This window comes from Phyllostomus hastatus, unplaced genomic scaffold (assembly GCF_019186645.2).
Source record: "Phyllostomus hastatus isolate PE091 unplaced genomic scaffold, TTU_PhHast_1.1 phas_scaffold_39, whole genome shotgun sequence".
In the NCBI taxonomy this organism is placed as follows: domain Eukaryota; kingdom Metazoa; phylum Chordata; class Mammalia; order Chiroptera; family Phyllostomidae; genus Phyllostomus; species Phyllostomus hastatus.
The window spans coordinates 12,011,081-12,083,169 of record NW_025334028.1 but is presented as its reverse complement, the minus strand read 5'-3'; the positions used below and the strand labels follow the sequence as shown (position 1 = coordinate 12,083,169).

Sequence of the window (72,089 nt, the reverse complement as noted above, 5' to 3'; positions counted from 1 at the left end):
GGGATATCATTGTCACCCCCTTCTTGAACATCTGGATAGCCACTGCCTCCAAAATCACTGGGGATGTTTTTGAGTTTTGGAAACTGTTTTAGATAGTCAGTTTTGCGGTGGGTATGGTGGGTACTTTTGCTTTTTACTGGAATATTTGAGGCTTGTGAATCTCTTTGGTAATTCTTCTTACTTTTTGAGAGATCTTTAGCATACTGTGCACTTGCTGGAATTTTGCTTCCAGTATTCCTTGGTTTGATCTCTTTGTTTTCTTCCCCCAACAGTTTAATCACAGCTTTTGGCTCCATTATATGTCGCATATTATTTCTGCTGAGAGCTGCACCATATTCTTCTTGGTCATGTAGTTCACTGACAACATTGTCTCCATCCTCGGGCCCATTATTCCCAGTGGATTCGGGGTAAATGGGCATCTTTAGGTTATTGCGGGCATTTTCATTGTTACTAATACTATAGTCTTCACTCATTGTCTGTCTATTTTCAAAAAGATTTGGAGGTTTACTAATTTGGTTATTTTTATTAAATCCAAGAAGGAACAAATCTTTCTCTCTTTCTTGCACAATGTTTTCTTTAGATGCTGGCTCTTGATTTCTTCTCTTGCCAGAATGGTGAAGAGCGGTGTTGTCTTTGTTTTCTCCTTCCTGCTAAAGTGTAATTTTTAACATAAAGTGAGTATTTTATTTTACATTTTTAAAATCTAAAAATTCTTAGCATATGTATCTCACAACCAGATACTTAATAAAAATGTTCTATTAACTCAATAGAGCTTTGTTAGTAGAGCCAATTCGGGAATGACCCAAGCAGGTTTTAAAAAGAAAGAAGAATGAACAGGGTTTGAAGGATGGGTAAGATTCAGATACCTCAAAGGGAAGTGGTGAGAATATTTTAAGAATAAGTAGCATATTAAAATGTTTAGAAACATGAAACATTTGAAAGATAATATAATAAAATTATGGGTTTGGAGTAGAGAAATCCTAAAGAAGAGAATAAGAATTAAATTTGGAAATGTAGATTAGGACCTGATTTTTGAAGGAAGACAGAGTGTGGTCCTCATCTTGTGATTAGTGAGTCTTTGCCAGTGACACGGAGTTCATGTTTTTAAAAGTGTTTTCTCTTACACTTCCATGTTCATTTCTTTCTCTGTCTCTGTCTCTCTTTCTCTCTCAAATATAGTACTGTCCTACTTGGAGGGCTGCCTGCTTTTGTACATGTAACTTATTGATGTTAGAAGCAGTGAGGAAATTGTTGAGTCTTCTCACACTTGACTCTCAAGATAAAATTGGTTTATGGAAGTGCCCTCTATTCTTACGAAGCTGACTAATATGAACATACAAAAGTTGCTACTTATAGTATTTTTAAGCAGTAATTCAAAATGATTTATTTGTGGGAGTTATGACATCATTATTTACTAATCTTTTATTTGGCAGGTATATTCTGAAAAGAAGATTTTGCAATAAGGAAAAAATAAAATAGAAAAAAACTTTATAGTGAGATATTTCTAGAAGTATTTTAAACATTTAACTTATTTTAAGACATTAAATTCTGGAAAGTCATACATGAACATTTATATTTTCCTTTGCAATCAAGTTCATTTGCTTACTGTTAATATATTCTTTTGAGTTAAACAGGTGCATTGGAAAATCAGTAGATTATAATAATTCCTTATTAATTTTTTCCCTCTGTACTCTGAAGTGGGAAAGTTTTTTTATTTAGTGCTTTTACTGCTTTTAAAACAGTAGCATAAATACTAATGAATTGTGTGAATTTTACTAAAGACCAAACAGAGTTCTTTTATAAATGAGAGCATTTAAAAAACCCTTTTAAATTGTGGCATGTGGTGGTCACTTATTTTTGCATTTGCTCATGTTAAATGATTACCAACTGCGTTGTTGATGGTGTGATCACCAATCCGTTGGCTGGTCTGATTTCCTCTGCTCTGCTTTTCTATGTTTATGTCTTCACTCATGTTGTTCTTTTTTTTTTTTTTTAAAGATTTTATTTATTTATTTTTAGAGAGAGAAAGGAGGGAGGGAGAGAGAGAGAGAGGAACATCAATGTGTGGTTGCTGGGGGTTATGGCCTGCAACCCAGGAATGTACCCTGGCTGGGAATCGAACCTGGGACACTTTGGTTCCCAGCCCGCGCTCAATCCACTGAGCTACGCCAGCCAGGGCTTCATGTTGTTCTTTTCATGGAGAATAGCCTCTCCCACCGACTTGTTTGGTCAAATCCCACTCATCTTCCGAGACTCAGCTCAACCATTTCCATTACAATCATTTTCCCTGAACACTGGGCTAGAAACTCTTTTTTACTCCAGGCCCTAAAGCATGATATTTGAAGTGCCACTTACATAGCACTTTGCACATCTGTCTTGGGTTAATGGTTTTTGTAAGTGCCATTTGTTTCTTTTAATTTTTTCTTATATAATTTTAACATTCTGGAGGGAAAAAATTAAGTTTTCTCAAGCATTTTATCTCACGTGGTATCTTGCTCAGTTGGAAGAGCTCAATACATATTTGCTATAACAAGTAAGTTTAACAGGCAGTTAGTCTTAGAGATGCATCTGAAGAATATTGAGCAGAACAAAACAACATTCTAAAGGGAAACTATAACTTCCATGGGAAATGAAGCCGGATTTGGAAAAAGAAGTAGTCTTTTTTTTTTTTTTTGCTGATGGCATTTTAAGCTGTGTCCAACTCTTTGGCCAATGAATTTTAAAGAAGGGACTGAGTGAAAAGAATTATTGTTCCCTTCTAGTGACAAGGCCCTCATTCTTTCCCTTCTGAGTATCCTGACACAGATGGCATCCCCCATGGAATAATTTAGGGGACACTAAAATGTGTCACTCTTTAGGCCAAAATGACTTCTAATCCTCACTATTAGAGCATATGGTGGAATATGTCTAGAAAACCTCCTTATTAAAAAAAAAACACTAATCAGAAGCAATAAAACAAAAACATTCACGGGCATCTAGAGTCCACCAGCCCCATACCTGCCTCAACAGGTCCTGAAGTAGGGCAGGGTTTGGGCCAGGGCATGGGTGGCCCTGTGTCAGGGAGACTCTGGAACACAGAGTTCTGTGGCAGAGATGCTTGAGGATCCTAGGATGTGGGAAAAGGACGAAGGCACCAGCCACAGGCAGAAACCCCAGAGCAGAAAAAAGTAAACTGTCTCCCATATAACTTCCCCTGGCATTAGTCCAGAGTTTGACTCAGGGTAAGGATCATCACTCAGAGATTCAGCTTACCTTCATGTTAGTTTGATTTTTTCTCCCAGATGATGTGTGAACATACTTAATATAATACCCATGTTTCTCAGGGTGACCATTGTACATTATCTACAAAAATACAACATTACATTAAGATGAGATTTTCTCTCACTAAGAAGTTTCCTGTTCTCTTTTTTGACAGTACAGATTATTTTTAAACTTGGAAGTCTAATTCTCCATCTAACAAATGGCAGTACTTCCTATAACCACAGGAGGGCATATGCCAACCAATCCCCAAAGATAGTAACTTGTTTCTTTTCTATCTCTAAATTAGTTTTCCCTAAGTATGACTATTAACTGCCCTCTTTCCCAGGTTGTATCAATTTCATTACCAAATTTCAATAGAAATGGATCCCTTGGAAATATTTTCAGGTGGGAGGAAGCAGGGGGATTAGAAGAAAGGCAGATTTTCCAGTATAAATGTCTGATGTCAAATGGCAAAACTCACAGCACGAAAATTCAGTCCCTTACATTTTCGGTTTTTGCCTTTGTAATTTTCAGCTGAGACAGAGAACAGAGGATTGTTAGTTCTTGGAACAGAATTTTCTGAGGCTGCCAGAAGAAACCGTGGCAGGCAGAAGTAAGCTGCAATTTGGTGACCTGAAAAGCTGAGGGAACTTGTTTAAATTCAATGTGTATGGAAAACTGACTCCATGTAAACAGAACTCCCTGTTAACGCTTATTAATGTTCTTCCATTTGTTTTCTCCCTCATGTATTGCTTTGTTTTCATGTATATGCATAAAAAAATAGTTCGCTAATAATAGCCCCAAATTTTTACTCACTTATCCCTCTGAAGGAAGAAATCATAGTAAAGAGAAATCTCCATTTAGAATGCTTTTCTCCTTTTTGTCACACATTGTATGAATTAGAGTGTCAAAATTTTGTTGTATAATTTTGTATTTCCATTCTAAGTACTCAAGAATATTTGGACAGTTAAAAATTTCCCCTGACTGACTTTTTCCTTTACAGAGTTAAAATGGATTTATTTGAGAAGAATAATTCTGTTTACCCTCTGTTCTTCCACACAGTCTTGCTTAGTTTTCTCAGCCTGTGGTTGAACCATCTGAAAGGAAACAAGAAATAAAACTTCACCAAACACGCATTCTTTCATTTAATTCTTCAAACAGCAAGTCTTATTTTTGTCCCATTGGGTTACACTAGTCAGTGTGGAAAATCATCCTGACCAGGAAGGATGAACGCCCCGCCACAGTAACATTTGTGCCAGTCTTACAGGAGGTGCCCCGTTCCTCCCCCGAGGGAGACAACACTTCCACCCCCATTACTAAACGCTGTTCAAGCTCAGAGAAACTGCCAGGCCAGGGAGGTGTGGCACTGCATGTGAAAAAGCTTGGCTGTCACTGGTATCTATTGAAAAAGAAGTTTTCACTAGAACTCTGGGTGTTATTTAGTCAGTGAACCCCAATCAGAGTTCAGTGCTGTGGACTTTATGTACATTAACTGTAAAAGTTCAGGATTGGTGTGTAAGTCAAGATAAGATGCTTCTGATTATCCTGCAAGAGTAAAACTATAGCTCTGCATGTAAGGGGAAGCACCACACCTAAGGATGGGATGTTATTGTTGCCAGTCACCTTGGCAGGTATTTCTTTCAGGGAAAGGAAAAGGGACTGACCTGCAAATTGGTACAAATACTTTCTCTTGGTTTCACATGAAAGTGTCAGAATATCTTGAAGGTACCTGGGGACAAGAGGTGGAGAGAGGCCAGAAACTAAAAAGATATAGACCCAGACATCTTGTTTCAGACTTTTAGGCTAAAATTTAGGTGTCATAGGAGAGCAGAGGAAGACTTGAGAATGCTTGAGCAAGCTTACCATGGAAGCAACAGACGTACCAGTTCTTTTATCCTCAGTATTTTTTTGTTTCCTTATTTATTTTTGAAATTCCTAGGTCATCTTAGATGTGGCAAGAGGAACCAATGGGTAGGCTGGTTTGTGTCTGAATGCCTGTGCGAAAGTGGTGTGAGTTGTGTAGCAATAGATGATGAGCAATTATCTTGCTTGCTTTCAGATACCACACTTCTGCTTTCTCTGTGATGCTCCCCACAAACAATATTTCCTGAACTCCTTTGTTGTCTGGCTGCAGTCTGGGTTTGGCTAATTGGAGACCGAGCCTGAGACTGAAGGGTAGAAGGAGAAAGGAGCCAAGGTATGTCCTTCCATGCTCTCAGTTTGAGGCTGCATCTCTAGGGTTGGAGGCATCTCCTTCAAGGTCTTAGTTCCTGCTGCTCCCACCCACAGCCCCACCCCAGGGCACTGAGAACACTGCCTCCTTCCTTGTTCCTCCGGCCCAAGGCCTCTTAGTGTCTTCCATCTTTGTGTGGCCTCATCACCCTTGACTTGCCCTTTCTGTTCATCTTGTGCTTTATAACCATTCTTCTATTGAACCTCTGGTTATGAATTTTATTTTCCTGACTCTACCTTGACTGATGAAAGCACCTTAGATATAAACTCAGATCTTTAGTAAAAGTGCTCTATTGGCTGAGCTCCCAGGAAGATCTGCCTAACATTCCATTCCATTCCATTCCATTCCATTCCATTCCATTCCATTCCATTCCATAAACAAAAGTAGTTAGTCACAGATACAGAGAACAAACTGGTGGTTGCCAGAGGGGAGGGGGGAGGGATGGGCAATATAGGTGAGGGGGATTAAGATGTACAAAGTTCAAGTTATGAAATAAGTCAGTCACCAGGATGTAATGTACAGCCTAGGGAATACGGTCAATAATATAGTATTATAATAACATTGTATGGTGACAGATGGTAACTAGACTTACAATACTAATCATTTTATAATGTATAAAAATATTGAATCACTATGTGGTAAGCCTGAAACTAATATAATATTGTATGTCAATTATAATTCAACTTTTAAAAGACAAAGAAGTACACATTAAAGAAATAATGTGTATAACTTTATCCTCATTGGATGGGGATCTAGAGGAAAGGGTGATATTATACACATTGGTTGTGAGAACGTTAAGATGCTTAGCATTTTGGGAAGAAAATACAGCAATATCCACCAACAAATACATGTCCCCATCTACTCAATACTTCCATTCTAGGAAACCTATCTGTTATAAACACTAAAGGACAAATCTTGCCATAAAAATAAAAGTACAAATTTATATGAAAAAAGTGTTTGTCAATGATACCTTATATTTATATAGCACTATAATCAATTTACACTATAAGTGTAAATTGATTTCATATAAATGACCTCATCTGATTCCTGTAATAACTCCTGTGAAAAAGGAAGTAGGAGAAACAGAATTGCCCACAATTACCACCCCAGCAGTAGCAGCCAAAGTAAAGGAGATATTTTGACTTAAATCTTCTGTCTCAAAGTCCCAGGATTAAAATAAGTTTTTAAATGGCCTGATATATGAAAAAACATATTTAATCATATGAGGAAATGTTTCTGTAGTTTATATTAAGTCCCTTCAGGCATATTTTATAATTTTATTTTTATTGCCTTTTTTATGTTGGTTTTTCTATGATCTTGTGCATATAAATTTAGATCATTGCATCATTTCTCAAAAATATCAAAACAGTAAAAATATATCTGGAAATGGGGCTATGGGAAAAAATATAAAAATTAGATGGTAGATATTAACTTAAAAAATAAATGACAGTTTGGGGTATTTGGCATCTTCTTACAGAACACAACACATATGCATGTATGAAAACATATTTGATAGTTTAGAGTACCTTAATATAGTTCACAATAAAAAACCATGAACTTACATCCAAGTAACTTATAACAAAGTCTTCATACTATAATTTCATATTGATGCATATTAATTAAATTTCATGGCACAATAATCACCTTTTATTTTTTTCTATTTCTAAATTTTGGTTTTGAAGGAAACCAGAAATGTTACCCCAAATATGCCTCTTTGCTGAAAGCATTTAAAAAGTTGTAAGCAGAAGCGTTTTCCCATCTTCCGCCTAAAGTCAGGAAATAAATTCTTCTACTGGAGACAGATTCTCACCAATCCAGAGACCACACCAGAGGGATCTGCAAACAAACCTTGTTAAACTGGCACTGATCTTCTTATGTGAGGAAGTTCAGGACAAAGACTACCCTCAGCCCATAAATTTTGTGTTGTCAATTCTTCACAAATTTATTGTTTCTTTGTCTAAAAGGTATAAAAGCTTCTGGCTCTGGTCATTTCTTCAAGTCTTCATTCTCTTGTGAAGACCCCCATGCACTTATAAAAGTTCAGTAAAGCTTGCATGCTTTTTTCCTGTTAACATATCTTGTCAATTTAATTTTCAGACCCACCCAGGGACCCTAGGAGGGTTGAGGAAAACTTTTTTCACCCCTATGGTTTGAATTTGCATTCTAGTTCCAAAATATATGTAAATAATGCAATATATACCAATTTCTGATTCCAACAACCTATTATTAAAAATTTTAGATAATTGCTCAAATAGAACCTATATATCTAGGAGAAAATATCATATTTATCCATTTATAATTCCAAATTGTATCTCTATGTCTTTGCAAAACCTCTTTCATTTGAGACATGTCCCCCTCCCTTCTCCTCCCTACCCACTTGGCAGTTCTCCCAGCCTTGACTGTGGCCCTGTGCTGGAGATGACCTTGTCTCCCTCTGCGGAGCAACACTGGCACGTGATTTTAACCAGTGGTCACTGGATTGAGGTTGACATAGCACATTTACTGGAAAATGGTTGGAGAGTTCCTTGGACTATGTTGCTCAAAATAGATTCATCCTAGGCTGGTGGGATTGCGCTGGGTCAGCAAGACCTCAGTGCCCATGGTGCCTGAGCACATGCCTCTGTGGCCCTGACTGAGCTGAGCCGTGGGGTTTGGGCCTGGTTGATGCGTATTTTAAGCATAATGCCCCCACAGGACAGTTAGAGGCTGTGAGCAGAGAGGCGACAAGCTTTCCTCAACTTTTGCTGTCCTTACCCAATGACATGGTTCATGCTTGTCAGTGGGTTACCCAACTGGTCACCCACTCACTCAGGACCTATATTTAAGTACTTCCGGCAACAGAGTAGCCACTCATTTCCATGTCTCTCCAACTGAAAAGGTTACTCTGGGAAGTTAGGATGCTTTCCAGACATTATGTAATTGGTAATGTAATTGTAATTGCAATCTCATTGCAGAAAATACCAGCGACATTCCGCATTTTCACAAGGTAATTTAGTCACATCCTGAGTACATCTGGGTGAATCAGAGAGAAAAAGAGAGACACAGGGAAACTAGAGCTCCATTTGGGCTGAGCTTGGGGCACTTCCTCCATCTTTAGCCTCACTAATGAAGGGAAACTCATTACCAGGATCTCACAGTGCTGAGGTGTTGCAAGAATTACAGAAAAGTTCGGGTTCCTCTCTGTTGCCATGTATTTGCAAAATCTAGTTGGTTAGCCTTAAAATATTCAAGTCTTTTTTCTTTAGTTTTTAGTAAAATACTGAAAAGTTCTTTTGACATGCTATAAGTTGAGTCTCTGAGCATTTACTCATTAATGTTAGTGGATTTAAAGCACTGTGGCTGGCTCTTGGTTTTCCCAAAAGTACTCTTTCTGGTTTTTCTTAAAAGGCAACGTGTAGACATCTTGTAATTCAGCACATGTGTATTAAAGTCCTTCTTGGTGTCAGGCTTCAGTGTCAAGTGCTAGATGCATTCTTTTTGCTTGGTACTGCATTGTCACTGAACTAGGTAAGTGCTACTAATGTGAAAGGACATTGCTAAAGAGAAAAACAGATGAAGAGAGCAACAGAATTTATGATGCATAATTAAAATCAGAAATGCTTACTGGTTCCGCCCAGGTCAGACAGAAAAGAAGTAGTCCCAAACAGACAATATGCATCTTTGAGAATCTCTGTGAAAAGACAATATATATGTTTTACCCTAAAGCACTGCCAATTACAACTGCAACCCTAAGTATAAATACAGCACAAAAGTATACAAACACCATTCCTCCTACAAGTCCTTTTTTAAGGAAAAAAAAACCTCTTTGTAACTTACTTACATTCAAGTGTGGATACTTAAATGTAAGTGCTTTCATAGGTCTAATTATTCCAACATGAAACTGAAAATTGTCCAATGTTATTAAGGCAATGAAGTCAATTAATAGAAAAAAATTGTATAAAATTTATTTGCTTTATTGTCAGCCTAAACTTTCCCTTATTGTCTTTAGAAAGATCATTTACTTTATATAATTCATAATAACATTAAGTTAGTATAGCAGCTTATAAGATACTTTTTAAATGATTTGCCAGGGTAGCAGGCTCCACAGTGAGGAATGCAATCTTGTCTGCTACCTGGCTGGTGCCCTGATCAGTGTACTCATATCATTAGCAATCTGTCTGATCCAGTGCCCATCCATGGGCTGGAGATTGAAACAACTTATGTGATATTTGTATTACTAGCTAACATTTACTGAGTACTAAAATGAGCCAAACATTATTCTAAATATTTTACACATGTTCAATTAATTGAACCTCATAATAATTCTATGAGTTAGGTGGCATATTATTCCAGTTTTATAGATTAGGAATAGACACAGAAAGTCAAATAACTTGTCCGAGAATTCCCAGATATTAAGGGGCAAAACTGAAATAAAGAACCTGGCAATGTAGGTAGAGAGCTAGTATGTTTTTAATCAAAACTTTATACTGCCTGGAATGTTTCTATTCTTTTACTTATTACAGAAAAGGCTACATGTAGTTGATTTGTGGGCAAATTATATTTTATATTGGGATCAACAAAGTTATATTTAAAATATTAACATTTAGCTGTGGATAAAGGTACATGTTTATCCTTAGGTAAATATATTAAGGGTCTCTAGTTAGCTCACTTAAGTGGCCATTAGATTGAGAAAAACAAGTCAACATAACCTTGGATTAGGAATCTGTTGCTTTTGGTAAACATTAAGTATTTTACTAACCACCACATAGACATATAGCAACCAATATGAGAGTAAGAAATTTACCCCACTCTGAGAATACTTGGGGGAAATCACTTTTAATGGGGAAATAATCTAAATACCATTGTAATCTTTAAACATCTCAAGGTAAAAACACTTTTAATTGGAGAAATAAATATAACTTTCATATATCCTGAAATCCTAGGCTATTCTCTTCAAAATTAATACAATCTTCAGAAGCTTAATTCTAACTGTAACATAGCCACCCAAACATTTTAGAGCTCAGGACACCACATGTCACTTATTAAATGACTTAATGCTGAGAACTCTCAGCAAAGATGGTACCAGCACAAACGAGGTTGGAAAGTATGAATACGATGATGTTTTCCTTGTTCCAGTTTCTCAGTTGTGGGTCTTGATGATGCTGACAGTCACATCAAAGAAAAATGGCCATTGCTTTTAGTTGACAATTTCTAGAGCTTAGTAACACATTTTCTATTTTATAAAACAAAGCACTAAGTATTACACAGTTTTGCTCAGTAGAGAATACCTTCAATTTGTACTTATTTTCAAAAGTAATCTCTCTACCTGGTTGGCATGCATCCTGAAAATGTAAACAATTACATTATAAAGCTATCAAGAACATCAAGAAAGCCAAATTACCTGGTATCTTTTACCTTCAGAATACCTGGGTTCTTCTGCAGGCTTAGCAGTTTCTGGGCATTTTGCTGAAATTTAAAGTTTGTTAGAGTTCTCAATGGCCAATCAGCATTGACTCACTTAGCACTAGCAGAAACAATTTGTTACCAGTGCCCACAGATAACCATAGGGGGCAAAGTAATTTTAATCTAAAAATGTTTTTGTGGTGGAAAGCTGCTATCAAATGTTCCAGAAAGTGGGATAAACCAAAAGTATAAATAGCTCAGTTTGGTATATCGTGTTGTCAGGTAATTAAAATTGATTTCAGAACTATTAATTTGGACTGACTGAATAACTAACAAGTTTATAAATGGAAAACACTTTAGTTATCTTTTATGTAGAAAGTTTATAATTTCAATTTTGTCTGAATTAAATTCAGCAACAGTTAACAAAAGTATTGAGTGCCTATTGTGTGATAGGCATTGAGGAAACTGAACAAAACAGAAAAATAATCTCCGTTTTCATGGAGTTTATAATTTGGTGGGCAGTCAGATAAACAGAATAAATAACATGTATTACACTAGACAGTGACACAGACTTAGTCTAAGAAGAAAAAAAAATTGCAGGGAGGGAGTGTGGACACTAGGTTAAAATTTTAGATAGGGAGTTCTGGGAAGGGCTCATGGAAAGGATGACTTATGAGTAAGACCTGCAGACATATGACTATCCAAGGGAAGAGCATTCTAGGCAGAAGGAAGCAGAAAAGGAGAGCCCAAAAGCAAGATCTTGCTGGTTTGTTCCAGAAACAGAGAAGAGATCAGTTGGCTGAAGGGACTGACGAGGGCAATAACAGGAATGAGGTCAGAAAGACATCAGATGGCAGATGATAAAGGGCCTATGGGTCATTGCAAGGCTTTGGCTTTATTGGAAATGAGAAGGGAGCCCTTGGAGGTTTTAGGCAGAGGACTAACTGAGGGAGCAAATGAAGTAGAAAGAGGCAGAGGCTGGCTAGGAAGCTCTTTAGGTAATCTGAGGAAGAGCCAGTTGGGACTTGAACCAGAGTGGTAGCAGAAGGGATGGGGAGAAGTGGTTATGTTTTGAATATATCTTGAAAACAAAGTGTCCTGAGTGACACTCTAACCTTATGAGTATTTGTGCTATAGCTTTTTCTGTAAGCCAGCTTCCAGCCTTTGTCATGGACCAGAGGTGCTGGGCCTCCTATTCAGCCACCGGCCCTACAGGTAACACTAGCATCAAGGAATAATGACAGGGACCAACACGAGTGACTATACTATTCACTTAGGTTTTATTAATGTGGATTCAATCCAAATCTGTAATAACCCAACAACAATAATAATCACTCAGAAACAATCAGCAATAATATCACACAAGAGAAATGGGGAATAACAAACCTGAGTCCTAAAAGTCCAGATCAGGTCCCCGTCCAGGGGGTCAACATCTTGCAAGGCAGAGTCTACCGTGGCTTCAGAGTCAGTTACAGCAGTGTCAATCAGGGCAGCAGAGCATCTCTCAGCCATCTCAGCTCCTCTCCGCTGTCTCAGCTGTGTGTTCCAAGGTTTTTGCTTTCATACTATTGTAGGACACAAAGTTGCATCAGCCTCTGATTAACACATGGTGTTTTGTGCCACCTCAATAAGCACATGTTGATTATGTTGTTCTACTGTGTGTGCTCTGAGAGGGTGGCATTACCCTTCAGATAAGCACATGTTGCCTACCACATTGTACTGCACCTGCCTGAGAGGTTTCATCGTCCCTCTGAGTCATTGATCTACTGTGCATGTTCTAAATATGGCTTCTTAGTTGACAGGACTGACACCATCTTAGTTCAGTCCTGCTCTCCACATTAAGCCAATGGAATTTGTTGATGTAGTAGATGTGGGTCATGAAAGAAAACCAAGCATGAAGAATGACACCAAGTTTTTTGCTTTGAGCAACTGGTAGAAAAAAGCTGCCTTCTACAGACATGGGGAAACTGCAGAAGAAGTGGTTTGGGGAGAGATTGAAAGTTTGGGTTTGGATGTGAATGCATTTACACTAAAACTATATGTGAAACATCAATAGAAGATAACATAAGAGTTATTTAACCCATACCAAGTGATAAGCACTACCTATAAATACAACTTTAACAGATTATGAGTGATATCTAACAAGAGTTAAGTGTAAATTTCCAATTTCTCCTAACTTTCAAAACATACAAAAAAATAAAACACAAATAGTTCTTGGTTAGCTTTAGCTGAGAGAATGGTGTCTTTTCTAGTTCAGGATAATCCTTATTTTTGTTTCATTCAAATTCTGAAGCTCTTCTGAGTGTCTGTAGCTGGTTTTTAAAACACTTGTGGGGACTAAAATTTGAGCTATTGAGCTGGGGTCACTGTTGATTCACCATCATTCAACTGTAAATTCTGGAATATTTAAACACAGTCACTGACAATGGAAACATTTAACTTTATTAGCTTTGGAGTCAAACTTACCTGAGTTCAAACACTGAGTTGCTGTGGTCAGTTGCTTTAGCAACTAAACTGAACTTCTGTAAACCTGAATTTCTCCATCTGAAAATGGGGGGAGCATAGTAACAAGCAAAATTTTTTTTGAATAATTAATCCAAGTATTATTCTAGATGTGGTACATTAACTCATTTAATGTTTACAAGAACTCTACTCTGTAGGTACTGCTGTTATCATCTTGATTTTAGTGATGAGACGTACAGTAGTTAAGTGACTTGCTTAGGGTCACTTAGCTAGCAAGTATTAAAATGCAGAATTTTTAATTAAATAATCTGACTCCAAAGTGAGCTTTGAAAACCATGGCATTATGCTGTCTCATAAAGTCAGCATAAATGTTAAACTGACAAATATCTATAAGGCACTTAGTCCAGTATCTAATTCTAAATCAAGTGATAAATAAATGATATCTCTCCATCCCAGCTAGTCTTCCTATTATTAAATAATCTGATATTCAGATAACATCCTTCTGTACCTCCTTCTGTCCTGTTTTCCTGCCATACCCTCCTCTAGGACTGATTTGACAAGGGAAAAAAAAATAAAGTAGGGAAAAAATAATAGAATTGAAGTTTAAGAGCAATTCTCTAGGCATCATAAATATTAATGACCAGAATTTCATCAAAATGCAAAGGATTTGGGTGATACAGAAACAGACTAACAAGGACATGGGAATAAAGAAGACAAGAAAGAGCTCTAAGACTGAACAAGAACAAAAGCTATACGAAGAGTTGACAAATGTGAATAGCACAAAAATGCCCATTTTGACATTGCTTTAAGGCAATGAATAATTCAGGAGTTTCTGTAACAATTAGTAAGTTATGAAATGTTTTAAGATTGTACATTGTAATATAGTATTAACTTTATACTTTTGAAAGGTCAGTTAAAGTAAGCACCTGTATGTGCTTCATATATGGCACAGCCTTAGAAAATGTTCATTTTTTTATCAACATTATTGTAGTTTCAAATATTGCTTTTCTTTGTTTTTCATTTTTCCCAATAAACTTCAGTGTGTATGAAAGAGATCTCCCCTTTATTTAAGTCATGGGATAGCATCTAATTTTATGTAGATGAAGTTGCGTTCTACAAGAGAAACTTCATAGAATTTTAAGAGAAAAAAGTTGATATAACTACTAGCCCTACCGAGGAGTAGCTGGCAGTAGCTAAATATATATGCTCCCAAAGGTAAAATGAATTCAAAGCTCAAAAAAATTTCAACTTGAGCTTTAAATTTAGAACCTACAATTGACAAAAGTAAAAAACAAAAAACAAAAAACATCCTATTCTGACTGGAGGGTTGCACAGAAAAAACTCTAGGGAAGAAACATTGAGACTGTTCAAATTCCGTGAAGCAGAAGTGTTACTTCTAACCTCTTGTAGCTTGTTCCCTGGGTTGAGCTTGAGCTTCAGAAATTCAACATACATTTTCTAAAGTTTTTGTGTAATAAATAGTTTTGCTTTAAATTTCTTAGGAACCAATAAACAAAGTTAAAGATCAGGGTTCTGTAAAAAAAGGTTATTTATCCTCACACCATTTCAATTTAACTAGAAAACGAAACAAAGTAAAATGAATCTAGGAAGGAATACAAAAGGGCAAGAAATGGACACCTGAACTTTTGCCAAGTTCTTGGTTCATGGTGCAAGTACAGACATTTCCGCCAATGCTGCGCTCTCCCGGCTTTCTTGGGCCAGGCTGACATTGCTCCTCAAACAGGTTTCTAGAGAAAAGTAGCTAATGGAACTTGTTCCACTTTGTGGTGGCTTTTTAAATTTCTTACACTTAACTTGAGGGAAAACAATCATTTAAAATATTAGCTAACTAGAAACTTACAATTTTCCACTATTATACCCTCATTTAAGAGTAAGAATTTGTTTCTTTGTTTTCTTTTGTTCTGCCTATTTCTTGAACCTCCTACCCATCTTTTCTGTGCTTGTGCTCTAAGCCCAATTGCTTTGGTATACACTTTTTTTTAACTTAGCTTGTGGGCAATCTTTTAATCTGCTGTCCCAAATTATTCTTAAAACTATTGGGTAACACATTCCTCTCTATCATCTTGAGCAGTTAGATATAAACATATAAAACATTTTTTTCCTTCCAGCCAAGATGGAGGCAGAGGTAGACACACTGTGCCTCCTCACATAACCAAAAGAAGGACAACAATTTAAAAATAAAAACCAACCAGAACTGACAGAAAATCGAACTGTATGGAAGTCTGACAACCAAGGAGTTAAGGAAGACATGTTCATCCAGACTTGTAGGAGGGGCAGAGTTGGGCGGGGCAGAGAGGGCTCACTGAGTCCAGCAGCTGGCAGACTCAGCAAGGCGGCAGATTGTGGAATGGGGCATGGCATGCAAGGTGGCTGGTAGACTGGGCAGTCCCACATTCATGGGCAGATAAACCAGGTGACACTGGGGAGTGAGACAGACTGCACAACCCAGCATTCCAGCGTGGGGAAATAAAGCCTCAAAACACCAATTGGAAATACCTGTGGGGGTTGAGGTGCTGGGAGAAACTACCAGCCTCATAGGAGAGTTCATTGGAGAGATCCACAGGGTCCCAGGGCATACACAAGCCCATTCACATGGAAATCAGCAGCAGAGGGGCCCAATTTGCTTGCAGGAAGCTGGGGAAGTGACTGAAATCCAGCAGAGAGCAGAGCAAATGCCATTGTTCTTTCTTGGAACCCTCCCCCACATACAGCATCACAACATAGCGATGTGGGTTGCCCCACCCTGGTGAACAACTAAGGCTCTGCCCCTCACTACATAACAGGTGGTTCAAGACAAAAAAAAAATGACCCAAATGAAAGAACAGATCAAAGCTCCAGAAAAAATACAACTAAGCAATGAAGAGGTAGCCAACCTATCAGGTGCACAATTCAAAACACTGGTAATCACAGAATTGGTTGAATTTGATCTCAAATTACATGAGAAAATGAAGGTTATGCTAAGTGAAATAAAGGAAAATGTATAGGGAACCATTAGTGATGGGAAGGAAACTGAAACTCAAATCAATGGAGTGGACCAGAAGGAAGAAAGAAACAATCAAACAGAAAAGAACAAAGAAACAAGAATTCAAAAAAATGAGGAGAGGCTTAGGAACCTCCAGGACATCTTTAAATGTTCCAACATCTGAATTATAGGGGTACCAAAAGAAAAAGAAGAGCAACAAGTGGAAAAGTTATTTCAACAAACAATAAAGGAGAACTTCCCCAATTTGGCAAAGGAAATAGACTTCCAGGAAGTCCAGGAAGCTCAGAGAGTCCCAAAGAAGTTGGACCCAAGGAGGAACACACCAAGGCACATCATAATTACATTAGCCAAGGTAAAAATGAAGGAGAGAATCCTAGAAGCAGCAAGACCAAAGGAGAGAGTCACCTACAAAGGAGTTCCCACCAGACTGTCAGATGATTTATCAAAAGAGACCTTATAGGTAAGTAGGGGCTGGGAAGAAGTATTTGAAGTCATGAAAGGTAAGGACCTACATCCAAGATTGCTCTGTCCAGCAAAGCTTTCATTTAGAATGGAAGGGCAGGTAAAGTGCGTCTCACATAAGGTCAAGTTAAAGTTGTTCATCATCACCAAGCCCTTATTATATGAGTTAAAGGGACTTATCTAAGAAAAAGAAGATAAAAAACATGTACAGTAAAATGACAGCAAACTCACGATTATTAACAATCACACCTAAAACAAAAACAAAAGCAAACTAAGCAAACAACTAGAATAGGAACAGAACCATAGAAATGGAGATCACATGGAAGGTTATCAATAGGGGTGTGGGAGGAGAAGAGAGGGGAAAAAGATACAGAGAATAAGTAGCATAGATGGTAGGTAGAAAATAGACAGAGAGGGTAAGAATAATGTGGGAAATGTAGAAGCCAAAGAACTTATATATATGACACATGGACATGAACTAAAGAGGGGGACTGTAGGTGGGAGAGAGTATGCAGGGTGGAGGGGAATGAAGGGAGGAAAATGGGACAACTGTAATAGCATAATCAATAAAATATATTTAAAAATAAATAAAAATAATAGCATTTAAAAACATATTTTCATGTATTCTAACATAAAATGACTATCTTCTAATTTACAAACACAACAAATATATGGCATTTCCCTTCTGAACCAATGGAGAAATATTTATAGTGTAAAAGAGGAAAGGAGTGGGGAAAAGGGGATTTGTTGAGCCATCTCCTGTCTCCCACATTGACCCTAAAAGCTCTGTTAAAGCTTTAGGCATTTCACAGAAGTATTTATTCCCCATTGATCTCTAGAATAAAGTTCAGGATGGGTGTGCTGGGATTTTTGCCTTCTTTTTAGCAGAAAAAAATGTTTCTGCTTTACCCTGGCTGTTGTAGCTCTATGGACTGAGCAAGAGCCTGTGAACCAAAGGGTTGCCGGTTCAATTCCCAGTCAGGACACATGCCTGGGTTGCAGGCCAGGTCCCAACTAGGGGGCATGTGAGAGGCAACCACATATTGATGTTTCTCTCCCTCTTTGTCCTTCCCTTCCCCTCTCTCTAAAAATAAATAAATAAATAAATCTTTTAAAAATGTTTCTGTTTTAAATGTTCATTCATAAGTATCAATATTCATCCTAAGTTTTAAAAAGGTAATTTTTCCCTAAAACATCATTTACAACCAACTTTCTCATCTACCCCCAAATTATTTTTATTTTTATTTTTTTCTCTCAGTATTTGGAAATTTCAACAGAGGGACATAAAAATTCCAGCCAGATGTGGAACCACAGAGGGTCACAGAACAGCATGAAGCTAGCTAGCTGTGTTCTTTTCTCTAGACTGTTTGTTTACTCATTCAGCTATTACTTGCAAAGAGAAGACATGTCAATATAATCGTATTTTATTTTTATATTAGGAAGATTTCTTATTACACCTTAAAATGTAACTCAGAGGTTGTAGTTAAAATGTAATTATAATGATACCAACTCTTTCCTTCAGGACATGATGACATTGCTGGTAGTGGCCACAAAACTTTGTTGTGTGACCTCAAGGGGGAAATGTTTCTCATTCTCAAAATAGTCTTTTTCAGAGTCTGTAACTTTGTTTTTCAGAACTAAAATCTTCCCTTTAGGACACAAAATATAACTATACTTAGCAACTAGTTATTCATTGTATTGGACACGTACTAATGTCTTCTTACCAAATCAGAGCATATATAGTCTTCTAAGATTTTAGTTTTTAGTTCATGTTTATTTGCATTGTTATTTTATTGTAGCTGTTATGACTTTCTTAATTCTCATGAACTCAGATTTTCTCTTATGCCTGGCAGTTCCTGTTCTAGTTATCTATTTCAAAACTTAGTGGTTTAAACGCCAATTCATTATTATCTCTTAAGGTTTTCTATGGGTTGACTTGCCTCAGCTACGAGGTCCTCACTTGGTATCTCTCCCTTCAGACATTCAGGGAGGGGCAGGTATAAAAGTTACCTAAAGACTTGACTGGGCTGCGTGACCCAGATGCCACCTTGGTGCTTCATCACATGACCTCTCTCTTCAGCAGAGCAGGAGGAACTTCCTACATGGTGGCTCAAGACTTAGAACACTCAGTGGGTTAAAAACTCACTAAATGGATTTGTTGGTCTAAGAATAAAAGTTGCTGGGCAAATTACATTTAGTTATGCTCTGTTCTTTCTCAGAAGGCCTTTCTTTCTGAGGTCCTTTGTCTGTTCAGGCCTCAGTGGACTGGAAGATGCTTACCCAAGGATGTGAGGGCAGTCTACCGCAGTGAGATCCACTATTCAAATGCTAATCTTATCCAGAAGTGCTCTCAGGCACATCCTGAAATAATGTTTAATTTGAGCACCCCTTGGCCCAGCCGACTCATAGAATTTACTGTTAAGACACTAGATTTGATGATAACCCGTTCTACAAAGCATAAGGAATGGTTTCTGCTGGGCAGTTTTGCCATAACTGTCCTACAGCTAGAATCAAGATCAAGCTTTCCCTCAGCTGGCTAAAGGTTGAGACTTATCTAATAATCTCTTTCATAAAACTTCAAAAGATAATTACTATAGTGAAAAAATTATCCTTAAATATTATTTATCAAAGATAATACTTCTTGATGTGTTTAGGTCCGGGAACTATATGAAGCATTTTATTAAGTATCTGCAGAAAGGAGACAACTCACAGATTACTATATCAAACACCAGAAACTTTACTATTTTTTAAGAGTGTGAAACAAAAGACCAAGTCTCAAGTTGGAAGAAAGGAAAATAAGAGAAAAAAGGGAATGAATTCACTGATAGTTTGTTTATATTCTAGGTGATTAAATAGCTAAAATTATAAACTAATCAACTTTTTATACTTAGGACTTTAGTCAATCATCTAAATCAAGATTCAGCAAATTATGGCCTTTGAGCCAAATCTGGCCATCACCTGTTTTTGCAAATAAAGTTTTATTGGAACACAGCCCAGCTCATTTTTAAACATAATGTCTATGGTTGCTTTTGCTACAGACAGATTTGAGTAGTTGTGAGAGAAACCATATGGTCTGCAAAGCTAAAAATATTTCCTATCTGATCCTTTACAGAAAAAGTTTGCTGACTTCTGTTTTACAGAGAAAGTTTGATGACCCCTGACTGAAATAGTGAAGACTGAATTTGTGTTTTAAAAAGAGATAAGACAAGTTCTGTATACATTGATGGAGGTCTTATCTTCTTGACACTGGGTGTCAGTGAAATACAAGGGGAAAAACATCCTGAAAAAGAACAGAATAAAATATAATGTAATTCACATGGGAACTTTAATCTTAGACCAACAAACCAAGTTAATGTGTTTCTAACCCACTGAGTATTTTCAGTATCTTAGAGCAGAAAATATTTACAAATATTTGCATTTGGGTAAACAGAAGGTCCAAGTGATTGCTTCATGGTTTCCTTTTAATTAATATTCTTGAGTGAGATTAATATTTCTTGACATTAGATTAACCTTTTCAAAAGAGTTTCTATTTTTCTGCTTTTCTCTCATGTTCATTATTTCTTCTCATCATTCAGAGTGATTCACTTTGCCTAGAGATGGATTGGGTTTTGTTTTGTTTTGCTTTGTTTTAATAAGAGGAGTCCAAATGGAAAGAAAGCCAACATTTGTGTTTTTGTTGTTGTTGTTCTGAAATAGGCTCTTGGAACTCTTAATAGAAGCTATCATTTTGATAGCCAAAGGTTTAGCTTTTCATGGTTTACCTTTTGTTATGAGAAGGAAAGGTTGTAGGAGATTAACAGGGTTAGCCATGAAAGAAACAAGGTATGGAATTTATGTCACAATAATAAATCAAAAAGGGTGAGGGCTATTCAGTGTTTCCCATTGATTAAATATGCACCCCCCAGGCTACCAGTTGGAGAGGATATTGATTGAGGCATCATGTTTAAGGGACATAAAATGAGGGGATGGTACCTAGGGTGACCACAGGGAGAGGGACAGAGTCATTTCTGAGAAGCAGCTACCCTGTGGCCGTGCTCATATGCACAGACCATCCACTACCTGGTGAGAGCCTGCATGTCTGCTGGGGATAATCTCACAGAAGTGATCCTCCTTATGCCCTATAACCTTTCTAAATTCATCCCAATTCCTCTGTGTGTCTAGCTCCTTCAGAATAGCCCAAGACACTCATAAGCCTCCCACATTCTGGAATTGGGAAGAGGTATGTAGAGGAAGAGCTCTGCTGCACTTCCTGACAACCTTACCCATTCCCATATAGACTCATGGGCAAGGATTGACTGCAGTCCCACCTGAGTCTTGGCAAAGTGTCCTGTGATTCCACATGCAGCAAGGAGGGATAAGTAGTTGGTGAAGAGATGCCATAGGGGTTTCTCATTCACCCCTCTATGTTATGGGAGATAGTCCAAGACCATTTCTCATTTATCTCCCTAGTTTCCTTTGAGCAGGGAACTTTCAGCCTTGGCCATCTTAGGGTTTAACTCAGACTTCTGTGTAAGCCTATCCACTTGTCTGGAGTTGAGAGCTGGCTCTTCAATGGCAGAATGACTACTACCTGTGCTGTCTGTTGTGTGGCCCTCCCACTCAGTGACATCTGTGGGATCAATAATGCAGATTGCTGACACTATGCTGATCCTGGTTCTGCTCTCTGTGTAAGTAATAAATTGTTCGACACCATTTGAGCCCATTATCTCCCTAGTGGCTGAACCAATGGAATTGTGGTGTGTGACCCTGACAGCACAGCTGAGATCCTCATGGCTCTGTTGTCCACTCCACTGCCACTTAGGGAATACTTACTTGATGGCTTGACAAGGGACAGTTTGACAACAACATGGATATTTCTCTTATTAGCAGTCTATGTTCTCAAAGAGATTTTTCTTTGATCATCTGAGCATGACACAAAACGTATAAAATCACATCTTCTTATTAACTCTAAAGGGCAAAAGAGTAAACCATCATTAGGGCTGCTATTATCCAAAATTTCCTCTTCTGATTCCCCATTAAATTCACTTAACAGGGTGATCTTTCCATATAAAGAGAGAAGCTCTGCGAGGTATATAGGGTGTGCAGCCTAGAGCAGCCTCCTATCCTCCATGTACTCGTCATGTCATCTCAGTTGCTAAATGTCTCTGTAATTCAGTTTCATTACCTGTAAAATGAGGACAACTTCCAGTAATTGTTAGAATTAAATGTAGTAACATATGTAAAATTCTTAGAATAGAACTGGCACACAGTAGGTGTATAATAAGCATTAGTTATAATATTAATGGAAATAGTGGTTCTCAAACTCTAAGGTGCATTGGGATCACCTCTCCAACCCCTAGTGCTTCTGAGTCAGTAGGCCATGGATGGTGCTCCAGAATTTGCACTTCTAGCAAGTTCTCAGATGCTGATGCTTCTTATCTGATGAATATACATTGAGAGCTATTGAGTTATGATTTATTTGCATGTAAGTACCAGAGACCTACAATCATAGTGGCTTAAAGAGAGTAGAAGTTTATTCCTAGAGCTTGGGTGTCCAAGGCTGGTGTGGTGCTCCTTGGAGTCAGACTTTTTCTTTCTTGTCACCTTGCCATTCATAAATTGTTGTTTCATGCACACTGCCATAGATGTCATACCACCATGGTAGAATTCCAGCTAGTAGAAGGGAGAAATTTGAAATAGAAGAGAATAATACTTCTTTTTAAGGTGACAACTGAGAAATTGCACACATCAAATCTACTCATAGCCAGAACTTAAACCAAATGACTACATCTAGCTCCAAGTGAAGTGGAAGAAATACAAATTTATTCTATAGCCACAGACCCAGCTAATAAACCAACACTCTACTACTCAGAGAGAGAAGAAAGAACAGATATTAATGGGCTTTTAGATGATCTTCCACAGCTACAAACTGCTTTCTACATGTAAACAATGGCAAAATAATTTTCTGTGGGTAAGAGAATATAAATACCTAACTTCATTTCCCTTAAATAGGAGCATAGCTTATTTGATTTTTAATCTTTTCTCCATTGAAAAGAGTCTTGATTCTTTCTCAGGGGAGACATTATCTTAGAAGAATAAAAATGTTCTTCTTTATTTTCTAATGATTTGAATTCTCATCATAATGCTTCCAGATAGGCCATCGATGGAGGAATACAGAAAATAGATCTTTGGCAGAGAAAGTCAACGGGAATTTGGAATAAAAGGCCAGCAAGGCCAGCTAGCTAGGATGGCAGAAGGAAGAGAGAACTCTAACATGTGATCCTATGTAGGAAAAATATTTCAAGAGGGAGGTTTCCATGCAGAAGATTTTGTATGTATGACTGAGAAAACTACTGTAAGAGGCAGTGTTGGAAGCATAGCTGTGTTAGATCACAGCCCTCACCAGCCCACCCCTTTGTCTTCCTCTAAGAACTCCATGTTGCTTGCATCTGGGCTCTGGGAAGTTGATTGTCTTCAGGCCTCACCATCTGACTTCCTACTCATGCTCTTGCCTGGGCAAGGCTGTGAGTCTTTCCTCTTTTGGCTGACATTGTTTACTCCAAGAGATGCCTTGCCACAGTTCTCCGAACAAACTCCTTTATCTAAAGGAGACTCCTAGATGCTTGGAACAATGTGAATAACAGTTATCATCCTGCACTCAAGGATGGAAGTGAGCTAGCTTGCATCCCTGAGGTAGGAATAATGGCTACCCACATTACCTCAATCAAAAGCAAAGGAAGAAACCATGAAGGAAAAGATGAACCAATATTGCTATATAAAAATGAATAATTTGGGGGTATTAATAAATAAACTTCACAGTTAGCCTCTTCATACCTGATAGAATTTTGCAAGAATTAAATGAATTAGTAATATAGGAAATTTTTGTAATAATTGAGAAAATTTGAATATGGACTGTATACTAGAAAACATCAAATCTATGTTAAATTTCTTAAGAGAACAGCGTGTAGCTATGTAGAGGAATTCCTTGTTTTTACACTAAATTCTGAAGTATGTAGGAGTACAGAGTCATAATGTCATGTCTGCAATCATTCGAATCATTTGGCAAAGAAGCATATATACGTATATGAAGACAGACAAACAGAAATAGACAGAAATAAATATAAGTATGGGAAAATGATACCCCTTGGCAGCTGTAGGTGAATGGTATAATACGAGTGCTCATGTACTAGCCTTCGACTTTTCTAAAGGCTTCGTATTTGTCAAAATAGAAAGTGAGGAGATAATGAATTGATGCATGTAATACTTTACAACTGTTTTATATCAAACTGAAATCACTTTGAGGACAGGATTCTTTGTTTTCATATGTTTAGTATCTCAACATTTTCCTGCTCCATAGTAGATGCATCTTATACATAGTAGATGCATCTTATACATGAATAAATAAAAAGATGAAAAAATATTGTCTTCTTGCTTCTTCCCACTGTCTACTTTCCTTCACAAATCTTATTTGAAATTTGTTTTTAGGGTTAGATTAAAGCACAAATTGTAGTTAAGGGTTTGCATATCAGACCTCTTTGTGTGTGTGTGTATGTTTGTGCGTTAAGAGTTTTCTACCTTATCCCACTCCCTACTCCAACTAAAACCAAATTAAGTAGGAATAGGGTTGCCAGATATAACACAGAACATTCAATTAAATTTGAATTTCAGACAAGCAATCATTTAGTATAAGTATGGTCCAAATATTTCACAAAGACCAACTCTTGCATGGATGGACATACTTATATTAAACATCATTTATTATCTGTAATTCAAATTTAAAAAGGCATCCTATATTATTATTTGTTAAAGCTAGCAACTCTAATAAAGCCCATTCATTCCCCCTGATGTATATGGCAACACTGCCCAAAAGCATGTCAGAAGCTTAGATATATTGACTCATCTACAAGATAAATCTAAATTTTAAATCATAGTGGAAATAAGCTTTTTTTAAAGAAAGATTTTATTTATTTATTTTAGAAAAAGAGGTAGGGAGCAAGAGAAAGAGGGAGAGACACATTGATCAATTGCCTCTCGCACACCCCTTGCTGGAGACCTGGTGCACAACCCAAGCATGTACCTTGACCGGGAATCGAACCTATGGCCTTTCAATTTGTGGGACAACATGCTACCCACTGAAATATACCAGTCATGGCAGAAATAAGGTTTAGCTGAATTGTCCCCTTACTTGTCTCACATTTTTTCCATCCTAAATCTCTCATTTTTCTTCATATACATATTTGAAGGATTGCATTTTTATTTGTGATGAAACCCATAGATAGAATATACATACAGGTCACATAAAAATACATGAGGATAATAATCAAACTATACAGTATTGGATGGGTAGCATGATTAAAGAACTACACATTTATGCTATATGGTGTCATTAATGTCAATGAATTTTTTCTTAGAAGCATTCTTGCACAAAAAATGTTTTAGCAGTAATAGAGCAAACATGTTAAAAATATTCATAGAACTATAACTTCAAAATATTTGATCAAACTCTATCTTATGGATTGGTTTATCACTTGATAAATGGCCCTGGTTTACAATAACCTTTCAATAATATACCAGGGAAAAGCAACATGCAGCCCCTTACTTGCAGAAGCAATTACAGAAAATCACTTTGGAACAGTAGCACCATTCCACATTATAACATGCACATGTGTTATATTGCACCTTCCTGAGTTGAACTTTGAAAACTGTAGCCCCATGAAACACCAGAGTGAATGAATTCATCCCAGGTTGGGCCTTCACTGGTGGTAGTAGGAATTTTGACCATCATAGCTATCATAGCTATGCCCTTTATAGTAACTGTACTCATCCTCATAGGCTCGGTAATTGTCCCCTCGAGGTTCCCCGTTCTCATTTTCATAGACTTCATATCCATTATCATATTCATTGGTGCCTGTTTGTTCATACTCCCCGCCATACTCTGTGGTGGTGGTTCCCCCCAGTGGTGGGGGGGTGGTTCCATAGACCTCCTGTGGTGGAGTAGTAGGTTCAAATCCGCCATTGTCCTGCTCTCCAGCCGCTGTGGTTCCTTCTGCATTGGCATCAGGGACACTTTCTTCTTCCCCTTCTTCTTCTCCATTGTCTCCACCACTGCTGCCATTGCCATTTTCAGTCTCTGTGCTGTTGGTGCTGGTTCCATTTATGCCTTGCCCGTTTTCATCCACTTCTACTTCATTTTCTTCATTTTCATTTTCTTCCTCTTCCTCTTCTTCTTCTTCATCACTTTCATCCTTTTTTGTAGCCTTCTTTCCTACATCGCTAGCCTGTAAGGAAAGATTTGAAAGAATCCAAATGTAGGCATGAAAATGGTGGAATTTAAGGCCATCACTTCATCCAACACAGACAGTACTGACATGTTGTTCTGGATGTAATTCTGAATCAAAGCCAATTTAATTTACAAAAGAATTGGTAGAGCCCTTTAAAATTCAGAATTAGCACTTTTGTCATTAGGTTTTGATGGCAAAAAAATGTACCTGATAAATAAGCCTCTGTGAAAAATGCTTTCTATAGATTTGCTGCTCATGTTCCCTGTCTTGGAATCTTCTTCCCTGAAATGTAATGGCACCTCTTGAGACCTATTATCCATTGCTAAGATGTTTGTCCTTAAACTTCTGTTATAATGTAAAAATCCCTGTAATAATGTGGGAAGAGAGCTTGCCTGGAAAAAGATCTTCCTTATTTGTAAATTGGAAAACTATGCCTGTTCTTGCCTTTTCAGTGGGTTAGAAAGACAATACAGAATACTGTGTATATAGAGTAAGGATAACTTTAGACTTCAGTAGAAGAATAAAATCAGATTAAACATTTTGGAGGAATTATTACCTTCTTGGGAAGTTGGATTGCAGCTAGACCTGCATTTCCCGTTCCAGGTGTGGTCTCCTCTCCATAGCCAGGTGTCGTAGCAGAAAGGGTGGAGTTCTCGGCCTCGGATTCTTCATCTTCATTTTCATTAGACTCTTCATTGTTTTCTTCTTCATTTGAAGTTTCCTTGTAGAAGTTTCCAGAGCAATCAAAGTTATTTTAGCCAGAAGATTTGTTAGAGTCATGAAGCACTGTTGGAAAAGAACTTTGTATCCCTCAGCCAGCACATCGTCCAATGTCGATAATTCTGCTTCCTCTTATGCCATCTGCACTTCTAACTTCTAACTCAGCTCAAAGCTACCACATCCTATTTACCTCACTATAGTGTGTTTTATATATTTTTACTTTCTATTTAATCAATTCAAAAGTATTTGTGCAATAATTTCAGCATATCTTAGCATATGGTATCAGATCATACAGAGCTTAGGCTCTTAAAGTCTATCAATTAAAGTCTTTTTAATTAATTAAAGTAATTTAATTTGTTTCATTAAACTGAAGTTGATTATAATAGTTTAATTTAAATAATTAAAATACTTTATTAATAGCTACTACAATGTGGTAGCAAATTAATTCTTATATTTGCTGACAAATAAGTTGAGAACTTTCTACCTATTTTTTTATTCTTTATAGCAGCCTTGTAAGGTAGAATTATTGCTCTTACTTAAAAAATATAGTTCTGGCTGGTGTAGCTCAGTGGATTAAGTGTGGGCCTATGAACCAAAGGGCTCCTGATTTGATTCCCAGTCAGGATACATGCCTGGGTTGCTGGCCAGGTCCCCAGTAGGGGGCATGCAAGAGGCACTGATGTTTCTCTTCTTTTCTTTCTCCCTCCCTTATCCTCTGTCTAAAAGTAAATACATAAAATATTAAAAAAAAAGAAATTAAGCTCAGAAAAGCTATAGAACTTGCTTAAGGTCTCATAATAAGTGGTGAAGTTATCTATATCTTTCTAACTCAAAAACCTGAGCACTTTGAAATGCATCATAAAATTCTTGATGATGATTAGAATTTATATAAATTGTCCACACTACACCTAGGATATATTTTTCAAAGGGAATTTAAAAAAATAAATCAATTATTTTCAACCAAATTGATAACATGTCTTATTTACTACCAAAGGAAGTAATTATATCTTATTTGCTTTCATGTTTATTAAAAGAAAAAAGATATATCTAATTTAAAATCCACCTGCCAATATGTAAGCCGATTGTGTGCCACAGACAGTATTCAAAAAATGTCAGGAATTTGACACACAATCAATTTTTATGTGCATTGAAGATACTAAACACTCTAAGAAATTCTTAACAGGGTATTATGCTATTGTATAAATATGATTTTTAATAATTGCCATTCCTCAAATAATACTTATTGTAATCTTTTAACATTTTAGTCTTTTTCCTTTACTCAATGTTGTTAGGTAATTGTTTGTTAATTGAGTTAACCTCACAAAGTAATTTATAGCTAATAAAAATCAGGGATTCATGTATATAGAATTTATTTACTTTAAATAAGTCCTATAAAATTGAATTCATTTTAATATATTTTTTAAAATATTGTGATGTTAGGTTTACTTTAGGAATCCTATATTTTAAGACTTGAAAAACAAACAAAACTTAGATTTAGCCTGCCTTATTATTAAAACAAATGACTAAAAAAATATGTTTGTTTCAGCAAATTTGTAAATTCCACTGTTTGAATGAACTCTTAGGAATACTACAGTCAACCCCAAAACATTCTCCAAGCTAACTGTGTCAAATATTCCACAAACACTGCACTGTTCATTTATGTTTTTAATGTTTATACTTTAGTTCAACTGACTAAACAATTCAGGGGTGGAGAAGGAAAGATCCTTAGAGTAGGAGAATATACAACTTGGGCCCTGTACCCTCATTTCACAGGTGAAAAGTCCAAGGTCCAATGGAATAAATTACTTGTATGAAGTCAAACATGCAGCAATTCATTAGTGGCAGGGTCGTGAATATAGGCCCAAGCTCCCTATTTATAGAGGTCTGCATTTTCTCCTACAATACCCTTTCTGTTTCTAGATACTTTACTTGAGCATATCCTGCTGCAATAAGTTAAAAAGAAAAATAGGTCAGTCTGTTGTTGATGGCCATTAGGCTTCAAATAGCTTATTGGTTAGAACAATTAGCAATAGTTTGTGCTTTAAAAAGTAATGTTAACCCACTCAAATTCCTAAAATGACTAAGAGAAAAAACGTTGTTGAAAATGTAGAATAACTAGAACCCTCATACCCACAGTGGGAGTTTACATTGGTACATCTGTTTTGGAAAGCTGTTTAGCTGCATCTACTTAGGTTGAACCAATGCATAGCCTTTTGACTTAGAAATTTTACTTCTAGGTAAATTAGCTGCTAGAAATGAACACATATGTTTACCAGAAGGAATACTAGAATGTTCCCAGCAGTACTCTTTGTTATAACCCACACTTGTAAAATACCCAAATGCCCATAAACAGAAAAATAATACATTGTGGTATATTCACATAATAAAATACTAACAATGAGAATAAATAATTTACTACTACAGAACAATATGGGTCAATCTCTGAAATTGAGGGTAGAACAGGCCACACACAAAGGAGTATGTGCTGTGTGATTCTAAATATACATGTAATACACAAAAGGAGGTAAAAACAATCTGTTAGGAATCAAAATAGCTGTTGTCCTTGATGGGGCTTTGTTAATGGAATGGAGCCCAAAGCATGTGGGGCTATTTGTTATGAGTGCTGGTTACACTTGTGTGTTCAATTTCTGAAATTTCAATGATCTGTATACTTAGGATAATTTGTTATGTGTACTATATTTCAATAAAGGTTTTGTATTTATTGAGGTTGAATAGTTTAGAAGTGGAAAAATATATGTGTACCAAATAGAAAATATGCCTAAGCACCTTCTCATGTGAATATAATTCCTGGGGACTCTGTATTTAACCTGAACTGCCAACAAACTTTTAGGGAAGAATAGTTTTTGTACAATTCTTTAAACTGGAAGACTCCCAGGTTTACTCATCTACTTTTCCATGATCAGTTTTAAGGAATGATCTTTGGAGCATTTATTCCTCTGATGGTTTAAAACCAACCAACCAAATATTTACTCAGCAATATATATAAATATGAAACTCTGCTACAAAGAGTAAAGCACTGTTCCTCCCTGAAGAGGAAGAAACCTATAGCTCTAAGTTTCCTGGATCATGGGGAGTTCGAAGATAAGTTCTGAAAGGACCATAAATGTTCAGAGATTGTTGGGAAAATTTTGAGTGTGTCCAATTTCATCAGAGTCCTAAAGGAGTCCTCTTCTTCCTTCATCCCCAATCACCATCGCATCAAGTGAAGAACCATTGCCAAAAGGTATACAATCTATTCGGGAAATCTAGCTGGCAAGGCAACTTTTCAGTCACTGTACATCAAACAGCTGTAGTTAAATGGATTTCCTTAGCTTAGTTCTTGTGTAAGATAGGCAAAATTTTGTGGGATTTAGTGGGTGCTGTTTTCTTGGTACTGGCTTGACATTCTTTTTTATTTTTAGTTTTAGTTTATTGTTGTTCAATTACAGTGGTCTGCATTTTCCTCCCAACGCCCCAGCCAAACCTTCCTCCCTTCCTTGCTTCCACCTTCCCCCTTGGTTTTGTCCATGTGTCCTTTATAGTAGTTCCTGAAAACCCTTCTCCCCACTGCCCCCTTTCCCCACCTCTCTGGCTATTATTAGATTGTTCTTAATTTCAGTGACTCTGGTTATATTTTGTTTGCTTTTTTCTTTTGTTGATTATGTTCCAGTTAAAGGTGAGATCATATGACATGCTTGTAAGGGCCTTCCTGTTTAAGCTATTAGGGTAAATTATTGTATTGAAAATATTAACTTTATAGTTAAAAAAATTTAACAAATTGTCACTTTTAAAGTTCCCACTCTGTTTTGTTTTCAAGGTAACAGTCATATTTATCTATGATTCATTTGTGACTGACATTGTCCATTTATAAATAGCACCTATGAATACCTAAATTTAGAAAGTTCCAAAACCAGTGGATTGCTATAATTGACAATCCAGGAAAATGTACCTAATTAGTATGTTTCTTTGGGTAAGTGTCAGTTATAAACATGGCACAATTTCCAAGATACATAGATGAATTTTAGCCATGAACAATACTGATTTGTAGTACCATATTAGAAGATATTTTACATCTTGAGTATTTGCATTTCTGTAAGAACATGACTTTTGTCATTGGACAAAACAACAACATATGAAATTCCTATGAAAAAGAAGAGCCCTACATTGATGGGTCAAGACAGGCAGATGAGTCACAGTAACACTGTAGACTGGAGGATATAAGATTAGCTTTCGTATACCACTCATTTAGTAAATTAGATATTTTTAAGTTCAATCCTTATAATAAACATTTCACTGAGTTTAGAACTATTATGTGCTTTTCTTTTACCATGATGTTCTATCCACTAAAATATAAATAATACTTCCTTCCCTTTTTATAAAGTTCATACTTCCTCCTCTTAAAATGAAGACACTTGGTTTTGTGTACCACTTATAGGTAACTTTAACCTCAAATTGCAATAGTGTTGTGTTTTTTCCCCACATTTTTTAATGGTTGTTCAAGTACAGTTGTCTCCATTGCCCTCCCCCCACAACAGTGTTTTAAACAATGCATTTTAGTTTATTCTAATTTAAATAATATTTTACTCTTCCAAAATAGAAGACTGTGGGCAGTTGGTAAGCTAGAAATGACTGTTTGCTGATTCCCAATACAGTAAACTATTTTCTTATTTGTGTTTTTTCTGCCTGGTTCATTATGAAAAATCCTGCAGAAATTTCTTACCTCTTCCTCCTCCTCTTCTGAGCTATCACCGTCTTCATTTTCTTCAGATGAGTCACTGCTCTAAAAACATATAAACATGAATTCATGCACATATGAGTCTATGTATAGATTTGCATTTATTTACTTAGAGTAGTTATCATGTTAATATGAAAAAGATTGAGACTGGTCATAAATAAAATGAGGTTAGAGAGAAAAAAGCATTTTACAATGATCAAATATGTATGAATTCTCCATTTTTAGCTCCAAAGCATATATACTATCTTGAAATACTTAATATGTAAAAGTTAGAGCAATGGATCACAAAATTGCCTAACCCTGAAAGACGAAGGGGATTATTTAATTAAATTTCTTTATTTTACAGATAAGGTATCTGAAGCCCAAATGGTTGTGACTTCAACCAGTTCAAGGCAAATCATGGGTAGACACAGATCACACTGTTTTTATTTTCTTTATAAAATATGAATAGGTCCACATTTTGCCACTGAGAGCAGCTGCCTTGCCTGGTAAATAGAAGTTGTTGAAAGTCTTGGGAGTTCTGGCCAAGATGGAGGCACAGGTAGAAACCCTTCACTTCCTTGCACAACCAAAAGTAGGATAGCAACCAATCTAAAAACAATAAAGAACCAGAAGTGCTAGAAAATCAAACTGCATGGAAGTCTGACAACCAGGGAATTAAAGAAACAGTCAACCAAACCAACCAGACTGGTGCACTGAGAGAAAGAAATATGGACCACATGAAACAACAGAGAAAAACTCCAGGGAAAGAGCTAAGTGATGAGGAGATAGCCAACCTATCTGATGTGGAATTCAAAACATTGGTAATCAAGATGCTCACAGAACAGATTGAACTTGGTTGAAAAATGAAAGAACAAATGAAGACTACCCCAAATGAAATAAAGCAAAATATTCAGGGAGCCAACAGTGACAAGAAGGAAACCAGGACTCAGATCAACAGTTTGGAACAAAAGGAATAAATAAACATCCAACTGGAACAAAGTGAAGAAACAAGAATTAAAAAAAAATGAAGAGAGGCTTAGGAATCTCTGAGCCAACCTGAAACTTTACAATATCCAAATTGTAGGGGTGCCAGAAGGAGAACAAGAGTAAGAAATCGAAAACTTATTTGAACAAATAACGAAGGGAAACTTCCCCAATCTGGCAAAGGAAATAGATTTCCAGGAAGTCCAGGAAGCTCAGAGAGTCTCAAAGTTGGACCCAAAGAGGAACACACCAAAGCACATCATCATTAAGTTACCCAAGATTAAAGACAAGGAGAGAATTTTAAAAGCAGCAAGAGGAAAGGAGAGATTTACCTACAAAGGAGTTCCTATAAGGCTATCAGCTGATTTCTCAAAAGAAACCTTGTTGGCAAGAAGAGGCTGGAAAGAAGCACTTGAAGTCATGAAAGGCAAGGACCTACATCCAAGATTACTCTATCCAGCAAAGCTGTCATTTAGAATGGAAGGGCAGATAAAGTGCTTCTCACATAAGGTCAAGTTAAAGGAGTTCATCATCACCAAGCCCTTATTTTATGAAATGTTAGAGGGACTTATCTAAGAAAAAGAAGATCAAAACTATGAACAGTAAAATGACAACAACCTCATAGCTATCAAACAATCAAACCTAAAAGAAAAAAAAAACTAAGCAAACAACAAGAACAGGAACAGAATCACAGAAATGGAGATCACATGGAGAGTTATCATGGGGGAATAGGAAGGGGAGAGAGGGGAAAAAGGTACAAAGAATAAGTAGCATAAATGGTAGGTACAAAATAGACAGGGGGAGGGCAAGAATAGTATGGGAAACAGAGAATTCAAAGAACTTATATCTACAACCCATGGACATGAACTAAGGAGGGGAATACTGGAGGGTTGGGGAGTGCAGGGCTTAGGGGGAATAAAGGAAGGAATTGGAAAAACTGTAATAGCATAATCAATAAAATATACCTAAAAAACAAAAAAAATAAAAAAAATAAAATATGAATAAAATGATGACTAGGCTTATTATAAAATGAGTTGTTATTTGGTTTTCTTAAAATTTTTGGCCTAAAAATAATGTCTAAAATTTATACACACACACATATACTTACAAGGATGGGCAAATTTATGTTTACAGTTGTAATATAAATAAATAATAATACAAGAATAAACTTTCATGTGCTCACAACTGTACACCTATTTTGCTGACCCCATATATTAAAAATTATATGAGAATAATTATTTCATTTACTAATATAGGAGATTTTAGAGTACCATCCCTCTAAAGAGCTCAATATTGAATGAGAATAAATTGAACCAAGGCACCTGTTATAAAAATATAATTACAAGTATAAGCTAATGAGTTATTTTTTAAAAGAAAATATAAAGCTAAACTTTTGTTTTCAGAGCCTTTAAGACAAGACAGATTACTTGTCTTTCTCCCAGTTTCAATCCAAATGGGATTTTCCTTCTTTTTCTACAATCACTCTTAATAGAAACAGGTATGCAAATGGATACCCAACTTATGATTCTGTCATTTTCTACCTGGCAAATTTTAACTTTGATTCTGATGACTCAGTTAAGTCTCATAACTTTTAGAAAGTACAGCTGCAGAAGAACCTCTTGGTTAGAGATGAGATTTTAGGAAATAATCATGATCCAGTCCTACTCAGGGCCATCCCTGCTGGGTCATTCTTCAGGTGGCCACACCATCCACCTATGGAAAGGGAATGCTTGTCCCCTTGAGCCAAGAATAACCTTGGACGGAAAAGAGAATAATTAGACTTGTTCTTCCACTGCCATGACCTTAATGGCTGTGCTTTCCCTAGCCCAGAGAATAAATAAAGAATAATATTATATTAAAACAATTTGTATTTATTAGTTAAATTATATATAGAGGATGACATATTTATACAGCATATTTTGCCTCAGTGGGAGTGTTTCATCATTTTTTAAGCTTTCTCACACCTAGCTTTCCTTCTCCCCCAACCACATCACTCTTCAATTAATATCTGCAGTGAGAACAGTTTTAAAAGTGCATGTATCAATAAAATATAAGTTTTTAAAGAACAGGGGAAAAGAACTGCATATAATGCCTCTAAGCCTTGGCTTTTTATTTTCCTTTCATTTATGACTTACTACTAATTTGACACTAAATACTATGGATTTCCCACAAGTCTTTTATATACATGTTTTTTTCTTTTTACCATGACTCCTTCTAACTTCTATCAGTCCATCTATTCAATCCCCAAATATATGTTCCAGGTATTTTACTGAGAATGAGGGTCATGGCAGGGGATGAAGCTGGAGATATGGACAGTTCCCCCAAGAAGCCGCGATAGCTGAGAAGAGTTCAGTAAAAGAAATGTAAGATAAAGTTCCTACCCTCTAAGTGTTCACACACTAATCAGATATCATTTGAATCATAAAAAGCAATTTCCTCAATTAAAAATGCTTAAGATGTGACCTTATTTATACTTCTATTTCTATAACCACATAGATAAGCTATGGTAGACTGCTGATAGCTTTGCAATCAATATAACATATTTCATATGAGTTGGTATTTTAGAAATAGTTATATACAAACACAGACTTGTTTAAATAAAACATGAATTTCAAAGCCAATACAACTGAATTCATTTTTGTGTGACAATCTGGGCACTAAATGCTTCATAGGCTTAAAAGAATAAAAGAGCTATGAAAATATGTAAGTAGACATGAAAGAGGAAAAATCCTGGAAATCAAACTTTGAAAAGTAGAAGAACATATCATAAACATTAGGTGAGACTGTTAGATTGGGAGATATGTCTTGTTGGATTCTTTTTTAAAATAACTGTATGACTTACAAATTCTTAATTAGTTGAGATACACCTATCTGCATATAATATGGAAATTTTTCATATTAAATATCTATTAAAATATCCAAGAACTTTGAGTCTATCAATGAAATATAAAACATCTCCCAATATCATTTCACTATGGACATTTTAATTGGATTGCACACATATATATCTATAAAAATTTCTAGGTGGGACTGTCTTTAAGTACCTGACATTTTAGAAAAGTTGAGGAGCTAGTCAGAAAGGTAAATTTATTATCATTTCCATTTTATTTAAGAAAATGAAGCAAACTTTCAAATGAGCAATATTTGTTTATGGGCCTGAGGTGAACCAAAAAATGAAAGACAATTCTGAAAACCCACAGCTCTTGTATCATTTGTGCTCACATTTCTTTGGCCACACACATTCCCCATAATTATTATGGTGCTAGAAATACTTTAAAATTATCATTTCCTATCATTGTATGAGTTAGACATGGGTTAGCCCAACATATGGTAGGATGCTATGCCAAGCCACTGAGCTGAGGCATGGTTTCAAGCATCTTGACTCTTTTAGTGCCTCGGGAGTCCTGGGTCAGATGGTGTGTAATTGGTGCCCTGAACCCAAACTGTATAGGAATAAAAATAGTGCAATTCTGGTTTGTTGTATATTTAAAATTAACACCACACCCTCCAGTTTTCAAAGGCTCTCTTCACAGTTAACCCAATAAAAATAGAAACTTATTTTTAGTGTTTAGTTATTTTCCTTTTTGTTTTCAAATTTTAAGAATGTTTTGCTTTTCTCATGCATGAATTTCTCTATTTCCTCTGCATTTTTTGGGCTGATGTAATAATTATGCTTCAATGTAAGACATTACTTTTTGCTCTGGTGACCTACACAGGTCAAAGGTTCAAAAAATCTTCAATCATCACCACTGATTATCAAGAATTTCTTTTTAAATGGTCTTTACTGTTTATAAAGTCAATTTTTTTCCTGCCAATTAAAGGACTCTAAAATAATTGGACATAAAACAGTTGTATGACAGTATTGAATCAACTATAACAAGATGATTAGTGGCCTCACCATTGACTTAATTGTCAGCAACTGGTAAAATTGTCCACTTTTGTCAGTGACTTAGGCAAAAGTACCTGGATTCAATGTGCCAAGGCATTTGCTTTTACTACATCATTCGAGATTGGGCCCAAAATGATGTTATTCTCTGTGTGTATCTATCTCTGCTTTAAAAGGGAAGGTAATTTTTAATAAATTAAAAACAAACTTTTTGTAGTAAGTGATCTTTGTGGCTGAATTTCAGTGAGAGTTTAACTTAGTGTTTCATAGTTACATTTGATTTTCTTTCAATTACACTGGATAAAAAGGAAAAATAATGTTTATGCTTACCTGAACGGGAAATCGTTTTAGAGGAGGATAAAAGTAGGCATGCTTATAAAGATAATACCGTGGTCTGTATTTAAAAACCTGCACAAACAAAATAAGGGATATATTCATGTGTAATGTGCAAATACATCAGAATAAGTGTAGTCAGGCTGAAGAAGTATGCTAACATTAATTACCCCATTTTCTTCAGAATTCTCTAATTTGGCTCTTCGGTGAAAATTTTTCATCTGTTTAAAAGAATATTAAATTATTATACATTCTCTCTTTGACATAAAAAATAAAAATGAAAATAAATGTAGGTTTTTAATAAGGAACTTACTGAAAAAGCACAGGCCATTCCCAAAATGCTGAGCAAAATTAAAGCAGTCTTCATTTTGGTGATTGCTTCTGGAATTAATGAAGTAGTAAAGTTAATAAATATTAAAACTAAAAGTGTAATTTTTTTGCTCATATTAGACAATGAAGTATTTCATTTGTTTTTATTTATTTCCAATTATAGTTTTAAGTAATTAAGACCAAATTTCTGCTTTTTAAAAAAAACAGTCCTTTTATTTAACTGATAAGAGCACTGACTTTCCCTTGTTTAATACCCTTGAGTTCCATAGTTGGTCTTAACCTGCGTGCTGTGATCTGTCACCAGGGGACCATTCCATCACTGCAAAGGGCTTCAATGCTCGGTGCACTTCACACTGGGGCTGGGAGGCCTCCTCATGTCACTGACGTAGAAGTACCAGCTAAGTGAAATGAATTGTTACTATGGCTATGGGACCTGTTTGTTTTGCTTATAATTAAAAACTTAGTGAAAGTTGAATACATTTAAATGATTGCTTTTATGCCAATGATCCTACAGGCATTTCCAGCCTCTATGTAGTTTTCGAACTAAAAGGTCATCTGTAAAATGGAGACTAGGTACCATTTTCCTATGAATATCTTAGGTATTTTTTTATGTGTGTGAAGTATGTGAAATACTATTCTCATAGCATGTTGCACCAACAGCCATGTGTAAGAATGATTCTGTGGGAAGAGTTCATCAGAGTTTTACCTTGAGATACCATGGGTCAGATTTCCTCAAATGAGGTTTTTCCCCAACTCCACTGAAACTTTCCTTCACTGGAATATGTCATGGGATGGATCCAGGGCTCTCTGGGGTCAGGGCAGAATTGGAGATGCAACTCTCAGAGTGGGAATAGCTCCTGAACTGTTTCTAGGGGTTTGTAGCCATGCAAAGATCTCAGTTCACATAGACTCCTCATAAGTAAATGGAGAGAGAGAGTGAAGTCCTATCTTAATTTTATTGTATTTGATAAAATCCAATTTAATAGAGGTTTTATAAACAACTGACAGCCTACTAGTACTCACCCACTTGCACTGGCATACACATTTGGCTGTGAGTGCTTTCTCATAGACTGACAACTTCAGCTACATTTTGGAAACAACATGTAATCGTAATGGCAATTTCTCCATAAACACACTTGGAAAAGTATTTTTTAAAATGTATAAAACCCATGTATATTCTTTACTCTGAAGGTTAATTTCACATTTTGTCATCGTTTACCAAGAATTATTGCATCTCTACTTAATATCTGACATGAAAACAAATGTTACATAAGGTAAGGCTTGAGGCCTGGGGAAGCTGTCTTGGGTCCTAAATCACACTCTATTTGTGGCAGAGTGGGTCTTTTAATTTTGATGCCTACACGCTTCCTCACAGTCCTTCTAACTTTAGTAAAAGTTCTTTATGGGCACACTGAGATAAAGAGGCATTGCCCCTGAAAAGGTTCATCTACTTAAGAAGTTTTCCCAGTTCTTTGAGTGCTCTGAATAATACTTTGAATTATGCCCCCTATGATTAAGCCCACTCACAAACAAGAAGATTGTTGCTCTTCAGCTTCATGAAAAAGAGTTGGAATATTTATAACACCTTAAAGAGCTAAGAACTTAAATGTGTAGAGCTGTAGAAAGAGTTTTTATTACATAAATTTATCATATAAAACTATAAAAACAACTAGATGAAAACATAGCAAGGATAATATAAAAAGAACCAAGTGATTCAGGTAGAGAGCAACTGACTGCCTACATAAATCTCATTTTATTTACTTTGTGATTCAGCAAATTCAAAGACCTCTATATTGACTATAATAATCCAGAAAACAGTTTAAATATTCTTGAAGGACAGTTTTGTAGCTCTAATTAAAAAGTTTTTATTGGGGAAAGTATTGTAAGCTACCAATATTGTTTATTTCTCCAGTACTATATATTTTTACATACTGATTTCAGAACTATAGGATAGCAACTCTTTCAAACTAAATGTATAATGTATTAAAAAGTCATTGTACATAATAAAAATACAGATTAGGCATAATTTATGGAGATATCTGCATACATTGAGGCAGATTTGAAAATGCAAAATTGTATTTCACTGAGGATATCTTAAGTGCCCCTGAATGAAGAAATAAACAGTTATCTATGAGATGTGAGATAAAAAGTAGGAAGCATAATATTCTAGCTTATGTTCATAATATTAAGGCTTTATATATATATAGGTCAATAAGCTCAGCCTTTTGGAAAGAATCTAAAATCTCAGGTACTAGTTTAATGCTAAACAAGTATTCAATTACATAGCTGTTCTGTACAGTGTAATAAAATCAACATTTAAGTAAAAAATTTAAAACCAAGTCCAGAAATGGAAAATGTGGAGTGTTTGATTTTAAGAAAATGAAGTTGTCATATTAAATCTTACCTGTTTGCTGTCCTGGAATGAGGAGGCAGGCTCACAGGAGTGAGTGACAGAGATTGAATATTTCCTTTGCTCTCTCACTCACTCATTTGCTTGCTCTTTCTGGCTATAAACTCTTCTTTGCCTTCCAACAGCCAATCAGTGTCATGGTCATGGTGATGTCACAATGTGGATTCTCACCAGAAAACCCCCAAACATCAACACTTTTTCAAGACACAGGCTCAGTTGAATAAACATGAAACAATTCTAGTGCCAAGAAGTTTGCATTGTGGAATTTAATTGAAGGCTTAGATGAAGATGAATAGTTTGAGTTCTGAATATATATAATATACTGGATTTGAATTAAAATACATAAATAGCAAAAGATTTAACCATTCAAAAATGTCATAATCATACAAGAGTTTGCTATACTGAAATAAATAAAACATTGTCATCAAATACTGCCCTACATTAATAGTTTAGTAAAAAATAAACTAAATAATAAGGAAATGAACAATTAATATTTAATATCAATTATTATACATTTTTCCTGAAGTGTGCCTTCAGTGCCCCAATAGTCAAAATTAATACACTTAAATGTCATTTAAATACATTTAAATGGAAAATGTAGAAGCCAAAGACTTATATGTATGATCCATGGACATGAACTAAGGTGTGGGAATTTGGGTGGGGTGGGGCTATGCAAGGCTGAGGGGAATAAAGGGAGGAAATGGGACAACTGTAATAGCATAATCAATAAAATATACATATATTTTAATATACTTAATTGATTATGCTATTACAGTTGTCCTATTTTCCCTCTCTATTCCCTTCTACCCTGCACACCCTCTCCCACCTGCATTCTCCCCTTTTCCTTCATGTCCATGGGTCGTAAATATAAGTTCTTTAGCTTCTACATTTCCCATACTATTCTTGCCCTCCCCCTGTCTATTTTGTACCTACCATTTATGCTACTTATTCTTTGTACCTTTTTCCCCTCTCTCCCCTTCCTATTCCCCCAATGATAACCCTCCATGTGATCTCCATTTCTGTGATTCTATTCCTGTTCTTGTTGTTTGCTTAGGTTTTTTTTTTTTCTTTAGGTTTGATTGTTGATAGCTGTGAGATTGTTGTTATTTTAACTGTTCATAGTTCTGATCTTCTTTTTCTTAAATAAGTCCCTTTAACATTTCATAAGATAAGGGCTTGGTGATGATGAACCCCTTTAACTTGACCTTATGTGAGAAGCACTTTATCTGCCCTTCCATTCTAAATGAAAGCTTTGCTGGATAGAGCAATCTTGGATGTAGGTCCTTGCCTTTCATGACTTCAAATACTTCTTTCCAGCCCCTTCTTGCCTGTAAGGTCTCTTTTGAGAAATCAGCTGACAGTCTGATGGGAACTCCTTTGAGGGTAACTGTTTCCTTTTCTCTTGATGCTTCTAGGATTCTCTCCTTCATTTTAATCTTGACTAATGTAATTATGATATGCCTTGGTGTATTCCTCCTTGAGTCCAGCTTCTCTGGGACTCTCTGAGCTTCCTGAACTTCCTGGAAATCTATTTCCTTTGCCAGAATGGGGAAGTTCTCCTTCATTATTTGTTCAAATAAGTTTTCAATTTCTTGCTCTTCCTCTTCCCCTTTTAGTAGTCCCATAATTCAGATTTTGGAACATTTAAAGATGTCCTGGAGTTTCCTAAGCCTCTCCTCATTTTTTCAAATTCTTGTTTCTTCATTCTTTTCTGTTTGGTTATTTCTTTCTTCCTTCTGTTCCACTCCATTGATGTGAGTCCCAGTTTTCTCCCCACCACTATTGTTTCCCTATGCATTTTCTTTCATTTCAATTAGCGTAGCCTTCATTTTCTCATCTAATTTGTGACCAAATTCAACCAATTTTGTGAGCATGCTGATCACCCGTGCTTTGAACTGTGCATCTGATAGGTTGGCTATCTCTTGGTCACTTAGTTGTATTTGCTGTGGAGCTTTGATCTGTTCTTCCATTTGAGCCGGGGTTTTTTTGGTCTTGTCACACTGTTACATATGAGAGGTGGAGTTTTAGGTGTTCACCAGAGCAGGGCAATCCAGTCGCTGGGTTGTGATGTTTTATGTAGGGATGGGGTCTGAGAGGGAACAATGGTGCTTGCTCCACTCTCTGTCAGATTTCAGTCCCTTCTACCACTTCCCCCAAGCAAACTGAGCCTTTCTGATATTGATTCCCATGTGTGTGCACTTGTGTATGTTCTAGGACCCTGTAGGTCTGTCCAATGAACTCTCCTGTGAGGCTGGGAGTCTCTCCCTGCACCTCAAACCCCACAGGTGTTTTTGATCCGTATTTGAAGCTTTATTTCCCGGTGACAGGACCCTGGGTTATGCAGTCTGTCTTGCTCCCAAGTTTTGCCTGGTTTATCTGCACATGAATGTGGGACCACCCGGTCAGCCAGCTGCCTTGCATGCAGTGCCTCACTTCACAATCACTGCCTTGCTGGGTCTGCTCGTTGCCACCCTGTGCTCAGGGTCCACCTACTGCCTTCTTGCATGCTCAGTGCCACCACTTTTTGTACCGCAACCCTTCTTCACCTGGCCATCTGACTCTGCCCTTCCTACTGGTCTGGTTGAATGTGTCTATTTTAACTCCTTGGTTGTCCAACTTCCATACAGTTCAATTTTCTGTCAGTCCTGGTTGTTATTTTGTTTCTAAATTATTGTTGTCCTTATTTTGGTTGTGCAAGGAGGCACAGTGTGTCTACCTATGCCTCCATCTTGGCCAGAAGTCCAATAAATGTAATTTTTAAGTATGTGCACCAGTCACCTTGTTAGATGTGTCACTGGAAAGGGACCAGGTGGAGGCATGTCTGTCTCAGTATGGTCTGAAATGTGAGGGTTCTTGACTTCATGCAGGAAAGACTGAAGACATGAGTCCAGTTGATTTTGAGAGTATGTTGATTAAAGCTGGAGACAGTGAAACAAAGAAAGGGCTTAGTATGGAAGAGGCAAGATCACAGCAACAGAAGTGAGTCTAGGCAGAGTTGCTTTGGCTCTTTGGAAATTTGAGGAAAAGAATCAAGTCTGTGTATAGCTGCCTTGGCCCTTTTGGAATGAAAATCACAGAGGTAGAAGAATGAGCTATGCTGGGCTGCATGGACCCAGGAGGCAATTTAGAGAGGCAAAAAGAAACCTTAGAGACAGGTTCAGGGGGTAAGCCCAGGATAAGCTGCCCAGGGGGTAAGCTGCCATTGTCTGCTACTCCTCTGGTTGCAAGTCTCATGGGGACCCTTAGAGCTTAGGAGAAAGAAAGCAAAGAATGGGGGCATAAGCATGCTGGCATCCTTTGTCTCAAGCATTTTTATTTGTTTCCTAAAAGCAGAAGTTTTAAGAAAGCTCTCAGGGGAAGAGCTTAACAGAATATTGATCAGCTTCCCAGGCATGTCCTTTAATTACTGATGTATCAAAATGAGAATATGGGAGCTTGGGATCATTCTCTCATGAGCTTTTACTGTTATCTTAGATTTGACTCTAATTGGGTTTTTTGTTATTTATTCCCCTGACTTTATCCATTCTGGGGTTTGGCTGGCACGAATGGCACCAACAGGGTCTTTGTTGTCTCTTTCCCTGGCTCAGGTAATTTAAGCTACTCACTCTTTGGTTGGGGAAGAGAGGTGTAAACCTCTCCTAAGTGTCCTTGGCTAGGGGAAATAAAATCTTGTAATTTATTAGCTAGCTAATTGCTTAACCATTTGTTTAACTGTATCAGTTTTCTTATTCTGTTTGCCAAGGAATTTTCTAGCTTCTTATTAATCTGCCTCAGATGATTTGAATAAATCATCTTTTATTCCAGGAAAGTTGCCTGGAAAATATAGACTCATAAAAAGAGAATTTTGATAGGCCCTTTCAATTTAATTCAACCCCATCAATTTAGGTCAGTTTAGCACACTTTAAACTATTAAGTTTTTCACGTATTGTCCTGAACCAGGACAATGGAGAACCAATGTACCATGACATGGAGAGTCAAATATAAGAAAGATCTGGTCCCTGTGTTTAAAATTTTCACTGTTGTGCAGAGAGACAGACTTAGAGCCCTAGGACACAGCAATAAAAATATCTACAAACTTTAAAGGTGCCACAGATACAGGGATGTTTAACTCTAAGTGACAAAGAACAGCGGAGTGGGTTTTGACTTCAGAATAGTAATTTGCTAGGTTATCAGTTGGAAGGGGATTATCAAGAAGGAAGTGGAAAGCATTCTTGGGAATGGATATAAAAGGCAAGGAAAATATGAACAACATAAACACCATCTGTTACTGAATATTTGCTGAGTGCTCTTGTGCTTGTCCTTCACTTGGACTATTTCACTTATCCTTCACACAGGCAGAAAATAAGTCTATGAAATCATTCCCATTCTTTAGGTGAGGTAAGTGAGGCACAGTGATGGTTAGTATACCCTGGGTTGCATGACTAATAAATGGGGGAATCTAGGGATCAAAGTCAAGCCTATCTAATCCTAGAGACTACGTTTAATCACTGTATATCCCTGTTGGCACATTCAGAAAACTTTACTGATTCAATAGATTGGAATAGAGTGAACAGAAGTAGTGATAAATGAGGGTGATTGGATAGGCAAAAGCCAGAGGATAGAATGGGACTATAGGTGAATGGGACTGTAAGAAGTATGGACTCCATCATGACAATGAGAAGTCTCAAAAGGTTAAAACAGAAAGTGAAAAAAAATTGCTAGGCTAAAGAAGGCAATATTTTCATGGAGGAGAGGAGTTTCCAGGAGCTATTTATTGGTCCAAGAAAGCAATGACAAAGGTCTGAACTAAAGCAGTAGCAGTGAGATGAAAAGTATGGAACAAATGAGATAAATATTGATATTACATAAGTAAAATTAATAAAATTTAGTAGGAGGAAAAAAAGTGGAGAAGCCTAGGATAATTTCTGGACTTTTGGCTTGGGTAATTTTGTGAGTGCTGGGACTGTATCTCATGCAATACCTAGTGGAGTAATTGGTACACTATAATCACTTAGCAAATTGTTAATAGTCTATTATATAATGAAAGGAAAGCTAACTGAGTATCAGAGGACAGGAATTTTGTTCTTGATTGTATCGCTATGTGAACCACTTAACCACCCTGAGGCTTCAATTTAATCCATCTTTAAAAAATAAGGGGTTTGAGGGAGAGGGGAACTGGATGAAGGTGGTGAAGGAATAACCAAATAACATTTATGCATGGCCCATGAGCCCAGACAGCAATATGGGGATTGACTGAGGGAGGGGAGAGTATGGGGCTGGGTGGAGGTGGGAAAAGGGAGAAAAAGTGGGGACAACTGTAATAGTATAAACATTTTTTTTAAAGCGTTTTCACATGAAAAAAGAAGCAGCCATTATGTGCCTCCATTATCTGTGATGCATTCTTGCCAAACAATCAAACTTGAATCTGATGAAGTCTTTATATACCTACTAGGTTAACAGGGAATAAGAATGTGTAAAATGACACCACTTAGGAGGCATTCAGCAAAATCCAGAATATAGGAAGCTTCATAAGACATAGTGTTTTCTATTGTATTAGCAGGAAAATCAAAGAAAAGGGGGGTGGGTTCAATAAGTTAAAATGACCTTGGAGGCATTACTAGAGAATTATGAAAAAATAGAAGTGTTGAATGCTGACCAGACATTTTATAGTATTAAGAAATTATTGTTAATCTTGTAGGTATGGTGATATTATTATGTTTTTAAACAGAATTATTATGTTTTAGAGATTCATACTACAGTATTTGTGGATGAAACAGTTATCTGGGGTAGGGAAAGATGAAATAAGTTTGGCCATAAATTAATAAACATTGAATCAGGGATAGTTTAATGGGGATTCAGAGTGCTTTGCTCTTTATTATTATATATGTTTGATGTAGTTTATATACAGTTTTTTTTTAATGGAAATGATTGAGTTAAGTGATATTCAAAGTTTTTCAATTTTTAATATTCTATAATCTCTTATTTTAATAAGTTATTTAATCCTGATATATCCTTTTCAAGAGCCCCTTAGCTTACCCAATCAAGCTCTACTGTAAATTGACCAGATTTACCATGCATGCTCATTGGAACATTCTTCCTAAGGAGTAATGCTAGAGAAAAACGTCACAGATCTTTACTGATTTTGCTTTTTGCATAATCAAAGGCTGCCCCAAAAACATTTTTTGTTGCAATCTCATTATCATAATAGCCTTGTTCATTCAAGCATGTTATCATGGACTGATTCTCTTAGATGGCATATGAACACACACTTCTGTCATTGGCATGCCACCACCAAGTTGCACTCTGCGGTGAACCATTTTCGAGGACACATTCATGATGTATCCCTCTTTCTTATCTGCCACATACACTCAATTGTCAAACCCTGTTAACACCCCCTCCACAGTTTCTTTGAAATCCAACCTTTTCCCTCCTTTCTTGTTGCCTCTGTCTTTAAGTCCTCATTACTTCTTGCCAGGTTACAGTAGTAATATTATAATCATGGGCATATTATGTATCTCCCCTTCGAAACAATTCTATGACATAGGATTTAGAATCAGATACTGAGGTGAAGTCCTGGTGCTATCTCTTGTTAGCTTTTGACTTTGGGTAGAACTTTCTCAGTCTAAAATGTCTGACCGTAGCTTTCCTTTCCAACATCATTTATTAGTTCCTGTCTGCTAGAATACATTTTGACATGCTCTATATAAGACTTATGAAAAGGTAAGTTTAAAATGTAGATAAATAATTTTAGAACATGTTTTCATCTGAAGTCTCTTTGCAGCTCTTAACTGAATGCGCAATAATCTAGATTTTTTTTGGAGTAAGTGACAAAATTTCCTCTCCTTTATCAGAAAAATGCTAAAATCTTGCCTATGCCAACATTCTATTTATTACTAAACACTTATGCTGTTTCTCCCATGTCTTCTACATCCACTTTTTCTCATCTCTACAGCATTCTTTTCCTGAGATGTCTTATCATCAGCTTGGTTGCTCTTTGATAAGTCCATCAGTGGAAACATTTTCCCACCAGTCTAAGGTTTTATACCCCTTCTCTGAGTTCCAGGATGCATTCTGCCTCCCTTCCAGGCTTATCTGTTCAATGTTTGCCTAATTTTCCATCGATAAGTTTCTGGATCTAGGACTTTATATAGTCACCCAGTTACTATCACAAATTAAGCGCTTGTAAGCCTGGATGTGAGGATACGAGCGACAGATTTTTTTCCCCTCAGAGTTTGTAATCTGGTCAAGTTCTCACTCCTCTCTTCCCTTCCAGGCCTCTCCTGTTTATATGAAAGCCAAGTAATGCTTTTCCTAACCCTACCCAATTTCCCAGCAAAACTTTCATGAATTCCATAGACAGAAATAACAAATGCCAAACTTGTACCTAATATAAGTTCTTATTTAAGAGCCATCATGTTCTTTTACTATAATATTGTATCCTCATGTGGTGCTGGTGGTGGAGGATGTGTGTCCATGTCATCTGGTTTTTATTGTGAGTTTCTGGAGGGCAAGGACTGTTTCTATTTAAATTACTGTATATAGAGTCAGGGAAACCACATGAGTTATTTACATGAGACTGGAAGTTCTCATAGGATCTGACATCAGGTGAACATTAGTGAGATGCATCAATCCTATTTTTTACCCTTTCTGAAAGAGAAGGCAAAGGTAAACATACAACACTCTTAGAAGAGTGGATCTAAGGGCAGAGTACTTACAGATTGTTCTCTGTGTTACAGTTTCTGTCTCCAAGGAAAAGATCCTGAATTTGTTTTTTTCCTTTCAAATATCAAATAAATAAGATTCGAAAGTAGTAAATAAAGTTTAAACCTGTTGGATCTGTCTATGACTTCCCCAGGTGTTTTCTCTCTCTACTTTATCATCTACTTCTCCCTGTTGACCCTCTTTCACTGACATTTAATTCTCAAGTCCTTTCATAAAACCCAGAAACAACATACCCTTCTTCAACCATACACATTTCCACCCAGCTACTCACACCTTTCTTTCTTTCTCTTCATGGCCAAATTTTTTGAGAGTTGTCAACATTTCATGACCCAATTTCTTTATCTTCTCACTTTTCAACCCACTGCAATATAGACTTTGGCTCCATAACTCTGTGGAAACTTGTCTCTTAAAGGCTACCAATGGCTTCATTCTGGTTAAGCAATGAGTTCTTGTCTGTTAACTGGAATGAACACTTTTTAGTCACTTTCCTGGGTGGTGTTTATAGCAGTTAGTGCCATGGACTCTTTCTTCCATGTGCAAAAATTCTACCCGCCTACCACATGCATGATACTACATTTTCTGGTGTTCTCTTCCCTCCCTGACCACTATTTCTCAACTGCTTTTATGTACTACTTCTTCTTTAGCTGTCATTTTTTTAAGTATTTTTTAATTTAATTATTTATTTTTTTCAATTACAGTTCACATTCAGTGTTATTCTGTATTAGTTTTAGATGTACAACATACTGGTTAGACAAACATATTCTTTACAAAATGTGCCACCTGATACTTCCAGTACCTAATTGATACCATATATAGTTATTACAATATTATTGACTATATTTTCTATGCTGTATTTTACATCTCCATCACTATTCTGTGACTACCAATCTGTACTTCTCAATCCCTTCACCTTTTTCCCCTAGTCCCGCAACTCCCTTCCCCTTCGGCAACCATCAGTCTGTTCTCTGTGTCTATGAATCTGTTTCTGTTTTGTTTGTTCATTTATATTGTTCTTTAGATTCTATGTATAAATGAAATCATATGGTATTTGTCTTTCTCTGTCCTACTTATTTCACTTAGCATAATACTTTCTAGGTCCATCCATGTTGTTGAAAATGGTAAGATTTCATTCTTCCATTGAGTATATGTACCACCTCTTCTTTATGCATTCATCTTTTGATTGAAGTATTTAATCTATTTACACATCTTTTTTTAGTATGGATTTTTCTCCTGTGCTTCAGAATTGTATATCAAATGTATATTGGAAATCTCCACTTAGAAGTTCCAAAAATTATTTCAAATTTCCAACTCCCCTTACTTCTTTTTTTTGTTTAGTTGCTCAAGCTAGAAACCTGGATGTCATCCTTATCACCTATCTGTTTCTTACCAACCCCACATCAGTGTAGTCCTGTCAATTCTACACTTCTCGAATCCTGTGTCTATCCACCTCCACCACCGCTGTTTCTTACTTGAGGCCACTCTTGTCTCACCTGTTATTTACAAGAACCTCTTTACTGTCTTTCCAATCTGTTGTTTATACCATGGTCAAAATAAACTTTCTAAAAAACAACAATATACTTTTCAATCTTTGCTTAAAATCCTACATAACTCTAATACCTTCAGGATAAAATTTAAACTTTTTAGAGTTGCATTGGCAATCCTTCAGAATCTGGCTCTTACATATGACTCCAGCCCCACTTGTTACACTTCCTGCTTCACACTAAGCTCAGGCCATACTAAAATAGTTTCCTTCCCTGCACTACCTAACTTTTTCTCAGAGCCTTTGTACATGCTCTCATTGTCTGTCTAACTCTGATCTGTCATTATCAGGACTCAATTCTGAAGTCACATCCTTCAGGAAGCCTGTCCTGATTCCTATTTCCACCTTGGCTGAGTACCTCTTCTATATATTTCCAGTGCATGCCTATGATAACACTGATCCTTCTTAATTATAGCAGCTACTTATCTCTCATGAACTCTGGATAGAGTAGGAGTTATTGAGCACAGATTCAGAGTCTTATTTACCATTATACCTCCAATCACTCACCACAGCACCTGACATAGGACATTTATTCAATAAGTATTCTTGAAATAATAGCAGACTAAGAATGAATGAGTGAAAAAACATCTACCACAGTGTTTCTTAACCCTTTTTTTTTTCAGTATTGCCCACTAAGGAGAAAAAGTGAATTCAATGTAATGTCTCCCTAAGGAGAGAAATTTAATACTATGCAATAGGATTTTGTTGGACACAATTGAGCTTTGAAGGGTCGCAAATCATTGTAATATCTAAGAATTGGGAAGGGAAGGCCATCTTGTTGATATCTGTACCAGGCACAGTTGAAGAAAGAACAAACAAATAAAAGTCTTTTCCACATATGGACAGACCAGGGGATGATTTTGATCTTGATCTCTATTTAATAATATTCTTTAACCCTTTCTGTGTTTTCAGCTAAAAACAAATTTTTATTTACCAGAATACAGTCACAGAACCTTCTGTTCATGCCATTACCTAATTATTCGTTTAGTTTGTGAATAATCTGAATGTTTCATGAATGTTCCCTTTGTGGTGTTACAATGCCTAATATTTTTTATCAAGTCAGCACATTCTTCAGTGAAGAATTGAGAAATGTATTCTCAGAAATCATCATTTAGGGATTCCACAATTGACAAATATAGTCTAACTGGGATTATATTTTTGGTGTTTCTTAGGTTTTCCATGCCTTGGGCCTTCTGCAATGACCTGCAATAATAACAGTTTGTGATTCCACAAAAAACAAATCACTGCCAGTCTTTACTTGTGGTCTGTTCTAATTTTGTGTGATATGGCTCTCTCCATTGCATCAGCAGTAAAGTTTACAACTTTCATTGGACATCTGAGCCCAGCTGGTCACTTCCTGGACATGTTTTTTGGTTCAGCTTGGTGTTTTCTCTGCTAATGTATCTAGTGTGGATTTTTAGGGATAATTCTGGCCTAGTGCATTGCAAACCAGTTCCTCTCTTTCAGAGGAATAATCTCTATGTGTAAGTCTCATTTTCTTGTGCCTGATTTCCATACCCCACCCCCAACAAGGCTTTCATCTATATTGTCCTAAAATTGTCTCATTTTAGGATATTTTTTTTCTTTTGATATTTTCTAGTTAATTCATTGTTTTTCTCTATTCCCAATTTCCTCTGTATTGCTATTATGGTACTGCACATTTAGAAAGAATTATTAAGTATTGGGTAGCTGACTGGATGAATGATTTTCTTTTATGTGACCCTTGTTATGTACAAGGGATGAAGTCTTCCTTCTGTACCAGAATTTGAGCTAAGGACATAAATTCTTTTCTTCTTCTTATTCTACCCACAACTCCAAGAATAAAGTGTTACTTATTTAGATTCAATTTTTTAATTTTTAAAAATTTATTTTAGAGAGAGAAGACAGGGAGGAAGAGAGAAGAGAAGAGAAGAGAAGAGAAGAGAAGAGAAGAGAAGAGAAGAGGAGGGGGAGGGGGAGGGGAGGGGGAGGGGAGGGAGGGGGGGAGGGGAGGGAGGGGAGGGAGGGAGGGGAGGGAGGGGAGGGGAGGGGAGGGGGAGGGGGAGAGGAGAGGAGAGGGAGAAATGCTGATTTGTTGTTCCACTTATTTATGTATTCATTGGTTGATTCTTGTATTTCTTTGACTGAGGATTGAACCCACAACCTAGGTGTATTGGGATGATGCCCTAACCAACTAAGGTACCTGGCCATGACTTATTTTATTTTTTAAATGGATTTTTGTTGTTCAATTACAGTAGCATACAATATTAGTGTTAGGTGGATGCCAAAAAATTTAAAGTACATTTTATTGATTATGTTATTACAGTTGTCCCATTTTTTCTCCTCCTTATTCCTCCCTGCTCTGCACACCCCACCAGAATTACCCTACTTAGATCATATCCATGGGTCATACATACAAGTTCCTTGGTGTCTCCATTTCCTATATGATTCTTAACTTCCCCCTGTCTATTTTGTACCTTCCTATTTTGTATTTATGCTTCTTATTCTCTGTAGCTTTCCCCCCATCCTCCCTGCCCCTTGCTGCTAAACTCCATGCGATCTCCATTTCTGTGATTCTGTTCCTATTCTAGTTGTTTGCATTTTTTGTTTTGGGTTGTTTTTTTTTTTTAGGTTTGATTGTTGATATCTGTGAGGTTGTTGTCATTTTACTGTTCATAGTCTTGATCATCTTCTTTTCCTTAGATAAGTACCTTTAACATTTCATATAATAAGTGCTTGGTGATGATGAACTCCATTAACTTGACCTTATCTGAGAAGCACTTTATCTGCCCTTCCATTCTAAATGAAAGCTTTGCTGGATAGAGTCATCTTGGATGTAGGTCCTTACCTTTCATTACTTCAAATACTTCTTTCTAGCTCCTTCTTGCCTGTAAGGTTTCTTATGAGAAATCAGCTGACAGTCTTATGAGAACTCCTTTGTAGGTAACTGTTTCCTTTTCTCTTGCTGCTTTTAAGATTCTCTCCTTATCTTTATCTTGGGCAATGTAATTATGATGTGCCTTGGTATGTGCTTCCTTGGTCCAACTTCTTTGGAACTCTCTGAGCTTCCTGGATTTCCTGGAAGTCTATTTTCTTTGACAGATTGGGGAAGTTCTCCTTCCTTCTTGGTTCAAATAGGTTTTCCATTTCTTTCTCCTCCTTTTCTCTTTCTGGCACCCCAATGATTTGAATGTTGGAAGGTTTAAAATTTTCCTGGATGTTCCTAAGCCTCTCTTCATATTTTTGAATTCTTGTTTCATCATGTATTCTGGTTGAATGTTTATTTCTTTCTTCTGCTCCAGATCACTGATTTGAGTCTTGGTTTCCTTCCTGTCACTGTTACTTCCCTGTATATTTTTCTTTATTTCACTTTTCATAGCCTTCATTTTTTCCTGTATTTTGTGACCATGTTTAACCATTTCTGTGAGCATTTTGATTACCTGTGTTTTGAACTCTGCATCTGATAGATGGGTATTGCTTCATTGCTCAGTTGTATTTCTTCTGGAGCTTTAATCTGTTCTTTCATTTGGGCCATATTTTTTTTGTCTCAGCGCACCTGTTACGTAGTAAGGGGTGGAGCCTTAGGTATTCGCCAGGGCAGGGCAACCCCTGTTCCTGCATTGTGGTGCTGTATGTGGGGAGGGGTCAGAGAGGGAAGAATGCTGCTTGCTCAGCTCTCGGCCGGCTTTCAGTCACTTCCCCTGCTACCTACAAGCAAATTGCGCCTTTCTGGTGCTGATTCCCAGGTGGGTGATTTTGTGTACATTATAGGACCCTGTGGGTCTCTAGGCTCGTATGAGGCTGGGAGATTCTCCCACTACCCCAACCCCCACAGGTTTATTCAGTCAGAGGTTTTGAGGCTTTATTTCCCCATGCTGTAAGCTTGGGTTGTGCAGTCTGTCTCACTCCCCAGCTGTTCCTCCTGGTTTATCAGCACACAAATGTGGAACATCCAGCTGCTGCCTCACCCATCGGGTTCTCCATCCACCACCTTGCCTCAAGTCCTCTCTGCCTCAGCTGCCTGTCTCCACCCTCCTACAAGTCTGGATGAATGTGTCCACTTTAACTCATTGCTTGTTAGATTCCCATCAGTTCAATTTTCTGGAAGTTCTGATTGTTTTCTGTGTTTATGTTTGTTGTCCTTGTTTTGGTTCTGCAAGGAGGCACAGTGTATCTACTACATCTCCATCTTGGCTGGAAGTCTGGATGCAAATTTTTAAATGCCTAAGAAATGCAATTATTAGAGGGATTTTTAAAGTTAAGATGGTTATCTATTAATATGTCTTTCTGTTCTCTAGGCACAGCCATGCTCAAAGGAAAAAGTTGAGATGACATGTGTCTCCTCAAATCTTAAAAATATTTTTAAACATTTAAACAACTTATAATAAAGTCAGATGGACTAAGGTGATAATAAGATAAATGATAGGCCAAGTCAGAAATAAATCAGATTAGCAAGAAACTTAACAACTCTGGAAAAAATAATCTTTTCTCACTATCATCACTGTCACCATCAAAAGTGTTGAAATGCCTATTTTTAATCTGATGGTTGGCAAAGTCTTAATTTTGGAAGACAGTGAAAAATGAGTTTTTTGCTCTTTTAGGTAGAAATATCTTAAAAACTAGAAATAGTTATTCCTTGATAGAAATGTAAAATTACCTGGCTGGCGTAGCTCAGTGGATTGAGTGCAGGCTGCGAACCAAAGTGTCGCAGGTTTGATTCCCAGTCAGGGCACATGCTTGGGTTGCAGGCCATGACCCCCAGCAACTGCACATTGATGTTTCTCTCTCTCTTTCTCCCTCCCTTCCCTCTCTAAAAATAAATAAATAAAATCTTAAGAAAGAAAGAAAAATTTTCTAAAATGTCCTCAAATAAATCTAATGTTAAAAAAAGAGAAATGTAAAATTAAATAATAGGCAAAGTAGGTCAGATTCAGTAGTCTCATATAAGAAAACTAGTAAGTAGAATTTACTAGTTTTGGGATGGTAGAATGGAGAGTCCATTAAAAGTCAAGTTTTGTCATTTAATTCTACAATGTCAGAAAAATCTTTTAAAATACATAGAACTCCTTGTTTTCCCTTAAATCTGATGAGCTGGCATCAGGAGGTGATGTCCTCTCTCGATCTTGTGGCTTTGCATTGGTTGGGGGTGTTGAGGCACTTGCCTACAATTTCAGGCTGATTTAAAACCAGAGCCAAGTCCTCCTTATAATTATGTTTTCCTGTAATAGCTCACAAGCTCCTGCTCCATATTCAAGTTCATACTTTATTAAGGTAAATAGGCAGAGTCTTTGCTTCTGTCAGTCTACAGTGTTAAACAGTGAGAAGTTACCACCCATGAGAAAACAGAATTGGTCTTTGTGGTGGAAGGGGTGTTGTCCACCATGAGAGACAGAAGTTTCCTATGGATTTGAATATTTTAAATTTGGTAGTAAATTATATTCAGGGCTAGAGGGGGAACCTCACAAAAGAGCAGGTTACTTTAGACCATTCAAATCTAAAGAACTGCAGAGAAGGCAGTATCATGTATCAAATGTGGCACTGAACTACAAAAACATTACAATGTGTCCAGCTGAGGAGCCCATGGAGAAATTATAAGCACAGTACCAGAGACAACTGGGTAGCAGGGATGGAGGGTCAGAGAAAAAATGGTGACAGGAAAAGAAGGATCTCTGGAGACACTAAACATCTCACTGTGCCTCCTCATAAGAAAGGCACACAAAATTCAGAGCCATGAAACTTGTGGGAGGAAAATTGTTGCCTCACTTGTTTCCTAAAATAAAGTTTATATACCTCTGGTTTGGTGAGCACAGACTAGCCATTTGTCCCAAAATTTTAAAAAAGATTACAATTTTTTAAAACACATTTTTACTAAGCAATAATGTTCCTATACTGTCTCATCATTACACTCCCTGCCCTTTTACTGACACTTTCTATAACTATTTTATTTAATTTATAGCTGTACTTAATGCTGGCTAATTTGTCGATTGTCATTCACTTTACAATATGCAAAAGGCATTTTAAATACTCATGAAGTAATCTCTGTATGTCAATAATTATTATTTACTCCTTATAAACCATATCACAAATGTTATGTTTTAGAAATCTCTTGATCATGAACTATGTAAAGAATTTCCATTGCATTGTACAACATTCATCCTATAGATCCCTCAGATGGTGACAGCATCAACCCCAAGTTGATAATGTAGTGTGCTACTGACACACAAGAGTGTTAACCATCCTTAGCAGAACAATGACAAAAATCAAAATTGCTATATAAGTTGTACACCTAAGTTTCTGGGCACCATAGTTTTTAAACACATGCCTAAGAAAAATGAGGGGTTTTGTGTCCTGGAGAAGAATGTGTAATGATGTTCTTTCTTCAATGCAGAACAATAAGTTAAACTTTCTTGTTAGCACTCAGCTCTATTTCTGTGAAATGTCTTTGCTTTCATTCTTTTGATTTTTATCCCATAGATTAGTCTTGCCTTCTGTTGAAATTTATAGAAATGGAATTGTACAGTAAATCTTTTGTGTCTGACTTCTTTTGATGAGTATAGTACTTTTATACACATCCATTTGATTAATGTACCAGGTGTTTTACTGATGAGTAGTATTCAATTATATAAACATGAGGTCTGTTCAGAGGATATCCAGCCACGTAATATGAAAAATAGAGATATTCACTGAAGAAGGTAGAATATATAAGAAACATTGTACAGAGGACAATGACACCTCAGTCCCCCTCAGAGTAGGCACCTTGTAGCCTCACACAGTTCTCCCAGTAGAACAGTTCTCACCATCAGCTGCCCCATCATATTTTCCTGAATCTCATCGACAGTCTGAAATCTCTTCCCTTTCAAAGGTTATTTTAGTTTTGGGAGCAGCTAGAAGTTGTAGGGCACCAAATGCCCTACATGTAGGTCTGGGCTGTAGGGGGGCTGAGTCACCTGGATAATTTGACGTTTCACCAAAAAACTCTGCACAAGATGTGATGCATGAGAAAGCATGTCATCATGATGAAACTGCCAATACCAGTTACCCATAGCTTCAGCCTTCTGAATCATCTGAATAGTTTTCGAGGAGGATTGTTCAAGCCTAACACAAAGTTTCATGCACATTCATTGCTCTACTCTCTCATTTTGAATGCAATGGCCACACAGTACACATGCTCACTCAACAACATCTAACACCCCCACTGACTAGTACAGTGAAGTCATCATTGTTCATGCATGTGCATTCTAGTCCACCCTCCTTGGCTGCCAGATTACATGGATGTTGTGCAAACTGTTCTTGTTATATTAACAATGGCTGTGCTTTTTCCAGACAGACCTCACATATACCAAAATTTGGTTAGTCATATTCCTGTTGATGGACATTCATTTTTTTCCAAATTTTTTTCTCTCATGAAAAAAGCTGCAGTGAACACTGTTGTACCCATCTTTTTATAGACATATGACATGATGAATTTTAAATTTAAGCTTTAATGAAGTTATAACATTGATTCTTAAACTTTAATTAAATGACTATCTTGAGTAAAATCAGAGTGTAGAAAAGATGGACAATGGCCAGTGTGATGCATTTGATAGTGTCTACAACCAGGGGGAACAATTGAACACATAAAGGGCTGCATTCCACAGTTGCTCTTACTTCAGCTCTGTGCCCTTCAGCCCAGCTGTGTTGGGACCTGTCAAGGAAATAAGGAGATATCAGTTTGGAGATGTACTGTGGAAATACATACTTATAGCCAGACATACTTGGGTTAAATTAGTAGTGACCTAAGATAAATTAACTGACCACTCTGAGCCTCAGACTTCTCTGATTATTGGTGACATTGAACACTTTTTCACATGTCTTTTGGCCATCTATATATCCTCTTTGGAGAGGTATCTATTCAGGTCCTTTGCCAATTTTTTAAAACTTTATTTTATTGTATTTTTTTCATTATCATCTATACCCCTTATACCCTCTTCTATCTCCACCCACTTTGTGCCACAAACACCAAACTGTTGTCTATGTTCATGAGCCTTTTTACTTTTTTGCTCCTTCCCTCCACCCACTAAACACCCCCACCCTCTAAAAGCTATTAACCTGCTCTCCATCTATTAGTCTGTTCCCATTTTCCTTGTAGTTCAGTTTGCTCATTAGATTCCACATATAAGTGAAATCTATGGTATTTTTCTTTCTCTAACTGCCTTATTTCATTTAGTATAATGATCTCCTGGTCTTTTCATGCTGCTGTGAAAGGTAAAATTTTCTTCTTTTTTATTGTTAAGTAATAATCTATTGTGTAAATGTACCATAGTTGTTTTATCTACTCTACTGATGGACACTAGGGCTGCTTCCAAATCTTGGCAGTTATAAATAATGCTTCAATGTACATAGGGGTACTTATATTCTTTAAAATTAATATTTCAGGTTTCTTTGGATAAATTCCCAAAAGTGGAAAACTGGGTCATAAGGCAGCTCCATTTTGAATTTTTTGATATAATTCCATACTGCTTTCCACAGTGTTTGCATCAGTCTGCATTCCCACCAACAGTCCTTTGCCCATTTTTCAATTGTCTTCCTGGTGTTGAGTTGTATAAACTCTTTACAAACTTTGAAAATTAACCTCCTATCAGATGTATCATTGGTGAATATGTTCTCTAAGACAGTGGGTTTCCTTTTCATTTTGGTGATGCATAAGCATTTTAACTTGATGTAGTCCCATTTGTTTCTTTTTCTTCTTTGTTTCCCTTGTCCGAAGTGATATATCAGAAAAAAATATTGCTATAAGAGATGTCTGAGATTTTAATGCCTATATTTTCTTCTAGGATATTTATTGTTCCATTTCTTACATTTAAGTCTTTTATTTATTTTGACTTTATTCTTGGGTATGGTGTAAATTGGTTGTCTAGTTTCATTTTTTTTTTGTTTTGCATGTACCAATCCAATTTTTTCAATACCAGTTATTGAAGAGATTGTCTTTACTCCTTTATAGATTCTTGCCTCCTTTGTCAAATATTAATTGGCCATAATGCCATGGCTTTATTTTTTGGCTCTCTGTTCTCATTAATCTATATGTGTGTTCTTATGCCAGCACCAGGCTATCTTGATTACAATGACCTTGTAGTATAGTTTAGTTTCAGGTATTATGATACTGCCAACTTTCTTCTTCTTTCCCAAGATTGCTGAGGCTATTTGAGGTCTTTCTTGGTTCTATATAAATTTTTGAAATATTTTTCTAGGACTGTGAAAAATAACACTCATATTTTAACAGGAATTGCGTTGAATCTGTAGAGTGCTTTGGGTAGTATGGACATTTTAATGATGTTAATTCTTCCAATCCATGAACATGGTATATATTCCACCTATTTGTATCTTCCTCAGTTCCTTTCTTCAATGTCCTATAGTTTTTTCTAGTACAGGTCTTTTACCTCCTTGGTTAAATTTATTCCTAGGTACCTTACTATTTTTTTATGGAATAGTACATGGCATTGTTTTCTTAGTTTCTCTTTCTGGTAGTTCATTATTGGTGTATAAAAATTTCACTAATTTCTGAATATTTATTTTGTGTTTTGCTACTTTACCAAATTCATTTATTAGATCTATTATAGTTTTGGTGAAGTCTTAAGGGTTTTTGATGTACAATATTATGTCATCTATGAACAATGACAGTTTTGCTTCCTCTTTTCCAATTTGGATACCTTTAATTTCTTCTTTTCTGATTGCTGTGGCTAGGACTTCCAGTACTATGTTGAGTAAGAGAGGTGAAAGTGGACATCTCTGTCTTGTTTCTGATCTTAAAGTTAATGCTGTTAGTTTTTTCCCATGGAGTATAATGTTGGCTGTAGGTTTTTTATAACTAAAATCACAACAGATACCATCTCAGACCTGTTAGATTGGCTATCATCAATAAATCAACAAACAACAAGTGCTGGTGAGGATGTAGAGAAAAGGAAACACCAGTGCACTGTTGGTGGAAATGCAGACTAGTGCAGCCACTGTGGAAAACAGTATGGAGTTCTCTCAGAAATTAAAAAGGTAACTGCTTTTTGACCCAACAATCCAACTTTTGAGAATATATCCTAAGAATCCCAAAACACCGATTCAGAAATATATATGCACTCTGATGTTTATAGCAGTGCTATCTACAATAGCCAAGATGTGAAAACAGTCCAAGTGCCCATCAGTAGATGAGTGGGTAAAAAAAGCTGTGTTATATTTACACAATGGGATAATATGCAGCAGTAAAAAATAATAAATTCTTACTTTTTGTGACAGCATGGATGGACCTAGAAAACATGTTAAGTGAAATAAGCCAGTCAGTGAAAAACAAGTGCCTCATGATCCCACTTATATGTGAAATCTAATGGACACAATAAACGAACAAACAAAACAGAAACAGAAGCATAGCTACATGAGACAAACAGACAGCTTCTGGTGGGTAGGGGGAGGTAGATAAAAGATGGTGAAGGGAATAAACAAAGAACATTTATGCATGACCCATGAATACAGACAACAATATGGGGATTGACTGATAGAGGGGAGGGAATAAGGCTGGATGAAGGGGGTAAAAGGGAAAAAAGGGGAAACAATTGCAATAACATAAACAATAAAAAATAACTATGGTACATTTATACAATGGAATACTACAAAGCCATAAAAAGAAGGAAATCTTACCTTTGCAACAGCAAAGATGGACATATAAATTATTATGCTAAGTGAAATAAGCTTGTCTGAGAAAGACAAATACTATATGATTTCACTCACAGGTGGAATCTAATGAACAAAATAAACTGATGGACAGGATAGAAACAGACAGACAGCTGTCAGAGGAAAGTGGGGTAGGGGGACTGGATCAAAGAAGGTTGGAGAGATTGGCCAAAGAACATATATGAATGATCAATAGACATAGACAACAGTGTGGTGATGGCACTAGGGAAGGGGGTGCAGGGGCTAGATGGAGGTGGCAAATGGAGGTGGGGGGACAAGGACATCTATACTAGTGTCAACAATAAAAATAAAGGTAAAAATAAAGTAACCTCTACCTTGGTAAGTAAAAGAATTAAATAAGCCCTGGCTGGTATGGCTCAGTGGATTGAGCACTGGCCTGCAAATCAAAGGGTTGCCAGTTAAATTTCCAGTCAGCGTACATGCCTGGGTTGCGGGCCAGGTCCCCAGTAGGGGGCATGAGAGAGGCAACCACACATTGATGTTTCTTTCCCTCTTTTCCTCCCTTTCCCTCTCCCTAAAATTAATAAATAAAATTAAAAAAAAGAATTAAGTAACATGTGCTAGTTAAGTTTACAACAAATTTAATTTCAATAAAATGTAATTAGAGATACCATAATTTATAAGTCATAATTATACAAAATTTATTGAAACTATAATTTGAGTACTAGCTCATATCCTATAGATAGAAGGATGATTTAAATTTAAATCTTTTGTATGGTTTTAAGTTGGTGATTCTGTGGTTGAGCTTACATAAAGCAAATTGATTTAATTAATTAAACATAATCTGATAGAGCCTTTAATTTTGGTGTCTTAATAAATAAAATCCCCATCTTGTTTTTTCTGGCTGGTGATGGGAATAGGAGCTACTCCGGGTTATACTATAGGCCCTGGCAAACGGGGGCTCTCCTTCTTCAATGTGTGAGCTTCCACATTACATTGGCTGTAGCCTTCAACTAGCAGATGGGGTGAAAGAGAGAGGATTCTACTGTGGGACATTTTATTTTGGAGGAAACTAGTACTATAAGTGGCATACATCAGTTCCACTCAATTTCTACCAGCTATAATTCAGTCACTTGACAACACTACACTGCAAGAGAAGCTGGGATTTGTGATGCAGCTACAAGCATAGGAAGAAGAGGAAACAGGTTCGCTGATCAGCTTGCAATGCCTGGCATTCAACACTGCTTGGTCATGCTTGGTAAATACATAAATAAGTTCCAATTAATATTGACTATAATGACAGTGTCTTATAAAGTTCAAAATATGTATAAAATAAAAATGTATGATAACAATAGTACAAAATGGACAAAGAATAAGTGAATTTAAAGGCTGATATTGTCTGGGAAGGGATAAAAATACCAAAATTTAATGTCAAGGGGACACATTTACTTGGGTGTCATTTAGCAAATATCAAAAGATATGTAATTAACATACGTATAGATGAGAAAAATAGAATCATATGATAAAAATACTTGATTGGTCCAAAAGAAGTCAAGAAAAGAGATAGAAAGGAAGACAAAGCAAGTGGGACAAACAAACAAAAAAACAGTGAAATGATAGTTTTAAACCTGATGCATCAAAAATTACATTATTTATTAATGGATCAAATACTTTAATTTCAAAACAAAGACTTCAGATTGTATAAGAAGTTACCTTTCAATCTCCAAATCAATGTCAATTAAATCTTGTTTTTCTGTAATAAAAAATATGCATCCTTTCCATAGATGTAAAATATTCAACACTAGTGGTCTTGATCATTAAAATAGATTGCAAAAGTTCAAATGTTAATAAAATGAGACTTTACGCATTTAGACAGCTTAACGATGTCTTTTTACACACATAGGTCTTACCAAAGACTGATAGAGATCCATAAGCATGTGAGTTTAATTGAGCATATTTGTCTCTTGGAAGGCATTTATAGATTCTACTAGATTCATCTCTTTATATTTGCCTTGTAGCCTGTCATTACACTGCAGATTAATAACTTTCAATTAAAAATTAAATGAATGCTTCTCAATTGCTTCCATTAAAATTCAATTAAATAAATTTTTGTTGTTATTAAATGAATGTTGAAATCTGAAAAGTTCCTTTATATTTGCATTAAGGTCTGGAAAACACCGCTGACACTATCATTTGAGCTTGGAAATTATATCTCCTGCAAATTTGTGTGGGAATGGAGATCTCACTTCTTGTGTTAACTTTGACAGCATGGGAAATGTGTAAAGTATTTCAGGTATAACCAAAAATCACTTACTTAGGTGGCCAGTCTCTACTGATAGCACCTATTAATTGGAATATTGTATGATGTAGTTAAAACACAGTACTATTCTCAATTTAAATTAACTTTTGTATTTACCATATTTTTCGGACTATAAGATGGACTTTCCCCCCCAACTTTGGGAGGAAAGGGGGATGTAGCTTACCTGGCTCACTGCAGTGTGGGTGGCGGTGGAGCGGGATCACAGGAGGCAGGAGCGGGGTCCTTGCTGCATTTGCATCTTATAATCCAAAAAGTAAGGTAATTATTTTCTTTAGAACACAATTTAATGAATACCTCTATAAAACAGTTTTTCTCACACATTATTTGTCATAGTTACTTTCATAGTTTTATAGCCTTTTGGAATACATTACCTTTTCCTTTGTTTTCCTGATTCCAGGACCTTTCCTTTCATTTCAGCCTCCAGTTACTCCTGGTTTTGACATTTCTATTAAGGATTTTGGAAACCAAAACTGATTCCAGAGCATGTCTTGTCATTCAAAATTACTGTCAATAATTTTTGCTATATTGTCACCTTTAAATAATGTTGTAAGAGCAAAGAGTGAATTTATAAGTTGTTGACATAACTATTCATACATCTCTTATTAGATCAAAAACTTGTTTTCTAAAAAAAATCTTGTTTAGCTTCTCTAAGCCTCAGTTTCCAATTTTTAATATAAAAATCATGATACTTATTCTAAAGTCCTTATGAGAAATAAGATAGTACATATAGAGTGCCTGCTATTGTAATTCTACAATGTATTTTATTTGTTGAAATTGAAATTACCTAAATTTTAACATTAAACACCACTTTTGATATTTGTATAATATAACCTCTTATCTTCAACCATCTCAAACAGTTTTTGTTTATATATCAATTCACTTTCATTGTACCATAGGTAAATATAATAGTATATGTTCTGAATCTCATGTATGTGAAGTTAAAGTGTCTTTTAAATATATGTGTGCATCTAAATATAACATCTTGTGAATATATTTAAGGTAGTATGACCTCTACTGTTTTACTACATCTATAAATATGTTGCCCTTTCAATACTAAAACATTTTAGGGAGAAAATTAGGGAGAAAAAATGTATCAGCCACTGTTCCTTGAGGTGTATCATTCACAGATGATAGAAAAAGAACCAAATGGTTTGTGGAATGCTGCAGGCTAAAACCAACCACATACAAATCAATGCCTTTCAAACCCAAAGGGTCACTTGGTGGAGAAGGGGGAACACTACATTCTGACATTTCCAAGGATCTCAAGAGCAGCACCCCATGGACCAATGTTTTCTTGGTGGTATCTTGTTAACTCATAAACCACAAAGTCTTGTTCTTAAACTATGGTTGAAAATTTTAGCAGAAACCTGTAAATGAGTAGCTTAGTGTCTTAAAACCATATATTTAGCCAAACAAAGGTGTGGCCCCATGTTGTTTCTCTTTAGATGCCCAAACTTTGAAGACCAAGGGTTGGGTCACATTTACGCATTTCTTACTAGTGTGTAGAGACTTCTTTCCTCCATTTTCTTCTCCCAGATATTATTTTCATAGCTTGATGAAATAGGAGTCATCTTTTATATTTTCCATGTTTGAATTTGAAGGCTGTGGTGGTTGTTTTAATAACTCAGAAGTATTCACATTTCCACCCTGGAGCTATTCTAAAGAGAAACCACAGTTCCAGAAATAAGCAAAGCAAACAAAACAAAATAAACTAATGTTATGTTTTTTTGATTGCAGGTAGTAAAGTTACTGGTAAAACAATGTTTGTCTCTGCGAAGATATTTCCCCTGCCTTTAAAATGTAAATATAATGAGATATTTCTGCTCGGTTTTATTTTGGCACCCTCTGAATGTAAATGGCAGGTCAGAAGGAGTGACTGAATCAGGAGACCAGGGGTGCTGGGAGACCCTGCCTGTTTGCCTCCTGCTCTGGTCTCAGGAGTGGCTCATTCTATTGGCCCATCCATTTTCCCGGTCCTTCTTTGAATCTTGGCAGAAATAACATCAATATATGGGCTTCCATCTTCCCATTTCTTATCCTTTCTGAGTGCCCAGAGACTCTAGAGCTTCTTGCTTTTATCATGTTTCTGAAGACTAATAAAAATGAGTCTTTCATTTATTTATTCACCCAAAAAGTTTCTAGAGATCACCAACTATGAATATGGTCACAGAGTTCTAGGCTGACATTCAAAGACATAAAAAGAAATAAAAAATGCTATCTGGAACTTAAAATCTAGAGAAAAAAATATTAAATAGACACATTTCAAAAGTTATATCACAACACAAATACTTGAGTTAGTTGAGAAAGTGCTGGCCAACGGACACCATATTGTCCAACAGGTTGAACTTGGGCATGGTCTGTCTGACAGGTGTAGAAACCCAAGTATCTGGAAGGAAAGGTCCGTGTTTTGTGAGATATTATTTGTTTTCAAGGAACAAAAATCTTCTCAAGCTACCTCAATAAAAGGGAGCTGTAGAGCAACATAGCAAAACTGGAATATTGGGTGGGGGCAGCCTACCTGTCTCTCCAACTCAATCTATGTCTCTCCATAAAGTTATTTCTCTTCCTCTGTCTGTTCTGTTTTCCTCACTGCAAACCATCTTGCTCTGAAAGATTCTTGGTTGCTGCTTTTCCTTCTGTAAAGCTTGCATGTACCTTGTTTGCCCCAAACCCACCTCAGTTCCAACACTGGACATGCATCTAACATAGACTCATGAGTTGTAATGACCCCAGTCTATGCGTTTGTGTTAATTTTCCAGAAGCACTCAAAACAAAGATGTAAGAATCTTTGGGCAGGAATTACAAGGGCAGGATGCAGGATGACTGTGGTGAAAGCAAATGGAAGGAAGGACATTATGGAGAGAAAGGGTTTTTACTAATAGGATCAAAGCTGTATTTGGGATCTCAAAGGGACAAAAAAAGTTAGGAAAAAGAAGAAAGTCCAAAGATTGGATTAGAGATGTTGAATCAATGAATACATTTAGTTTTTATTTGCCCTAGATTCCCCTTTATAATTAGCCCCACACAAGCTATGTGTTCCTGCCAAGTTACTGCAGATAGTTGATGTGTAAAAAAGAACTTCCCAGGGAAATCATGTCTTTGAGACAATGGGGTAGAGTGAGAGCTAGGAAGTATCAAGATGGCAATTGTAGAGCTTGTGTAGGAGTAGGTGGATTTATTTTTAGTTAATGCAGTGATGGGAGGGAGCATATCCAGTTGTCTTGAAGTTGAGTAGTGCTGAAGGTACTATTCTGAGAAGCAATTGTCCTTTTTGTCTGGCTATTGGTTTAAGAATGGTCAGCTAAGGACACTGAATTTTAATCTAGTAGGTAAAAAGTTTATAAACAAAAGTATGGACTTTGGACTGACTTAAGATAGCTGAGGAGTCTTTATAGATGGAAGATGTCAATCTGCTGTGCTGATTTTATTCCCTAGTAAAGTAGAAACATGGTAATTTTGAAAAAGTATCAGAGGCCATAAATATGAGTTCTCTCTCTCTCTCTCTCTCTCACACACACACACACACACACACACACACACACAGACACACACACACACACCCCTCTGAAGTCTATGCTTATTCCCATAGGCTTTCTGGATATCTGATCACCAGGAATGCCAATATATGTTTTGAACTAGAAGACCAAGTAAGCACTAAGAGAGCTGCTTCTGGGTTCAAGGCAATTGTGCTAATCCATTGCTTTTCAGAAAAAGATGACTGAGGAATTTATATCACAGAAGGACACAGCATCCTGGAATATTGACGACCTAACAGCTGAATATATTAATATTGAAGAGATGATTATATACCTATTAATCATTTGACTATGATTTGTGCCAAGGAAGCTGAGCTAATATTTTTAGAACAGTCAAGAACTAGATTTCAAAGGTAAGCTAAGAATATAATGGAAATAGATTATCTATTATAATATATAGATATTATAGATTTTGGATTATTTATATTATATAATCTATATAATATTTCTATATATAATAGAAATAGATTATCTCACAGCTGTCTATATATGTTTGGCATAGCATCTGAGTGGCTATGACTCTTGAATTAAGTTCAGAAATAATATTCCAGAATATATTTGTCCATAACCATTCTTTATGCCTTTTTACTGAGGTAATATTTATCTTATATAAGATCGACCATTTAAAGTATACAATTCAATTTAATATATTTAGTTTCTATACTGCATGATGTAATCATACAATTTCATAAATAGTAACTCATTAAAACCTAACTCTTTATATGACTTAATGTATTGGGATTTTTGAGGACTACTCAGTAATTAATAGTTCTAACTTAGGTAGAAAACATTAAGAAATAAAATCTAATGAATGGTATATGCAGGGCAGCTTTCATAATTTGCATGGCTCAGTTCAAAATGAAAATGTGAGCCTCTTGTTTAATAGTTATTAAGAATTTCAGGACAGAGAGCCAAGCATTAAACTAAGTCCAAGAACCTATAGCACAGGGACCTTCCAAGCATGGGGCCCTTTGTGACCACTCAGGCTGCCAGTCCATGAAACCAGCTCTGGGTATATGAAAGTCTAAACATCAATTTTGTTCCTAGTGAAGCTGATGCAGAAGAATGTGTGTGAGTTAAAGGGGCCTGCTAACTCACACTTACTTGGCTCGTGACTGACCATACCATATTTCTCTCATCAGTAGTCCAACTCTGACTAAATGTTTAGAAAACGAATAATTTATAAATCTGGTACTATATAAAACTGCTAGGTGATGATATATCATAGGTAATTGTGTAATTAAAGCAAATTCTGAGTAATGTCATTGAATCTCCTCTTGCTTATATTTTGCATATTCTATGTTCTTTTAACTTTTACAAACAGATCTGCTGCTGAGTCATGGCTGCTGAATGTCCCAGGAGATGTGGCCTCGCCCTTCTTCTCCACACACTAGGAATAGCACAGACCATGGCCATGTGCACTTACCCCACCCCAGCAAGAACTGGCCTTCAACCTTGTACTAAAGAGGCCACCCCCAGTGATGAGAAGGGGCTTGTCCTTCATGGCAATTTATTTTTGGCTTTTCATCTGAGAAGACACAAGTGAAGGACACAATTAGTGTCAACAATGGTGGGGTGTGTTTATTTTTTCATGGTGTGGACACCCAACTTCTGGGTCTAGTCCTGAGGTTAGTGCTTGAGTGACCACCCAATGGTTTCATTCTTTTGACTCTTTGCTGTCCTGGAGGAGTAAGTACTAAAAAAGTAAGGGTTGTGACATGCTGGAAATATGGCATGTTACAAAGAGTATAAAATATGGTTATGTGAGCCACCCTTGTGCATGAAAGCATTCAAATTTCTCACATTGAATAAATTGCTAGTTGCCCTGTGTGATGAATAGTTGCAGACACAGCCTAGAGATTTGCAGAATCCAATCAGACATTGTAATATTAAAAGTTGTGTGCTTTCAACAAATCCGGAAAAAAGGAAAGAATTCAGAGTTCTATTAAAGAGTTTAAGCCAGTGGATAGAAAGACATTTACATATCTTAAGAGTCAATGAAACACAAACTTCAATTAAGTGTTTAGCCACTGAATGAGGGCTTCAGACTAACTATACTTGAAAATTGGGAATAAAGTGACTCAAATCTGAGGAAATAGGTAATGTATCTAGCTTTTCCTTTGTGTTTGGAGTCAATGATATAACAACTATAAAAATGCTCATCCATCAGTACCTTAAACAAGGATCTATTGCCATCCTAACAGATACCACTGTCACCTAAAAATCAACATAGACAACAAATCAAAATGCTGAGAAAAAAACCTAACAATATTTTCATAGAAAAAACTCAAAATTATTTGGAGTGGCATACTTGTTCATTACTAGAGAGAGTATACATACTTTAAACTTGGGAAGATTTAATATTAAGTATATAAATTATAAAGGTACTTAAACTCATATTTTAAATTAAGGAAGCAGCATATTTAGATTTCTAGATATTTATAAAGCTTAAGAGACTTTTCTAGAACAAGTCAGCCTTGTAATTTAATGTAAAAAACCTTTGGTAGTTGATCATTTGACTCCTAGGTTTGCTTTCTATTTTCTTGATTTCTGTTCTTATTTTTATTATTTCCTTTTTCTACTTTCTTTTTTAAATTATGTTTTATTGATTATGCTATTACAGTTATCCTGATTTTCCTTCATTTCCCCTCTCCTCTCAGCAACCCCTGCTTCCTCAGCCAATCCCCCCACCATTGTTCATATCCATGTGTTATGTGTACAAGTTCTTTGGCTACTCCATTTCCTATAATGTACTTTACATCCCCATGGCTATTCTATAACTTCCTATTTGTACTTCTTTTTTGTTATATTTTATTGATTGTGCTATTACAGTTTTCCCAATTTTTCTCCTTTTTGTCCTCCTCCACCCTGCATTCCCCAACCCTCCAACATCCCCCACCCCTTACTTCATGTCCATGGGTTGTACATGTAAGTTCTTTGAGTCCTCTGTTTCCTATACATTTTTGACCTCTCCCCATCCATTTAATGCCTACCAATTATGCTTCTTCTTCCCTGTACCTCCCACCCCATCCCTCCCCTCCCCCTCTCCACTGAAAACCCTCCATGTGATGTCCATTTCTCTGATTCTGTTCCTGTTCTAGTTGTTTGCTTAGTTTTTGTTTTTGTTGTTTTACTTCCTTTTATTTTTTTTAGGTTCATTTGTTGATAGTTGTGAGTTTGTTGTCATTTTACTGTTCATAGTTTTGATCTTCCTTTTCTTTGATTAGCCCTTTAACATTTCATATAATAATGAACTCCTTTAACTTCACCTTATCTGGGAAGCACTTTATCTGCCCTTCCATTCTAAATGAAAGCTTTGCTGGATAGAGTACTGTTGGATGTAGGTCCTTGCCTTTCATGACTTGGAACAATTCTTTCCAATCTCTTCTTGCCTGCAAGTTTTCTTTTGAGAAATCAGCTGATAGCCTTCTAGGAACTTCTTTGTAGGTAACTCTTTCCTTTCCTCTTGCTGCTTTTAAGCTCCTCTCTTTATCTTTAATCTTGGGCAACTTAATGATGATGTGCCTTGGTGTGTTCCTCCTTGGGTCCCACTTCTTTGGGACTCTCTGGGCTTTCTGGACTTCCTAGAAGTCTATTTCCTTCAGCAGATTGGGAAAGTTTCCCTTTGTTATTTGTTCAAATAAGTTTTCAATTTCTTGCTGTTGTTCTTCTCCTTCTGGTACCCCTATAATTTGGATATTGGAATGTTTCAGGTTGCCCAGAGATTGCTTCTCTTCCGTTTTTTGGATTCTTGTTTTTATTCTGTTTCTGGTGGATATTTATTTTCTCCCTTTCTTCCAAATCATTGCTCTGAGTCCTGGTTTCCTTCCTGTCACTGTTGGTTCCCTGAATACTTTGCTTTATTTTATTTTGGGTATCTTTCATTTGTTTTTTCATTTTTCAACCAAGTTCAATCAGTTCTGTGAGCATTTTGATTACCAGGGCTTTAAATTCTCCATCAGATAGGATGTCCATTTCCTCATTACTTAGCTCTTTTTCTGAGATTTTGCTCTGTTCTTTCATTTTGACCCTAATTCTTTGTTTGGGGGCCCCTGTTAAGTTGTAAGTGGGCAGGGCCTTAGGTATTCACCTGGGCAGGGCAAACCTCCTTGCTGTGCTGCTGTGCTGCCTGTGGGGGAGGGGCCAGATAGGGAAAAACGCAGTCCATCTCATCTCTAGCGTACTTTCCAATGAACTCCCATGTGAGACTAGGACTTTCTCCCACTGTGGTAACCACTGTAATGCACAGCCACGTCTGAGTCTTAGTTTCCCCTTAAATCAGCCCCTCCTATGCAGCCTGCCACTTCCCTGCAGCCAGCCTCGCTCTCACAGTCCGCTGCTTTACTGGTCTAGTTGTTCTGTTTGACTGTTTCTTTAATTCCTTGGGTGTCAGACTTCCATGCAGTTTGATTTTCTGGCACTTCTGGTTGTTTATTGATTTTAGATTGGTTGTTATCCTCCTTTTGGTTGTGTGAGGAAGCAAAGGGTTTCTACCTATGCCTCCATCTTGGCCGGAACTCTCACATTTCCTATTTGTACTTCTTAATCCCCTCACCTCTTTACCCATTCTCCCCTTTCCCCCTCTCATCTGTCAAACTTCCAGCAACTAACTTCTTTTCTCTTGCTTTTAAGAGTCTCTGTTTATTTTTAACCTTCATCCATTTAATAATGATGTGTTTGGAGTGGGCTTCTATGCATCCATTATAATTGGGACTCCCTGCACTTCCTGGACTTGCATATCTATTTCCTTCATCAAATCAGGCAAGGTTTCTTTCACCATTTTTTCAGATAGATTTCCAATTTCTTGCTCTTTCTCTCCTCCTTCTGGCATTCCCAAGAGGTGAATGTTAGAACACTTGAAGTTGTCCCAGAGGCTGCCTATACTATCCTCATTAGTTTGACTTCTTTTTTCTTTTTGTTGTTTTGCATGTTTGTTTTTTGCTTCCTTATGTTCCAAATCATTGATTTGATTCTTGGCTTCATCCATCTACTGTTGTTTCCCTGTAAATTGTTCTTTATTTCAATTAATGTATCCTTCATTTCCGACTAAGTCTTTTTTATGTTGCTGAGGCCCTCACTAAGTTCCTTGAGCATCCCTATAAACAGAGTTTTGAATTCTGCATCTGATAGATTGATTATCTTCATTTTGTTTAGTCTTTTTCTGGAATTTTTATCTGTTCTTTCATTTGGGCCATGTTTTTTGTCTCCTTGTTTTGGTAGCCTCTCTGTGTTTGTTTCTATGTATTATGTAAAATTGCCTTGACTCTGTGTCTTGGCAGCATGGCCTAATGTAGTAGGTGTCCTGTAGGGTCCAGTGACACAGCCTCTCTATCACCCAAGCTGGGTATTGGAGATACCTCATTTGTGTGGATTGGGTACACCCTCTTCTTGTAGTTGAGGCTTGGTTTTTGTTGGCTGATCAATGGGAGGAATTTACCCAGGCCAGTTAGCTATAAGGACTTGGCTGTGACCACCAACTTCCTCCATATGTGCAAGATCAGCTGTGCAGGTGCAGGGTGGTGGCAGCACTCCAACGTGGTCTGTAGCTGTCTACTGGGTGCACTGGCCCTAGGGTTTCCTAGGTGGTGTAGGCCAAGATCAACCCCTACCTGTGTTTTTCCTGCGGCATCCTGCCTGAGCTGTAAAGCAATCTAAGATGGCTGCTACTTGTGCTGAGCTTGGAGATTCTCAATTTCCAAGCTGTGAAGCCAAGTTGTGACTCTAATCTGGCTGCCACTAAGGTTCACTCATGCCAGTTGTTGCTTGTTTGATACAATTTAGGAGCCAAGACCAGCCATTCTTATGGAAAAGCAGCTTTAGTGGGCCTGTAAACTGGGTGGGGTAGAGCCTCTGTGGATCTCCATGGAGGTTCACAGAATGTTAGTCAAGTTGATGGAGTCTCAGATATCACACCATCCTATTGGCTCTGTGCAGGGGAGGGCTCAGCAAAGGGACAGTGACCTCAGATCACTCCAATGCCAGTCACTTCAGTGTCTCTCTGTACACCACTGGTGTCCTTCGAGCTACCACCCCCATGGTAGAACTATGAGGGAGCAAGTCTGAGTGGGTAAATCCATGTGTGAGTTCCCCAAAAGGAACTGCTTAGGGCTTCAGCAGCCTCCTCCACCAATTCAATCCCTGCTGGTTTTTGCAGCCAGGAATTGTGGGGACTTGTCTTCCTGGCACTGGAATCCTGGGCTGGGGACCCTAGGCTGTGTGGGTCTGGGACTCCTCACTCCCAAGATATCCTTCCCAAATTTTGATCCACGTGGGTGTGAGGCCAGCCCCTCCTACCAGTCTGGATAAATGTTTCTTCAACTTGATAGTGGTCAGACATCCATTCAACTCGATTTTGTAGTTGTCAGACTTCATTCAACCCAATTTCTGATGTTCCTGAATTATGGTTGTTCTATATTTTAGTTGTAATTTTGATGTGGTTATGGGGAGAGGTGAGCCATCTCTGCCTAGGTTGCCATCTTGACCAAAAGCCCCAAGTAAATCCCTTTGTCTGCTTTCTTTAGCTTAAATTTTATAGTCATTTGCCTCCTTCTTGAGATGAATAATTATATTATTAATTTTCAGCCCTTCTTGTTTTTTGTCATATACATATAGTTAAGGCTGTAAGTTTCCATAAGCATAGCTTTAGCTATATTTCATAAGTTCTTATAAGTAGAATCTTCATACTTTGCAGTTAATATTTTAGAGTTTTAGTATGATTTTTTCTTTGATGGATTATTTAGAAATGTATTGCTTAATTTTCAAAGATATGTATGTTTTTAAGTTTGCTTTTTGCTTTTATTTCTAGCTAATTTTCAGCATAATCAGAAATAGTACTCTGACTTCAATCCTTTGAAATTTGTTGAGAATTACTTTATGGCCCACATTTGTTTTTTTTAATAAATAATGCTTGTGCACTTGAAATGATTATCTCTT

At 36.7% G+C, this 72,089-nt stretch overlaps 2 protein-coding genes across 4 annotated transcripts in view; both read right to left on the bottom strand.

The window, feature by feature from the left end:
* MEPE (matrix extracellular phosphoglycoprotein) overlaps nucleotides 1–9,131 on the bottom strand; it is a 9,957-nt gene extending 826 nt beyond the window's left edge. The window contains exons 1-4 of one of the 3 annotated variants that reach the window (XM_045820459.1): nucleotides 9,078–9,131; nucleotides 4,284–4,337; nucleotides 3,253–3,342; nucleotides 1–650 (exon numbers count right to left, since the gene is read on the bottom strand). The exon at nucleotides 1–650 is cut by the window's left edge and continues 826 nt beyond it. In XM_045820459.1, the coding sequence (XP_045676415.1) occupies nucleotides 1–650; nucleotides 3,253–3,342; nucleotides 4,284–4,337; nucleotides 9,078–9,131 (848 nt within the window). The remainder of the gene's footprint in view (nucleotides 651–3,252; nucleotides 3,343–4,283; nucleotides 4,338–9,077) is intronic. The other 2 variants (XM_045820460.1, XM_045820461.1) reach the window with 2 other exon arrangements.
* A 15,627-nt stretch (nucleotides 9,132–24,758) lies between these two features.
* Nucleotides 24,759–39,496, bottom strand: LOC123806889 (integrin binding sialoprotein). The gene is made up of 7 exons (XM_045820337.1): nucleotides 39,419–39,496; nucleotides 36,998–37,065; nucleotides 36,855–36,905; nucleotides 36,682–36,759; nucleotides 31,485–31,544; nucleotides 26,601–26,765; nucleotides 24,759–26,041 (listed from the first exon to the last, which is right to left on the bottom strand). Exons 2-7 carry the CDS (start codon nucleotides 37,049–37,051, stop codon nucleotides 25,517–25,519), a joined length of 933 nt encoding a protein of 310 aa, XP_045676293.1. The 5' UTR covers nucleotides 37,052–37,065; nucleotides 39,419–39,496; the 3' UTR covers nucleotides 24,759–25,516.
* Nucleotides 39,497–72,089: the final 32,593 nt, after the last annotated feature.

Excerpts from the sequence above, each read along its gene's own strand:
- LOC123806889 (XM_045820337.1), bottom strand. The coding sequence starts at position 37,051 with ATGAAGACTGCTTTAATTTTGCTCAGCATTTTGGGAATGGCCTGTGCT. Across the intron at positions 36,760-36,854 it reads AGAATTCTGAAGAAAATGGG|GTTTTTAAATACAGACCACG; the intron begins GTAATTAATGTT and ends TTGTTTGTGCAG. Across the intron at positions 31,545-36,681 it reads TAAAACGATTTCCCGTTCAG|AGCAGTGACTCATCTGAAGA; the intron begins GTAAGCATAAAC and ends ATATGTTTTTAG.